This window comes from Barbus barbus (assembly GCF_936440315.1).
Source record: "Barbus barbus genome assembly, chromosome: 8".
Classification (NCBI taxonomy): Eukaryota; Metazoa; Chordata; class Actinopteri; order Cypriniformes; family Cyprinidae; genus Barbus; species Barbus barbus.
Genome location: NC_136736.1, coordinates 11251895 through 11323983, shown reverse-complemented (window position 1 = coordinate 11323983; position 72089 = coordinate 11251895). Strand labels below are relative to the sequence as shown.

Here is a 72089-nt window from a genome sequence, read left to right as displayed (position 1 = left end):
GGGACAACTGGAATATTTTAGTTGACTAAACTAATAATTTTAAGTTGACTAACTTAATTTTAAGTCAGCGGGGTAATAAATTATTTTAAGTTTAAACAACTTTTTGAATTTTTTTTTATTTTTTTTTACAGTGATGGATTGCTTGGGTTGTTACCAACATCTGGTGTAAATTTCATGTCAACAGCATTTTTAGAAATATATTTACTGAGAAAAATGGTGTACATGTTCAACACTTATTTTACCTGCTGTAGCCTATATAGTCTGAATCTCAGCTTTGTACACGACTAGAAAAAATAAATGTGATGAAGTGACTCTTAATCAAGACTGTTGGGTTTTAATGCAAAATCAGGATGGCCGCATCCTCCACTAGTTTTTTTCTCTCTCCTCATCGTTTCCTTCTAGGCTTATCTGTCTTTCTCACTCACTCCCTCTCTTGATTGATCTGTGGCCGTGGTCATTAGCATTAATGTGGCCACTTTCTCCTCAATTAACCATGCTGCAACTCAAGCAGAACATTGTATCAATGCTTGCAGGCCTGCCTAGCAACAGGCAGGATATTAAAAATAACAGTCTCCCTTCCATAAACTGTCAAAAAGAAGGGTTGGGCTTTAAAAATGTACTAAAATAAAATTGGAGACCGAGACAAGATGTGTGAAGCTTGGCTGTGGTTCAACAATAAGCCTAAATAAGACCGGAAACTGACCTCAATTACAGTGAAGTCTTGGGCTCAGAAGAGGGCTGCAATGTGTCATGAGAAGTCGCTCCCCTCAGAAAGGCAATTATTGTTCAAAATGAAAAAACAGATTCATATTCTGTTATGTTTTATGCATGACAAACCTGAGGCAGAAATGTAAAATACAAAGCCAAATTTTTATATTGCTTACCTCACAGCAATTGTGTTTATCATAGATACATATTTATAAATTTCCACACAATGTTTTAAAAGAGATTTTAAATATGGACGTATGAGATTATGAATAATGCATTTGAGAATGAATTAACAGACATTTGATTTATAAGCAGGGCCATCATCAAGGAGAACACTGCACAAGGACCTCTGATGAGGGCGTTTTTTATGGTCTAATCAACTCGTTGGGCCCAGATAACAGAGGCCTAACCATAAAAATCTCACCCCTATTTAGTAGCAGCATTGTTTATAAGTATAGTACGTGAGGGTTCTGTAACACATTTGTGAATGGAAATGGCTTCATTAAAGTTTAAGTTTGAGAATCACAGCCTCCAGGTGCCCATCACTCAAGCTTCACCTGAGGGTTGTGGTGCGAGCCGGACGTTCTTATCCTTTGCTTTCCCTGGTGGGAAGAATGGCTCAGCTCCATCTGTGCCAGCCACATGGCAGGCAGCAAACCGCTGATATCCCATCTCTTCAGGGAACCTCGGAGGCACATGACCACACTGCTGGACTATGGCAAGAGAATTCTCTTCCTACTGAGTATTTCCCATACAAACACTGTAAAAAATTGCTGTTAAAAAACGGCCAAAATCTGACAGTAACATACTGTTTTCCATTAAAACAGTAATGTACTGTAGAAAACAATGCATTCTGGGCAATATTTTGCTGTTTAAGAAATTGCTGTTAATTTACAGCTCATTTTTAACAGTACTCTACTGTATTTAAGGAATACGGTTTTTTACTGTTTGCAATGCATTGTGGGCTATGTTAAATACAGTACAATGCAGTATTTTTATTTTTTTAATTGAGTGTACAAGTTTGGTCAAAGTGCATTGCTGTTTTGTCAGTTTGGTTAATTTGCTATTTTCAAGCATCCGAAATCCTTTTCATTGAGGTACTTGTGATGACAATTTTTACAAACGTCATTTGTAAAGCACTTTTATTTCCCGAAGAGGAAACAAGTTTCTAAGGACATCTGCTTCACATCTCCATTCGCCATCCGATGTCCTTCAACGGCATTGACCTGCATCTGCACCTACAAGGTAACTAAAAGTATTTCTTATATTCCTCACCAGTATTTTATTCAGGTAATATTACCAAAAGTAATGTTATGACATCGATGCTCAGCAAACTGTCGAGCTAGTGAGTGTATGGTTTTAAAACGTCTCTTCACCGCTAAAATGTGTGAATAATTCAAACATATACACACATTTTACAGTCACCAGGTTTTATTAAGTTTGTTTTAGATTATCTATAAACTAAGACTGTTAGTCGTTGTTGAAAACAAGTCCTCGCCTGATTCTACTTGGTATACATTTCATTGATAGATGTATTACATTGCTATTTTTCTATGAATGTACAGATTTTTATGCAAGGTGAGATGAATGTTGCTATTACTTGGAAGTTTCAGGTGGAAAAGGGCAAGTCACTATTGGGCGCTGGATGATCACACTTGAGGGTCGTGTCATATCTGAAGGCATCACACCAACCTTTTTGACGGGACTTGCTGCTGTATTTGCAATCTACTACATGTTTAACCTCCAATATCAAGCAGCAGCCGCCTATACTCTGGAATTCATTCAGAGGTGAGACTGCTTGAATTTCCTTTTCCTCATTGTAGCTTTTCTGGTAGCACTTTATTTTACAGTACGTGTACTTCCCTGGTACATACATGGTAAATATCTTGTACCTACTGGCAAATGAGTGGTAATACAAAGTACTTACCTGAAGTGTATGTACATGGTAACAAATTAGAAACACGGCTGTACTTAACAGTCGTATATGCATTGTAATTAGTTTGTTACAGACAAGTGTAGGTAAGAACGGTCACTTACATGTAGTGCCCGTACATGGTAACTAATTAGATACTTTACTGTACTTACTAATGTATATACATGGTAAATATGTAGTACTTACGGACAAGTGGGTACAAACAGGCAGGTCCTTACAGTATCCCTATATGGCGACTAATAAGACATTACTGTACATACTAAAGATATGTACATGGTAAATATGTAGCACCTATGGAAAAATGTGCTATTATGTGGTAACAAACAAGACACATACGGTCCTTGGTATACACGTGGTAAATATGTAGTACTTACTAACAAGTGTGTGTTAATGTTAAATTGCTCTACACAAAAGTGCTTGCAAAGTTTGAAGAATTGGTAATTCCTGTGTAATGTTTATGTAAAATGGTGCACTTTATTTTAGTCATATTTCCATATACTTACTATGTACCATCTACCATCAATTACTCAATAAGTACCGTGGTCCATGTTTATACCCCCAACTTGAGTACCGCATAACTTATTCTGTACATTAACTAATAGGTACATACACAAGTACTTACATAGTAAGTATATGGAAATAGGACTATAAAATAAAGTGCACCATTTTACATAAACATTACACAGGAATTACCAGTTCTTCAAACTTTATAAGCACTTGCTGATTTTCAAATCACACTGCATATAAGCTTGAATATAGGCATAATACTGTCTCCTGTGCATAGTAATACACTTGTAATTTTTAACAAGTAAATTACTTCCAAGTTGAATTCATTACTTCAGTGAATACACATGTCTCCACACTATTGAAGAACCTAATCGACTTTCAGTGGGACTTCATATAAAAATTAGTTGGCTTGAGACATGCAGGAAGCGTTTTGTTAGTCAACACTATCAGCAATCTCCTTGTTATCTGAGTTGTACTCTACATTGACAATTCTAGAGTTATTTTGATAAAATGTTTTGTTTGCTGATGTTTTACAGAGGTACCAGTTGGAATACCTCAGGAGACAACATGCAGCCAGGTCGTCATGGTTAAGTAGGTGTAAAATGACAAAGTCATTCACCTAGGACTAGAACTCTTTTAAAAGGTACACAAGCCTCCTCACTGGAATGTTTAAAGAAGTGCTGAAAAAACCCTGAACATTTTTTTTTTTCACTAAAATGTTTCAAATTTAAATTTGTTGCATGTTCTGAGTATATCCAAAAATGATACAAAATGTAATTTTTTTTTTTTTTAAATGTTTAATGACTTCAGGTTGTCATGTTTGTAACTTATATCATGTTTGTGTGTTTTTTTTTTTGAATCCTTGTTAAATGTTGACTGTTCTTTTAAATAAAATTATTTTGGTTTATATTCATTGAGTGCTTGCTTGTTTAGATATTTCAATATAATGTATTTTAAAGTAGATGTGTGTAGCCCATAGAACAATGTTCGACTGTAAATCCAATTACAACATCAATGGTTACTTTAAATTCACTCTTTACAAAGGCATAAAATAACACTAGATTTAAAATAAATCTAAAAAAAAAAGTGAAATAAAATAATCTTCAATCCAATTACTTATATACATTTTATGCCTTTGTACAATAATGAGTGAATTTAAAGTAACCATAATGTTGTAAATTGAAATAATCACAGAAATGTTCTGCATTTAATTTTTACAGAAACAAGCTGTTAAATAATTCACAGTATGCATACTGTAGAATTACAGTAGATTGCTGGCGACTCTGCTGCCAGTATTTTACTGTAAAAAAAAAAAAAAAAACAGAATTATACTGTATTTCATTTTTACGGTAATAAACTGTAAAATAATTTCACAGTATGAATACTGTAAAATTACAGTAGATTGCTGGCGACTCTGCTGCCAGCACATTACCGTTATTTAACGGCACAATTTTTTACAGTGAAGCTATGGGTACTGATACAATATGTTGTCCACTGTTGCGCAGACATCAGCACTTCTATACATGATGTATTGTCTAATTAAGCCTCTCATCCATGATTATCCCTCAAACAAAGATAATGTATTTTTAGATACATTAATGATAAATATATTAAATTATGCATTGAAAATATACAGAATAATATATTTTTGTTAATACATCACAATATGTTGAATAATACACAAGGAATTGACACTTTTTATATATTGAAAAATAAGTGACAATATAGTTACTTACTATATTGTAATGTGTGTAATTTTATATAAAGTAATACACTTCATAATGAATAGATCTGCATGTACATATACTGCGTCTGCGTGCGTGTGTATGTGTGGAAAAGTGTCAATTTATGTACAGAATTATGAAGAAAATAGAAAATGATATATTGCGATATTCAATCCATTAAGTTGTACACATCAAATCTCCTTTTCCAGCCACCATGTTGTCATGATTTTAACAAGACATGCAATTATCCAAACATCACATATTGTTATTGTTTCCTTTAAACACTTTCTGTTCTTTTTTTTTTCTTTTTTTTTTAAATATGCTCTTATGTGAAATGTGCAACCAAACAATAAAGTGAAATAAACGTGTATTACTATGTGTTCAGCTTTATACAGTCTCATGCATTAGGCTAACTCATGAAAGTAAAATGAATTCATTGTTTCAATAAAGCTATTATTTGCATTAAAAAAAATGTATTGCAGTTTTTGTCTTCATTGCTATTATTAAATTTTTATCACACTTTTTAAGGTCCAATTCTCACTATTAACTACAACTTTTGCCTCAAACTCTTAATTTGCTGCTTATTAATAGTTAGCAAGGTAGTTGTTAAGTTTAGGGATCTAAAATACGGTCATGCCGAACAAGGCATTAATATGTGCTTTTTAAGCGCAGCCAATATGCTAGTGATGTGATGTCCATGCTAGTTAAAATTGGTCCTAAAAATAAAGTATGTATCAATAACCATACATAGTTCATGCATATATTGCAGTATTGAAAAATATAAGCACTAGCGGTCAAATGTGTATTTCCAATTCTCGCTATTAACAAACTATTAACTATGACATTTTCCTCAATAAACTCCTAAATTTCCTGCTTATTACTAGTTAATAAGGATGTTGATAAGTTTAGGTATTGGGAAGGATTAGGGATGTAGAATATGGTCATGTATAATATGTGCATTATAAGCACTAATAAACAGCCAATATGTTCATAAGCATGCTAATAAGCAACTTAATAGTGAGAATTGTTTCTTACACAAATGTGTTACCGCACTAGCTTCCCTTATATGTAAATGCATTAATATATTGCAGTTATATTCCCATGTGCTTTTGTTTAATAAGGGTAATTTTATATGAGGTCCTTGAACCATGTTCATTTCATAAGGGAGCTTGGAAAACATGCAGGTTATCTTTGTAGAATCTAAACATGCCTGTGCAGTGGTCTTCAACATTCCATTAGAAATCACTTGGATTGGAGAACTGGATCCCAGGTTAGTTCTATAAAACCAGACTGTTGGCAATCTCAATTTCAACTGAATGTGCAAATTAGGAATGCCAACACATATTATTCTCTGTCCTGCTGCTGCTCACAGGTGATCCATTGGAACACCATGCACGTCTCCTCTCCTGGCTCAGTACATATGTCTTATGGCTTGAGGGATGAATAGCCAATCTACACTAATGAAGCAAAATGCCCAGAAGAGATGCAAGATTTATGGTGTACGTACAGTTTACACCTTTCTACCTTACAGTGGACTAATTACTCCACCTGTTCTAATGTTTGAACATGTCTGATTGTTCATTTAAATGGGAAGAAATTTCCACAGTACATTAGTCAGTCAAACTAGTCAGTAAATCAAAAGCTTAGCTTTGGTTCTATATTATTGGTTCTGGTTATTAACATTATTATTACTAAAATGATTTCTGAAAAAGATCATGTGGCACTGAAGACTGGAGTAATGGCTGATAAATAAATCAGCTTTGACATCACAAAAGGCTATTATTGTTTTTGCTGTATTTTGGATAAATGCAGCCTTGGTTAGAGATTTTTTTTTTTTAAATTCCAACTTTTAAAACATTTAAAAAAATCTTACAGATCTAAAAGTTTTGAGCGGTAGTGTGTATATACTTTGAAATAATGAAATTTTGTGCTTGTAAATTGGTAAATTAAATTACTGGTCTTGACCATACACATGCTTTGGTTTATTATAGGAATAGTTTCCTCCAAAATTAAAATTCAATCATAATTGTTACTCACCTCTTTATGTACCAAAATCCGTGCAGGTTTCTTTCATCAGTGATAAACAAAAAAGAGTTTATATACTGATCTTTTTCAATATAATACAAGTGAAGGGAAGCAGCGTTCCCTTGAAAAAGGGGCATCATTCCTTGGAATCAGTTTAGAACATGAGGCAGACTTAATAATGACAGAATTTTCTTTTTAGGTCATACTATTCCATAATTAATGCTTTGTTTTAATTAACAACAGACTCTAAAAGAAAATGCTTGCATGTTAAGAGGTAAAGGCTTTTGGGAACATGAGAGACAGAGAGAAGAATTCAAGGACTTTTTAAGATGTGTTCTACTAAAAGTCTAAAATGATAGGCCCTTGTATTTGCATTATTTATCACAAAGCAGTAAAAAATAAAAAATAAAGTAATGAGACGATGAGTATCTGACACTGTTAACGCTGAAGAAAAAGAGAAGGCTGGTTTTCTGGTCCTGACATATACATGAAGCCGGTGTAAATTAAATTCGCCATTGATCTGTCATGGATTAAGTGCCAGCAGCAAAGTGTCTGCTTGCACACTGGAGAGATGTCAGAGACATTCCTGTAAGTTCCGCTAATAGTCTCAGTCGAATCCAAAAGGCTCATTGCCATACAACATTTCTGCATTCTGAAGTCTGCATTTGTTGCTAAATTTTTAATTATTTTTCTTAATAAATAAATACAAGTACAAGACTGGACACCCCTGACATCTGATCGGCCACCCTGGGTGCCACCCCAATAATTAATATGCTACTATTTCATTTTCTTTGTTTAATCGTACCGACAGAAGCGTTTATTTTAGCCTCAATTCAAGGATGCGACACGCCTGGTGTTCCGCGTCGCGCATTATCTTGTTCATTTCCAGCCTCTCACTGCACGCGCTGTCGCGCCACATGTAATTTTCTTACGGAGTGAAAAACACGCAGAGCAGCAGAGAGGACACAGATATACAACGAGCTGACGGACGGACACGACAGAGCAGGTCGCTTTTGATAGGAAACAACATTCAAATTCTGTTAGTTTTATGACGAATTTCAAACGATAGATACAGTTTTGGAGCTCTTTAGTGGCGTGCAGTGTTGGGTAAGTTACAAAAATAAAAAAGGCAACCTTAATCAGAATCAGAATCAGAATGAGCTTTATTGGCCAGGTATGTTTATACATACAAGGATTTGTTGTAGTGACCGAAGCCCCACAGTGCAACAGAAAGACAGCAACAGGACAGGACACAGATAATAAAAGAATAATATACAAATATACAAATAGGCAATGTACAAAATAGCAAAAACACAATATATAATATAGACAATTATGTGTGTACAGGTCTGATATGTGCAAATGTGAAATTAAAAAATAAGTATGTGTGGTGAATGAATAACGTATAATAGAGTTGTGTGTTCCACATTTAGTGCCAAGTGTTCATGAGATGGATTGCTTAAGGGAAGAAACTGTTCCTGTGTCTGGTCGTTCTGGTTATCAGTGCTCAGTAGCGTTGACCAGACGGTAACAGTTCAAAGAGGGAGTGTGCTGGATGTGAGGGGTCCAGAGTGATTTTACCAGCCCTTTTGCTCATTCTGGATGAGTACAGTTCTTTGAGAGTGGGAAGGGTTGTACCAATGATTCGCTCAGCAGTCCAGACTACCCTCCATAGTCTTCTGAGTTCAGATTTGGTAGCTGAGCTGAAACAGACAGATATTGAAGTGCAGAGGACGGAGCAGCTCCTGTGGCAGGTTAAACTTCCTCAGCTGGCGCAGGAACTACAACCTCTGCTGGGCCTTTTTCACAATGGACTCAATGTGATTGCCCCACTTCAGGTCCTGGGAAATTGTGGTGCCCAGGAATCTGAATGACTCCACTGCAGTCACAGTGCTGTTCATGATGGTGAGTGGGGGGAGAGCAGGGGGGTTTCTCCTGAAGTCCACGATCAACTCCACAGTTTTGAGCGTGTTAAGCTCCAGGTTAAGACTGCACCAGACAGCCAGCTCCTTAACCTCCTGTCTGTAAGCAGACTCATCACCGTCCTGGATGAGGCCGATCAGTGTGGTGTCGTCTGCAAACTTCAGGAGCTTGACAGAGGGGTCTTTAGATGTGCAGTCGTTGGTGTAGAGGGAGAAGAGCAGTGGGGAGAGAACGCAGCCCTGAGGAGCTCCAGTGCTGATGGTGCGGGTGCTGGATGAGAATTTTCCCAGCCTCACTAGCTGCTGCCTGTCTGTCAGGAAGCTGGTGATCCACTGACAGACGGAGGTGAGGGACAGAGGGCTGAGCTTATTCTGAAGGGTGATGCTTAAAAGTGGAGCTGAAGTCTACGAACAGGATCCTCACATAAGTCCCTGGTCTGTCCAGATGCTGCAGGATGAAGTGCAGTTCCATGTTGACTGCATCATCCACCTGTTTGCTCTGTAGGCAAACTACAGGGGGTACAGTGGAGGCCTTCAGATAAGCCAAAAGCAGTCTTTCAAATGATTTCATGGCCACAGAGGTTAGAGCCACAGGTCTGTAGTCATTAAGTCCAGTAATTTTGGGTTTCTTTGGGACGGGAATGATGGTGGAGCGTTTGAAGCATGAGGGGACTTCGCACAGCTCCAGTGATCTGTTGAAGATCTGTGTGAAGATGGGGGCCAGCTGGTCGGCACAGGTTTTTAGGCAGGCTGGTGAAACACCATCTGGGCCTGGTGCTTTCCTTCTTTTGTTCTTTCTGAAGACCTGGCACACATCATCTTCGCTGATCTGAATTGCAGGTGTGGGGGAGAGGGAGGTTGCTGGAGGTGTGAATGGTTGTGTGGAGAGGTGTTCAGGGCGGATGTGGGGTGATTTTCCAAACCTGCAGTAGAACTCATTCAGGTCGTCTGCAAGTTGTTGATTCTCCAAAGTGCTGGGGGATGGCGTCTTGTAACTGGTGATATCTTTCATACCTTTCCACACTGAAGCAGAATCACTGGAAGATAATTTGTTTCTTAGCTTGCCAGAATAATTCTTCTTTGCCACTCTGATCTCCTTTTCCAGTGTGTATTTGGCCTCTTTATACAATACTTTATCCCCCTTTCTGTAAGCATGTTCTTTGGCCTGACGGAGCTGTCTGAGTTTTGCAGTGAACCATGGTTCCTCTTCAGGAACTTGAGCTGCGTCGAAGCGCTATGGGAACGTCTTCAGCGTGAACGCACTCTGAATCACATGTGTAATCTGTCCAATGGATGGGCGAGACATCACGGGCGGGTGACATAATCGGCCAGCAACCACTACTCTTCGTGTGTGTCTGTCGATCTGTGTTGTGAGTCTAATTTAGTGTTGTTTGTCCCTACACAATCACTTGAAATAAACTCCACAATGTCTAAAAGTGCAGAGAAAACTAAGCACTTGGGCGAGAGCAGATCGCATTACAGGCTGTATGTTCCTCCCTGCAAATGTTTCATCACAGCTGGGGATACAGACAGTCCGTGTGAGGTCTGCTTGAGAGTAGAGCACGCAGAGTCAGCTCTCGAGGGAATCAGTTGGATCAGGTGGAGGGAATGAAGACTGGCGAGCCCCTATCTTCTTCCTTTCCCATCAGATCCAGCGCCTGCTCTCTGAGACCATGTTTACCGACTACCGTCTGATTGTTTTTCTGCATTTAATTTTGAGGAATTCAATTATCTATTTCATCTAACTAGGAGAAGTTAGATGTGTATAAATGTATATAAACATATATGTGTGTATAGGAGCACAATGTTTATCTAGCAGGAGCTGCTGGGTGGAGCAAACTACTGCCAAATGTGTCTCAATGGGTCCTGCGCACTGTAGAGAAAGGTTATCGCATTCAGTTCGGCGCCCCGCCGCCGCCATTAAACGGGGTGATTCCCACACTGGTGGGCCCTGAGCAGGCTCTGGTGATGGAACAGGAACTCTCTCTTGTGAAAGGAGGCCATCGAGGTGGTCCCTCCTCTGCGACTCCAGTACATCTACATACTCAATTACATTGACGATTGGTTGATTTTAGCTCAATCGTAGCAACTGGCGATTCGACATCAAGATGTCATTCTCACGCACATGAAAGAGCTGGGGTTGAGACTGAACGCCAAGAAAAGTGTGCTTTCTCCAGTACAGAGATCCACTTATCTAGGCGTGGTGTGGGATTCAACCACAAAGACAGGCACGCATGTCGCCTACTCGGATCGAGTCGATCCTCACGTCAGTCAAGAGAGTGAGAGAAAGCCGGTCACTCACTGTCAAGCAGTTTCAAAAACAGCGTCTCGTTCCCTTAAGGAACTAGGGTTACATATGTAACCTAGAGACATTTGTCGTTGTTGTAAGTTAGATGAGTGTTGGTAGGAATGCACATATCTTCACAGAAACTGATATAAGATGTAACAGTCTCTGTGAGCTCGTCCAGATCGGTGGCAGCAGCTTCAAAAACAGTCCAATCAGTGAGAGAGAAACAGGCTTGTAAATCCCGCTCTGTTTCAGTGGTCCATCTTTTAACAGTTCTTAATACAGGTTTTGCAAATTTAAGTTTCTACCTGTAGGTTGGTATGAGATGAACCAAACAGTGATCAGAGAGTCCTAAAGCTGCTCGTGGGACAGAGAGATATGCGTCCTTTATCACTGTGTAACAGTGATCCAATATATTACTGTCTCTGGTGGGACATGTGATGTGCTGTCTGTATTTTGGCAGCTCGTGGGAGAGATTTGCTTTATTGAAGCAATACAATTGATTGTATCTAAATGTTGTAGAACTCTCATTTTAGCTCGCATTCGCCGGTGATTTATTAAAGGGCATACTGACGTGCAAAACATGCAACACAGTGTTGCCAATACTGCATTTTTAACTTAAGTAACGTAATTTTATTGATATAAGTAACTGTAATCAAATTATTTCTATTTTTTATAATAATTAATAAAAATGTATAGCTTATTATAAAACGTTATTATAAAAATATTATGAACTTGTATACAAATCGATTGTTACTTTTAACCTTAACAATAGGGTTCCCTGTATATAGTTTAGAAGAAATTGAGAAAAATAAAGTGTACATTAGCAGTCAAAATTCTTTAAACAGTAAGACAATAGATTTGTGCATCTTATAAACACACTGTAGCCTACTATCCCATGAGGCAATGGGAGAGGATTTTTGAATGACAGCTAAGCAACTGATATTGTAAGTCACATGATAAAGACAACATGGCGGATGTAATACTTAGAACATACATTTTTAATGTCAGTTCTTATTCAAATGTAGTACCTTCTCATAATCTTATTGAGTTTATTGAGTTGTCCATTTAGGAAAAGACTCCCTGTACAGCAGTAAAAGTGATTCTCCTCTGACAGGTGAAGTACATTAGCAGTCAGTATTGTTTTCTCATATTTCTCCCACTTTCAACAGACAGCACTAAAGATCCTGTGGGATTACTTTGTTGACTTACAGGCTGTATTTTGTCATTTCTCCTCTTTAATAATTGAAAACTAATGTCTTTCTGTTCTTGATGTTGCCATAAAATGACTGCTATAGAAGTGAAGGCTATTCTGACAGCGGGACACGGTGCACCCTTGGCACTTCATGAATGTGACATGTTCACTCATGTTTATGTCCCTTACACAATGCAACACAATAATCTGCTGTTGGTTTTTTTCTACATTTCAGATATTACACTCTGGATTCAAGTGAAATGACACTTAAGAATATATGTGGCCTCTGTTAGAGAACAATTGCTTTTAGTATCAGTTGATGGGAGGTCGAGCAAAGGTGGTTTGACAAGCAAATTCACACTGTTGACTTCTTTAATGTTCTAAATCGCTCAGTATAACCTGTACGTGCTGCTGCTATGAAGAATCCAGCATAGCTGTTACTGGGACAAATTGACCTGAAATGACAAATTACAGTTCAAGAGTTACAATTTGCTGTTTGTGACTGAGCATGTGTAAGAGTCATTGTGACAGTGAAAGCATTTTATCTTGACAAATCACATCTGCGTATAGGGTGTCATGAGGTTCCAGGCCAAAAGGTTAATCTGTTAAAGCCTAAACTGTGTCAGAATGACCCAAAACAACAGTTAACACATTTGATGGAGGTGAGGCCTATTATGATGGAACATAAGTTGCTGTACATAATCATGATTTAGGAGCCTCTTTAGTTGCCCAAGATATTTATAATGGCTTACTTATCATGGTATTTATCAATGTGTCCAAGCCGATCACAAACAAATGGAGATAGTGAGAGCACATTTGTGAATCTGTTGAGGTAGGCTGTTTTTTTCCTTAGACTGGGGTTAAATTAGCTGTCACACCTGTTAAAGGGCACTGATGAGTGTACATACATCAGTTGGTGTTTTCTGGCTGATGTGTTATGCTGTATGGCCAGGCACAAATTTTTTGGAGATGCAGCATATTCAGTGTAATGCAAAGCAGGGCTCTAGACTGCTACCAAAATGGTCGCAAGTTAGAATTTGACGTGGTCGCATTTGTGCGAGTGTATGGTCTGCGCTGCTCCAAAGCGTCTGCTTCATACAGCGCGCGCTGCAGAGCCGCGGCACATTGTATCAGATTTCACTGATCACGTGAAGAGAGGCGCTTTCAGCGCGAGCGCTTCGAGGGTAGAGCCTGGTTTATACTTGCTGTGTCAGCAGAGTGAGAGCGCGTAGGTGCGCGCGCAGCGGACTGAGCGCAACGGAGGATTTGGTTGCAAATTAGAGTCTAAGGTCCGGCAGGGATTGTAGGTGGGGGGAATGAATGTACAGCGCTCTCTCCACCCTCAGTACCACGACTGAGGTGCCCTTGAGCAAGGCACTGAACCCCCAACTGCTCCCCAGGCGCCGCAGCATAAATGGCTGCCCACTGCTCCGGGTGTGTGTTCATGGTGTGTGTGTGTGTGTGTGTTCACTGCTGTGTGTGTGCACTTTGGATGGGTTAAATGCAGAGCATGAATTCTGAGTATGGGTCACCATACTTGGCCATATGTCACGTCACTTTTACTTCTTAAACCAGAGAAGGGGAACATGTTGGTATTCTTGTAGGAAAAAACATGCAAGTCCTGTCAGGGACAGCCAGTTTAGTTTTATTTTTATTTTTGTTTTCGTTTTGAAAAGCTTGTTATCTAAACATTCTGTAATTTATTAGTCGGTAGGTTATATAATACAGCATGTGATGTGTCCTGGCTCCTATGCCATGCCTAGTCTTATTCGTTTTTGTTAATAAATGTTATGTAAGCTAGTTACTGGTTTATTGTTGTTATGCTTTTTTATTAAGAATGACAATGAGTCCATCTTTTGTTTTAGTCTTAAAAAGTGAAAGGTGTATAGATACAAGCAAAACAGACAATTATCTTTTTCTTGTAAAACGTGACATCAAGATTGCGAATTTGAAAGTGAAAGCGCACAAAAAAAGGAATTCCTGTTCACAAAATTTAAATCACAAATAATACTGATGAAAAAGAACGGGTTGAATGTTGAACACTTAACTATAAACTATGATAAAAGTTCATCAGCATGCATTGATTAATAAAATGTTGTAGCAAAAAGAAAAAAAAAGCGACCAAATGATGTGCTTGTGCGAAGAAAAGTAACTGAGAAAGTTTGTCGCAAAAGTGCGACCAGTGGGAAGAATGAGTCTAGAGCCCTGCAAAGGTAAATACACATTTAAAATGTTGGTTGTAAAGCTGTGGACAAGGTATGTTGTTGATGTGAGATATGAAAAGCAAAGAGAGACTGATGCCAATTTTTCATTCATACCACATTGGCTGCTGTAATTGTGAAAACAAAATATTTCAAAATATTATCTTTAAACATTTAACATTCTTTTGTAAGAACACTGAAAGAATATATTTTGTAATTAGATTTTTGTATATTGTGTGTCAGTTATCAACAGTGAAGTAAAATGTTATCTGCTGCAGACCATATAAGGTCACAAAAAGGGATTTTGTTTTAGAAGGTCACTGCCACCTACTGGCAAGCGATTGCATTGCAGGCTCTTAGAGACATAAGGAGACGCGGACAACCATTCAGTTTTGTTCAGTGTATGAAGAAAGCTCAAACAAAGGCCTAATAGCAGACACTGAAAACCCCATGCTAAAGGAATAGTTTACCCAAGAATAAAAATTTGCTGTACTCACCATCAGGCCATCCCAGATGTAGATGAGTTTGTTTATTCATCTGAATAGATTTGAAGAATATTAGCATTGCATCACTTGCTCACCAATGGATTTCTCTTCACAAGATTATAATTGATGGACTGGAGTCGTGTGGGTTTATGTGATTTATTGTAATGTTTTTATCAGCAGTTTAGACTCTCATTCTGATGGCACCCATTCACTCCAGAGGATCCATTAGTGAGCTAGTGATGAAACAAACTCATCTATGTTTTAGATAGCCTGAGGGTGAGTAAATAGATATTAGATAATAACTTTCCAATAAAATCTGTATTCAACGTGTAGATTTCTTTTCTTCTGCTTTTATGTTCACACATATAGATCTGGTTACAGAGCATTGAACTTTCAGTCCCACCTTGACCTACAAGGACTGTCCTTGCACCCAGTCATTGCATTAATATTTATAATAGCAGAGGTGGAAAGAGTACAAAAATATTTTACTCAAGTAAAAGTACCATTACCTTAATGATATTTTACTTAAGTACAAGTAAAAGTACCAGTCTAAAAATCTACTCAAGTAAAAGTAAAAAGTAGCTCATTTAAAATTTACTCAGAGTAAAAATTACTTAGTTACTTTTTAACAGTGGGAGGGACGCAACAATGGGATAAGCCAAGGGTGTCAAACTCAGTTCTTGGAGGGCCACAGCCCTACAACAGTATAGATATAACCCTAATTAAACACATCTGATCCAGCTATAGCTGCACTGTAAAAAATCTAATAAAAAAAATGTTGGAAGGGCAAAAATATTTAAGTTAAGATAATTGTATTGCTTGGCCTTAGTTGAGAGGACATATTATATTAAGTCTACACAAATATATTTGAAAAACTTTGAATGAATGGTTATTTTCAAATCCAGTCAACAATTAGCTATGATAATGTTGACTAAACTAATAAAAACACGTGCACAATAAAACTTCAGTAAAGGTTGAGCCAACTAAAGAATAACAATTCAGGCAACACTTTGAAGTCAGAAATTCACTGAACGTAAAATTTCTGTAGAACTCGTTACTAAATAATAATTAGTTGAAACCGCTTGAATTTTTTTACCCCTTATTTGAAAACTACATGGTATGTGTGTTGGAGCTAAACTCGGCATGCAGGGCTGCAGTTTGACACCACTGGCATAGGCCTATAAATCTCAGATTAGTTGTTTTTAATTAAAGGAATCGGTTATTTAGAATAATAAGACATTTGGGCTGTTACCAGGCAAATTAAATCAGTATCAACAAAAATCATCTTTGCAATGCAGAGGAAACACAGAAGCTTCATCTGAAGTGGCATTTAGACATATTTACACACTGTTTAATGCAGGACATGAATGCATAACCTGCAGTTAATGCAGAAATAATGTTTTGATATATAAGACAAAATGTTGAATACTCATTTGAAATTATATTTAAAAAAAAATATATCAAAAGATACATTAAATGTGAAATTAAAACAGCCAGTAGGTGTCACCAAGTCACTGTTAATAAGTGAGTCATTGCGACTGAACCTAATCATTTAAACAGTTGATTCATTCAAGAACGAAACACCGACTCAAAACAGTGCTCTGGCTGTGTTTGGGATTATTTTTGTTGTCAAAATAGAGCAAAAAAAAAAAAAATAGAGTGTCTAAAATTCTTAATTAATTTCTTGTTTATTGAACTGTTGTAAAAAAATAAAATCTATATGTAATTATGCTGATTTTGGCACTCTTCGTGTGATATTGATTTACTATATGAAATTATATAAATATACATTTTCTGCACCTATATCTTCAATTTTGTGATCATTTTAACAGACTGAATCACGCAGTGAAAGAACACGCTCTAAATGCGGGTGCACACTAGTCTAATCTACTAGACTTTACTGAATAAGGTTATTGAGGCAAAGTTTGTTGCTTCAATCGCTGATTATTACATTTAAAGAATTGCATACACTTTATAAATTAACCTTAAATTATTTCTAGATTAATGGAAAGACTAACAATTCTGGTTAAAGTTTGGTTAAAAATGCCATTGCTGTGGTCAGGCTTGGGTGTTTCCTATAAGCATGCATTTCCATGTGCTGTAAAAATTAATGCATTTTAACTATGGATTGGTTTGAACTATACAGTACATGCAAGAGTAACAGGCATTTTAAAAGCTCACTTGCAAGACCTCAAAATAAAGTACATATCAAACACACACACACAACAAACAAAACAAATTAACAAGTACACAAGTGTCTTTATTTACGCAAGCAAGTTTGTTCCTACAGTTCGAAAAGAAAAAAAGCCACTGTCAAGCTGTTGGCACATTTATGTACAAAACCAGTTAAATTTACTGCCTGCTACAAAGCATTCTCGGTGAAAGTACAAAAAACGAGTACAGTATGTGGATAAAGCTGAAAGCAATGTCAGGGTAATACTGGATACGCAACATCATAACAAGAATAGGTTTAAGACATGGTTCGGAAAAATCATTACGAACTAGAAAAGACAAAACTCAAAACACTACAACCTAATAAGATATTTAGCTTAATATTGTTAGCATAGCAACTGTAATACTGAACATTTAGAAAAAAATATATTTGACCCCAGCAAGACAGTCATAAGTGTAAAAATCGAAATAAATGATTTTTTCCCCCCTTTTGAGTTAGTTAAAAGTATTACCATTGGATGCATAACCATGCCACAAATAACAACTATATTTATTTATTTTTACCTACTACAAGTTTCTTTTGTGGTTTTAAAAAAAAGCTGCATGACTAATAAGAGTACAGGGACTCAGCGCTGATTCCAAATGCACTTACACCAAAAAACTCACAATGGTCCATAAGTGCACAAAAACTAGCTTGTTTTTTTTATTTTTGTTTTTTTGAGACACTGACAAAAGTACTTTACTGCAAATGTAGGGCAACTGAAGTCGGCAAGACCGAGCCAAAACACTGAGTTTGGAGTAACACATGCTTGTACATCCATATCTTTCTTGTTTTTATTCAAAACATGTTCGAATGTCATGTTCATGTACCTTGCTTATTTAACCTTCCACAGTGTTTGGCAGAGTCATTGCAATCAACATTTCCACTTAGATTTCTACTTCTCCGAGATGAACGACGTTCTCAAGAATATCACCTAACACTGACTGCTGAGATGTGTTTTAGAAACTGACATGAAATGTTTATACATTTAAAGAGATATATACAGTTCAGAGGAATGACGGAAAAAACTGTTTTTGTTTGAATACTTGCATTTAAAAAGTTAAAGCTAAAACTAAGCAATAAAACACCTGAAAATGTTATTTGCATGTGAGAGTATGGCTTGCAATGGATGAGAGAAAACAAATATCCGTAGAGTCTCACAAGGCAAATCCGACTTGACCGCTCTAGCTGATTTGAGACATTCTTTCTCGGTCCTTCTTTCCCAATCAGCAGCCATCTCTGTCAAAGCTCAACAAACGTTACTAAGCACCAGTGTCACACCTTCCATTAATACTGCGCACAGCTAGCATATACGGTTAGGCCAAGCTACAGTATAGCAGTAAAAGTCACTTTAAGGTACTTTTTAAAATTCCTGGCACTCCAAAACTGAATTTGTTGGAAAAAGAATCTGTACATTGTTTGTGCTGTGGCTGCAATAAGTGCGGCAGCTTGAGTGATTAACCTGTAAATCATAAGTTACAAGTTTGGTCACATTTTGGTTTTTAAAAAGTCTAAAGAAAATCTAAATCATGACTAGCCATTTATAGGGTGCGCGTAAATCATCGGCGTGTAATACAAAAAGGTGAAAAGTGTTCTGTAATCCCTTTGGCTAAACCCAAACCCCCTAACAAGAACAAATGAGACCTAAAAGTATGTGGTACAAAAGAGAAGTCACTCAGCTTAGTGTGTTTATCAGGTTGTGCTCTCAAACACGTTGATGGAAGAGGGAGGTAGAGGAGAAATAAAATCGGACAAAGGACAAAACAAAATCGAAATCCTGGGTAGTCAGAGACGTTGCAATGGAGACGATGAGCACGTCCCTAGACCAACATTCTGGGTCACACCCGTACATAGCAAGTGTTACAGTTATTTACCTCCCCATCCCATCCGATCCCAAACCCCTGGAAACCATGGAAATTAGACGTAGTTAAGTTTAGTTTATATATGTATCTTCAGGGAGGGGAAGGGCATGCTTGTGTGTGTTTGTGTGTGTGTGTGTATACATATTTATATGTGTTCGCATGAGCGCAATCTTTATGTGTAGGCGTTCAGACGCTCTTTAGAGCGAGTTGAGTGGATATCATGAAGCTCCTGCTCCTCCTTGGACTTGATGTCCTCGTATTTCTGCATCCGGCAGGCGTCCTTCACGTAACCCCAGTTAGCCGACAGCACCATCAGGTAGTGCACCTACAGCAACACAGGGGTTAGAGGGGAGGGTTAGTGTTAGTGCTGATGACCCATCTTTACCCAAAAAGAGTATTACTTTGGAGAATTTGAGGGCGTTTAGTGGCCCAGTTTAGACTGGAGATCAACTAGATCAGTTATTTCCCCTGTGAGATGAAGTGGTGACCAGTTCCAGCTGAATATAAGCCAGGTTAGTTAGTTCATTTACACAGGTTATCGCTTGCAACTGGTGGGTTAACTTGGGGAGGTGGGGGAAGGACAGGTACTGAAACGATATTGCAAAATGGAAGAGCCTGGGTGTCATTTTAATCAAGCCAATTAAGGGACGTCATTATGAAAGTTGCTGTCGTGGGTGATGGTGGTGGGGCCCTTGGTGGACAGAGAGTGTGTCGGGATGTGGGGAGGGACACCCCAGACCGGAGTTGGCTTCAGAAACGCGTGCAGTACCTCCCCGTGCTCTTAGACGTCAGAATGACGTGGTTACGGATGAGGACAGACACTGCCACCACCTATCACAGTATCCAGATCATTGAAAAAGAGAAAGGAAGAAGGTTATTTGCTGCCTTCCTAACTTCTGTTTACTATCAAACCTGTATGATTTTCTTGCTTCTGTGGAAAATAGTATGAGATGTTTTATTTATGCTGAAAGTGCAGTGAAAGTGGGGAGTGAATAAGGGTTGACAAGCTCCAAAAACAAACAAAAAAAACATTTGATGCCTTTTTATTTACTGATAATCCTGTTCTTTGCCCAAAGCATTGAAATGTTATTCATCCTCTTGTATATTTGAATATATGCAGCAAAAGAAATCAGACTAGGTTTGACATCAATGTAGGCAAATGTCAATGGTTCTTGTAACTAACTTTGATGCGCCAAATTTACTTACGATGCCTTTTAGGGTGCATTTTTGGAGCCTTTAGCCACCATTTATTTTTCATTGTATGAAACGCCTGTGTTTGTGATAATATTTAGAACAACGGAATAAATAATTGATGCCAAAAGTTTAATTTTTGGATGAACTATCATATCACTAAATTTGGATGGTTATGAAAATTATGGTAAAATTAATTAGGGTTGCAAATTAATTAGGGGTGGCAAATTTCCGTAAACTTTAAAAAAATCCCTGGAAGATTCCAAAAAATCCTGAAATTTCTGGAATGCTTTCGAAATTTACTGGAAATTTTCCACCTTTTTGCAACCCTAAAATGAATGCACTTCCAGTTCAAAAATGGCTCCTGCAGTTCCATTGCAATGCCACAATTGCTTCTTTTTGCTGAAGTTCCTCTGTACACCAATGGGTGGCGTTATTGCTGAACAAATCAGCAAACTGCAAGTATGCAGCAATGTTCCCTGAAAGGTATGATGTAATTATATAATCAAAAGAGCACAAATTATGATCCAATTCTGTAGACTCTTTGTTTCAAAGTACTTAATGTCCAAGCTGTTTTCTCATTTCCAAACCATTTTGGAATGCAATTAACTCACATAAATAATGCCAGACTGTTGCCTTTGCAGAAAACAAACGCATTGTGCTTTTGCAAGGAAGCTTAAGCCGAAGACAAAAGCACAATGCAGTGCAAAATCACTTACAGTGTATTGACTGCATCAAATTAATTTAATGCTATTATATTTATCTTCTACATAAGCTCTTATATTAACCAATGAAAAACAGCTTTCCAAGTTTCAAACCAAAGGGCAGAAAAGCTACCTCACAGAAAATGGTGTCTCACAATCACTTATCGCCGTTCCAAACAAGCTTCTCTCCTTCCTTCCCTCTCCTCTTCTGTTTCCATGGCAACAACACCTCCTGCATTTTCAATGATGAGTGTTCCTCTCCCTCTCTCTGTGTCCTTCTCTCTTTGCTCACTCACTATTTTACAAGAGGCCTTGGATGTCTATTTCATTTTAGACAAGCCTTTTGATTTCTATAACATACTTGCTGTGCTTAGATTTCATATTAACTCTCATGCAGGTGTCAGTGCATTCATAAAATGAATAAAACTCATAAATCAATCCATATTTCATTTACTGCCCTGAAAGGAAATTTAGATTCAGGAAAAATTCATACAATGCAGAAACAGAGCAATAAAGAAAGAAAGATAGAATGTAAGACACAGCATTGGAAAAGCTCACCATGGCAATAACGGCTGCTCCAGCCCCCGCAAGTGCGCAGACAAACAAGTGAAATGTCAGATCCAGCTGGAGAAAGAGACAAAAAAAGAGTCTGAAGAGGAGAAACGTGGATGGTTTTCACTGATAAATCATCAAGAAGTACAGATAAATCCAGGGCCAGATTTACTAAACAAATAAATAATGCTGCAAATACTGGTAAGCTGACTACCACAAATCGTAGTAAATCACACTGCATGATTAAATGCTCTCCATAAATTTGGAGCCTAAAAGGAAAACTCTTACACATGCATATGCAATAAGGTCAGACTCAAAAATAACCCACAACTTTTCACCCTTATCGGAAAAACCACATGAACCTCACATGCTCAATCACATGTTAAAATCACATGTGAAATATGTGAAACTCATGTGGAACACATAAAATTACACTCTTGAAAAGAATTAATGGTGTAAATGTGTGAAACCCATGTGAACAAATGTGGACAATATGTGATCACATGGATTTCACACATTTACACCATTAAAATGTTCCAAAACCTCATGTGTGTTTCATGTGTTTCACATGTGATTTTAACATGTGATTGAGCATGTGAAGTTCATGTGGTTTTTCTGTAAGGGCATCACTAATTGTTCCACTGAGTGTCTTTAGTAAATCATGCTTGTGCAAGCTATAAATCTGGCCCTAGATCTTCAAAACAATCTAAAATGACTCTAGGCTACTGTGGCATCTTTACTATAATAATAATAATATTGTGAAAGCACAACATCCACTGGCATATGAGTTGTGGTACTGTCCATACAAGGAGCTGCACAATCTTGCAAATAAATATAACATTTCAAGTATTACATATTTATATGAAGGAATCCCTGCTGCACTGCGTGACTTCAGACTTAAAAGCACGGAAAGGTTCACAATTTATTCATACTCTCTTTCTCACGCCCAACAATTCTTTTATTCCATAGTTCGCTGACTGTAATGGCGGACTGAATTTAGATGAGGGCCATCAGTCAGGATAAAATAGGCCCTGCTTCAGAACTGCCAACTGACCTCATTAGATTCACACATCTTGAGGAAGTTCTCAGAAGCGGTGCACAGTCTTTTCTCCTCACCAATGGACACAATTCCTGCAATTCAAATAAAGTATGATGTTAATGGCAGATTCATTAATAATGCAATGATAATACATGCTTAAATGACAATTATGTAGTAATTTAGTGTTCCGTTTTAGTCAAGCTCATTTTATTACAACATTGTATTGTAATAAATTTATCATTTTATTACAACAGATCAATAGTGGTGATTTAACTATGTAACTGTCTTTTATGTTGCAATACTGTTTTAAAATGGCCTTATTATATTTTAATGTCATAATAGTGCTTCCAGCTGTAATGATACACCATGGTGTTTTGTAATATGTACCAAGAGTGTTTAATGATATCTTAATAGTGTTTATAAAATATATGTATTCTGTCATTTAGCTGTTGCAAAAAATATATAGTTTTTAATAATAAATAAGTTATTGTTCAATATTCTCTGCTCTTGGATGTCTAATACAAGTTGCCTGTTACATTCAGTAATTTCTGCACTAAAACATGCAATAAACTGCAATATAAAACAACAATAAGTTGTTTTAAGTCATCTCAGCCAGCCCTACAGCCAACTAGACTTGGCATTCTCTACTAACTTATTCACTTATATAGTAATCCAGATGCGCTTGAATCTGACTAGAAAATCCTAGGCAGCGTTCCTATCCATAGATCCATATTTTATATTGCTGGCTAAGTATTTTGTTTACACCAGTATGCATAGAACATGAGAAATTACTGAAAACATGTCTCCTTAGATGAGCTACGCACCAAACTGACGCAGGTCGAAGCAAAGGTTGAAACTTTCCATCAGTGTAGTGTTCTGACAGGTGTTCCAGATGTTGAAGTACATGAAGACTGGCAGGGAGGTGAAGGCTGTAACTCCCAGCCAAGCCAGCATGAAGATATACGTAAGCATGATGAACTGAGGAAGACAGAAAGAGATATGTATGTGTTTCTTGATAGCTTTCAAGTATTCCAAAACTATACCATATTGAATTAATTAAATATAAGTGAATTCTGCCAAATTTATACTGCAAATGTGGCATAGAAGTGCTTATGAAGTGGCACTGATGTGTCTTTGCACAGACTGTAAAATGCTGCTCAGAGATAGCAAAAATGCATACATAGTAATTACAAGTGTATACTGTAATACTAGGGCTAAGAGCAGGCATAATTTTGTCTGGCTTTAATGCTGAATTTTGTCTTCACAATGAATTCTGAGCTCGCACAGAGCAGTCTTAACTTGGCTCCATAACTTCATAACTCCATAACTTCAGTAACTCATAAATTTAGGAATGCATGATACAGCGGTGACTTTATCAGCCATTTAAAGCATTTTCTGATACTGGAATTAGATCGTGTTAGACATCTTTTTTTCTAATTCCATAAAAATCGTTATTTTCTACTCTACAATGTTTTGATGCCTCATTAAAAGGGATAGTTCACCCAAAAATGAAAAATCTGTCATTAATTACTCACTCTCATGTTGTTCCACACCCGTAAGAACTTTGTTCATCTTCAGAACACAAATTAAGATATTTTTGATGAAATCAGAGAGCTTTCTGACCCTGCATAGACAGAAACACAACTGACACGGTCAAGGCCCAGAAAGGTAGTAAGGACATCGTTAAAATAGACCATGTGACATCAGTGGTTCAACCTTAATTTTATGAAGCTCCTCCATCAGCAACACCACAAGTATGCATCTTGTGAACATGCGTCACAAGAGTGACACAGAAAAGAAGAATTTGTTTAATAAAGTAGTAATTTTAGTTTGATGTCACATGCACTGCTGTCTATGCAGGGTCAGCAAGCTCTCAGATTTCATCAAAAATATCTTAATTTTAACGATCTATTTAATGACAGAATTTTTATGTTTGGGTATGTGATTTCCTTTAGTGCAAACTATTTTTTTTTAAACAAGCCAAACTTAAAATAATAATAAAAAAAAAATAGTGCGTAAAATAAATATAGCTTTATATAATATTCTGTGATGGACATAATTTCTAGATCATTGCTTTTTGCAGTATATTACTTAACATGCTCTCCTGCTTGTGCATTAGTTCTTTGAGATGGGTGGTTGATCTTACCCAAGCACTGACACAGCGCCCACAGGTGGTGATCTTAAAGTCCCCATAGAGATCCCGAATGGCCCCAGTGGTGAAAAATCCCTCCACCATCAGCAGAATACCATAGACGAAGAAGGCTGCTGCCACTCCATAGATCACATATTTAAAGATGTCAATCCTGAGAAGCAAAATTAGTCATTTCCATAAGAAAAGAATGTCTGTGCTTATCTTGCACACAATGGTAATTCAATAAGATAACAAGGACTATACTGGTGTCAAAGTTTTTTGTGAAGCCCTAATCCACTTAATTTTGTGTGTAGATTAAATTCAATTATACAGTCTCATATTATAATTTCAAAGCATTTGGTAAAATAAGATAAAATGGTTGAAAAAAATGCTTGCTTCACTGCCAATATTCCTTCCTCCACCCACTCATTTCTTTCTTTCTCTCCTCCATCCTGCTCTCCTTCCCACCAGTAGAGTTCCGGTGAGCAGGTGTGCTTGGCTGATCTGGTGCGATTTCAGAACACTTAATTCTCTAAATGGGACTGATGCCAAAACCTAACATGGTAGATCTTGTGTTTTTGTGTGTGTCACTGTTCTTTAGAAATATGGGTGTGGGAAACTGTATTTCCAAATAACACCTGTCACAGAAACTCCCCTCAATCTCCACTTCCTATAAGGCTGAATTATGTAAACAAATTAATTTACAGGAATTACTCTGTATTGTCCCTATTAACAAATCCTTGTGCTTTCATGTTACCATTCAAAAATTATCTAAAAATTGCTTGTGAAGCTCTCATTATGCTCATTATCGCTTTTGAAACACAGGTGCATAAGCTCAGATCAGGCCTACAATACAATCACTTACTTCCAAAAGAAATACAAAACTTGTGCTAACTGAAAGAAAATAAATGTTTATCAGCAAGAAAAGCTGATAAAATGATTGAATCCAACATTTGGTAATAATATAGCATAACAATAAATTTATAAGCAATTTTGTATGTCAGTCATTTTTAACTGTGTTTCAGTTAGTATTACATTATTAAGAACTGGTGACAGAAATTGAATTAGATTCATGTACAGTACTTTTGAAGTAGATTGATACTAAAATGGTGCATAAATTAGGCTCAACACAGAGCACAGCCTGACTGTATGTTCTTTTTTTATTATGAATATGGTATTGTGACACTCACATGGTAAAGACATCAAGGGCATCAACAGGCGACCGAACAACATCAAAATGGGTCTGCAGGATGGTGACCGTTCCAGAGAGAGCCTCATGACCACAGCCACAGAAGAGCGCCACCCCAGTGTACAGCAGGATGGTCGCGATCAGAGAGGCATAGGGAATCCCACTCAGGCATTTGAGGCAGCATTCAGAGCACCCTGGGAACAAAGAGTAACAGTCAGTCCATAATTGCTTTAAGAGCAAGTGTGTATAACAACCAATAGCATTTCTTTGCTATCTATATATGTAACTCTAAACCACAAAACCAGCCATATGGGTAAATTTTTTTAATTGATATTTATGTTATTATACTATGTTATTATTGTAAGTTTTGATATATATATACACACACACACACACACACACACTCACCGGCCACTTTATTAGGTACACCTATTCAATTGCCTGGTAACATAAATTGCTAATCAGCCAATCACAGCTGGCAGCAACTCAATGCATTTAGGTATCTAGATGTGGTGAAGATGACTTGCTGAAGTTCAAACTATTACTCCTTCCAGTCCCTAGACCGGGGAAGGTATGTAATAATATATATATATATATATATATATATATATATAAAAAAATAAATAAATAACAGTAGGAAATTTACAAAATATCTTCATGGAACATGAAGTCGATAATTTTGACCCATACAATGTATTGTTGGCTATTTCTATAATTATACCCGTGGTACTTTTGACTGGTTTTGTGGTCCAGGGTCACATATGCCAGTGATTTTGATAAGTATATGTGTAGAACTGCCAAATAAATTCAAATCAAGTAGAATTAAGGGAATGCTTTAAAAAAATGTACTCAAGTAGATATATTGTGGAGTAAAAGTATTTTTAAGTCGAATTTGATGAAAATTGATTAAAACAAGGTGGAAATATATTAATAATTTGTTATATATTTATAATATATTATGTAAAAGTTATCTGCATTCTTAATCCTTTTGATATTTTATAAAAAAAAAAAAAAACACAAAAATCGAAACTTCATTGGATAATAAAAATTCAAAATGGGGGGAAATATCATTATGAAATAAATGTTTTTTTTTCTAATACACATTGGCCACAATTAACGGCACCCTTTTATTCAATACTTTTTGAAACCTCCATTTGCCAGTTTAACAGCTCTTAATTTTCTCCTATAATGCCTGATGAAGTTAGAGAACAGCTGACAAGGGATCAGAGACAATTCCTTCATCCAGAATCTCTCCAGATCCTTCAGATTCACAGCTCCATGACGGTGCTTCTTCTCTTCAGTTCACCTCACTCATTTTCTACAGGATTCAGGTCAGAGGACTGGAATGGCCAGAGTCAGTCACTTATAGATTTTTTATCTGTTGGTATTTGATAGAATCCATGATGCCATGTGTCTAAACAAGATGTCCAGGACCTCCAGCAGAAATATAGGCCCACAACATCAAAAATACAGCAGTATATTTCATTGTACACATGGGGTACTTTTTATCCCTGTGTTCACCAAACCCATCTTGAGTGTTTGCTGTTAAAAAGCTAATTTTTTAGTTTCATCTGACCATAGAAGCCAGTCCCATTTGAAGTTCCAGTCGTGTCTGATAACTGAATATGCTGGAGTTTATTTTTGGATGAGCGAGGATAATTTTTCTTAAAACCCTCCCAAACAACATCTTGTGATGTTGGTGCTTTTGACAATTTTGTTAACAAAGGTTTTCTGACCCCGAGACTCAACTATTTTCTGCAATTCTCCAGCTGTGGTCCTTGGAGAGCCTTTAGCCACTCAAACTCTCCTTCTCACTGTGCATTAGGACAATATAGGTCCTCTTCCATGCAGTTTCGTAACATTTTCTGTTGATTGGAAATTCTTAATTATTACCCTGATGGTGGAAATGGGAATTGTCACTGCTCTAGCTCTTTTCTTAAAGCCACTTCACTAATTTGTGAAGCTCAATTATCTTTTGCTGCACATCAGAAATATATTCTTTGGTTTTTCTCATTGTGATGCACTGTAAAAAAAAAAAAAAAAAAAAAAAATTGAGCCAACTTAAAATTTTAATGTAACCAGCTTCAGCAGATTTTTGAGTTTTCTCAACTTATTTTTTAGGAAATTTCTAACTTTTTGTTGTATAAACTTAAAACAAGAAGTTGAAAAAAGTAAAAAAATCTCCTGAAGCTGGTTGCCTTCAAATTTTAAGTTGGCTCAACTTTTTTTTTTTTTTTTACATTGTGGATGATTAAGGGAATTTGGGCTTTGTTTTCCCTCCTATTTATATTTCTGTGAAACAGGAAGCCATGGCTGGATAATTTCATGTTCTTAATCACCCTGGAGTGCTCAAAATTGTGAATATAAATGGGAATATACTTCAGAGATAGTTTACTCATAAGAATTTCTAGGGGTGCCAATAATTGTGTCCAACGTGTATTTAAGAAAAACATTTATTTCATAATGATATTTCCCCCCATTTTAAATTCTTATTCTCCAATGAAAGGTTAGATTTTTTAAATAAAAGATCAAAAGGATTAACAATGCAGATTAATTTTCACAGCCTTCTTTGATCATATTTATCCGATATTTCACGGTCATGCCGATATTTTTGGCCATGACTGTGTATGTATATATATATATATATATATATATATATATATATATATATATATATATATATATATATATATATATATATATATATATATATATACACACACACAAATGAGGTCTCTTTGCTTTGGGAATGTAACTCCCAACTCCTAAGTAAGAATGTAACTCCTAAGTAAGAGTAGAAGTATTCAGTTATTCTACAATTATTCAGTCCCTTTAAACTCCTGTTGATAAAGCCATTTCCTGCAATAACGCTGCAAAAGCATAATTCTTTCAGGGTTATAAACAGCAAAGACTACATCCATTCAAAGCTGGATGGTTTATGTACAACCTATGAAAATTCTGAATTACAGTCCTATCAGTCCATTACCTAACTCAGAGTGGTAACAGTTTTACTTGATGAAAGTGCAAAGCAAATTCTATTTGCACAGTCCAAGAGAGCATTCGTTTCCAAACATGTCACAGGAGAGAAAGTTTACTGTGACTCTAACCAATCATATCTGCCGCAGCTGAGAGATTCATAGACACAATTCAAGAGCACACAAACAATATTGATTGCAAAATTGCAAGTACAGAATGGCACCAGTGGCGGCTATTCTGCAGCACAGTGCAGCAATGATTTATGGGTTATCATAAACAAAGCCCACCAGTACAAGAAAACATAAAGAGTGGGTCTTCAGAGGATATTCAATATTATGTATAACTTAGAAGAAAAATAAGAGTCCTTATTGCGGAACTCAGTAAGTCAAGCAGGCTAAATGTTCACAGCACAACCTCAACCCTGCAGCAAAGATTTAATACAGATGATACAACTGAAGCTGAACGCTCACGGTTCTTGAGCTTACATCCCATCTTCCCACTGAGCTGAGTTGCTATTGGTGCAATGGCATTGAATCTGCTTTCTCCTCACCCCCTGTAGCTGAGCCCCAGAACCTGCTGTTTACAGGAGTGTGGATAATGTGTATTTTGCAGCACCGACCCAGATGTTACAGGGGAAACAGACTTGCACCTCCATTACACCTTGAGAAGAGCCTGCAGCTCTGAACACAGTATAAATGCTCTGGAGAGCAGGCAAACATTACTGCATCAAAACACGAATTATGCCTATTAAGCCTGACTGATTTTTAGTAATGCACTGATTAAAAAATTATATCAATATTTATATATTAAACGCATGGTGCATTAGTACTGGAATTTCAGTCAGTGCTCAAACATTTCATATGCGTTGACTCTTCTCGTTTAGTTTTATTTTCAGTTCAAACATGAATTAATTGGGTAAAACTTTTTTTTTTTTTTTTTTTTTTTTTATGTAATGTCAGTCATTATACATCTAAAAGTTGAAATGTCAGAACATTTTAAGAACACAAAGTCTGCAGTCTGTGCATGGGTCAGTAAAATATATACACACAGTGGCATGTGAGAGTTTGGGAACCCCTTGCAGAATCTGTGAAAATGTGAATAATTGTAACAAAATAAGAGAGATCAAACAAAATGCGTGTTATTTTTTATTTACTACTGTCCTCAGTAAGATATTTTACATATTTACATAAAAGATGTTTACATATAGTCCATGAGACAAAGTAATAGCTAAAATGATTAAAATACCACCCTTCAAAAGTTTGGGAACCCTTGGTTCTTAATACTGTAGGTGGTTACCTGATGATCTATGACTGCTTTTTTTTTTTTTTTTTGTGATGGTTGTTCATGAGTCCCTTTTGTTTGTTCTGAACAGTAAAACTGAGCACATCCTTCATGTCCTGCATATTCTTCAGTTTTCCAGCATCTTTTGCATATTTGAATCCAGCAGTGACTGTATGATTTTGAGATCCAACTTTTCACACTGAGGACAATTGAGGGACTCAAACACAACTAATTAAAACGGTTCAAACATTCACCGATGCTCCAGAAGGAAACACGAAGCATTAGGAGCCGAGGGGTGAAAACTTTTTGAATTTGAAGATCAAGGTAAATCGTACTTCATATGTCTTCCGGGAAACATGCAAGTATTTTCTGTTGTCTCCGAAGGGCAGTACTAAATAGAAAAAAAAAAAAAGATATTTCAAATTTGAACACCTGTTCAAAAGTTTCTATATATATAAAAAACTTATTATAAATTGTAATAATTCATAATTTTTCACAGCCTTGGTGAGAATAAAACTTCTTTCAAAATAATTTTAAAAACTTTTGAATGGTATTGTACCTGTAATTTAATAGATTTTGTCCAAGAAAAACATTTGGTATGGCCCTATAGTACAAAAAAAAAAAAAAGTATTTTTTTTTACAAATGTCCTTATTTGTATTTGTATAGTTTGTATTTTATATAGCCAATATTTAATCTGTATTTTTACGTTCTACTGCTAGTGTTTAGTGTTATCCGTATGCACCAAGGGTCTAAGAGTAACGGAATTTCAATTCTCTGTACATGTGTAGTGTATGTGCTGTACATGTGGCAGAATTGACAATAAAGCAGACTTTGACTTTCTGACTATTTGGTCACTCTTTTGGTATTATATAAACCAGGAAAAACAAAGAATCTCTCTAAAAGTTTTTAGGATATATCTAACATTGTAGCCATATTTATGTAATCCACACAAATACTGATTCAGTTTATCCCTTGTGCGTCCTATAGTAATTTACACAAAACCATTAGCATTACTGATACAGTTTTTTTCAGTGTAGAGCCAGCAGAAAACTCTATGTCATTAAGGTATTCAGAGTTTTCGCTATTTCTTGGATCCCTATTTCCAAGAGTGAATACACCTCATTTCAGGCAGATTGACTGTGATATTTGGGAGTGGAGAGGAGCGACACGTTACTTATTTGTCATGCCAATAAACAGCACCAAACTTCCATCCCTGTGGTGTGCTTAAGATGCAGTCAGTCTTGGGAGTGCTGATTAATGAGGAAGCCAAAGTCTGTTCTTTGATCTCAGTGGGAAGAGACATGAGATCAATACTCAGACTGTCAGTGGAAAACACAAGCCTAAACCTGGCTCATCAAGCGCATCCCTCTCATGACATACGTACCGGCAGGAAATCTATAATATTGGCATAGGTATATTGCTGTATGTACGCTTGATTCAAACTCCTTTAGAAACAATAGTTCAAAAAAGGCTAGAACCATCTCTCTGGCCTTGGATCACAAACAGTTTGACAGTCCATAGTCAAAAATGCCTCAGTGTGGATGTCTGGGTCTTTCACTGTTATTTCACATTCAAAAACAGTGGAGAGTTTGTTTGTTTTTTAATCAATAGATGCCCTCAGGAGGGAAGTCTGCACAGCTATTTTCTGCAATTGAAAGAGCATTCAGTTATACGAGTGAAACGGTGTGTTTGGGGTAAATCAGATAATGCTAACATACAATACTGATTTTCATAATACATATAGCAAAAGGAAAAGAATGGTGAATGAAAAGGGTTTGCTGTGTGGGTTATGAAATAATAGATCAGCAAACTGGATTGCAACAATAGTGAACTTGTAAAAATAAGCCTGTATTATTTTAAGATTAATTTATGTCTCTTTCTTTTTTCTTACAGTAAAATCAATTCAGTGAAAAAGGACAAAATTGGTCAATTTAGCTCAATTTTAGTCATAATGTTACCACTGACACAAAAAAAAATTGTGGGGAAGTCGTGGCCTAATGGTTAGAGAGTTGGACTTGTAATCCAAAGGTTGCGGGTTCGAGTCTCGGGCCGGCAGGGATTGTAGGTGGGGGAGTGAATGTGTGTGTTCACTGCTGTGTGTGTGCACGTCGGATGGGTTAAATGCAGAGCACGAATTCCGAGTATGGGTCACCATACTTGGCAGTATGTCACTTCACTATACTTAAAAAAAAAAAAATAACATCACAAATAATAAATGAGGCACTAAAACAGACCTGGTAGAATTAGCAGGCACTTTCACAGAAACACTAATGCAGGAAGACTATATTGACTATATTAAGGTTGAGAGAGGGGGTGAGCAATTTATAATAGGCCTGAAGAAGCTTGTCTCTCTCACAGATTAATTGCTTCCTGCTTGGTAGTATATCAGCAAAAACTACTATCTGCCTGCTTGTCCACCTGGCCCAGGAGATCAGAATCAGAAACCATTAAAATGATAATTTCCTTTCTTTCCTTATATAGCCTTTCTTATGTTTAGTCCAACAGTTATTATAGTTATTCAATTTATAATAATAATAATAATAATAATATAAATTTGTTTTCTTGTAAAAATATATATTTTATTTGTGTTTGTCCAACAAAAATCAAAAACCGTTTGTGTGGTTTCAGTTGGTTTAAAATTTTATCTCAGTCTGATTTAATATTTAAAATGGGGTAATATAATTACACTATAAATGAAACGGAATATCCAAACATTTCATTTGAAAACACAAACAGATTAAATTCCTTTCAAATGGAGTGAAACGGAAGAGCAGCCCAAACCTCTAAAGCACATTAGAAAGGCCATCAATGCTGATGAGGAAAAATTATGTAACCCAAAAATACACCACACTTCCATTCCAGATGACTCGTTGTTTCATCCTCGTGCAGCACTGCTGGAATAATGTAGGTTTACAACTGGAACACCTGTCTCATTTCCTCTCTGTCCAATGTCTTTAATCCACTGTCAGAGGAGTGAATGTGCCACATCTATCAGGATAACAACAGGGTGAATGTGAAAGATTATCGAGAGTCACTTCTCTCTACATTTTATGGTCACATCAGATTAGAGAAAGCATCTTGTACCTTCAGCCAATGTTCCAAATGGATAGAACCAAACATGGAATGTGTAGATTTCATATGTGGGAGTTTAAATTAAACACACCAAAGGCTTGTAAGAAGAAATTGAATATTTGCCCTATTGTTATTCACTGGAAAACAACACTGTATTATAATAACAATCCTTACAAAAAAAGTACAATATTTTTACATATAACATAATGGAGAAGCAGCCCAAACCTCAAAAGCACACAGGAAGACCATCAATACTGATGAAGAAAAATTATGCAATGATAAAATACATTAATTTTAATGTTGTCACCTTTTAGAACTACGCTAGCATATAGCCAACACTGTAAATAAAAAGAAAATTAGTCAATGTTTTCATTACTTTATATTATCAAATTATTTATCCAATTTCAACTTCATTTAAGTTATACAAGCAGTTATAAAGAACTTGGATCTTTAAGTCAGTTTAATTGAAAAGACAATACATTTATTACTTAAAAAAAAAAAACAAAGGCAGCGACTGAAGTTTTTAAGTTGAAGTAGGTGGAACTTTTTTTTTTTTACAGTGATAGCTTCAAAACTAATAGATATTGACTGTTTTATTATTTCATGGGGTCTTAAATTTTTTTTTAATACCCCAGCATCACCTGAACTATATATACATTTATGCATTTAGCAGACACTTTTATACAAAGCGACTTACATTCAACAACATGAAATATGTTGCTTGTATTAGAATTCAGAGACTGCAAATTCACACTGAAGAATAACTACTGCCCTAATGACAATGCAAATGGATTTTAAATGTGAATCATAAAAATGAGCAATTTATGTATTTTGAAGAGTTTTCATACTATTTATGAGCTAATCATCCTGGAATACTACAATAGCGTTACAAATCTTGAGCTCCAGTGAATGGACAGATCGATTGAAAAGCGTAACATTACTCCTGCCACTGATGCACAGCATCCCTCCTGACAGCAGACAGATCATAGTCCACCTCTCCCTTTCTTTAACCCACAAAATATCAGGTTTAGTTGATTATATGAATGTTGAATGTCGAATATTAAACAAAACAGCTCCACACATGTAGAACTCTGAGAGGCTCTGTTAGCCACAGCCAGCTGCCAGCCTGCAGCTAATGGCATGTTGAATGACCGCAGATCAACCAGAGAGAGAGATAGAGGGAGGAGCTGATGGATCACATCTGTGTAAATGAGAACTCCAGCACCATCAGGCACATGCTTGTGCAGTAAGTCAATGGTGACATGTATTACATGTTTATGAGCCACTCAACACAGAACATTCATGATTTATATTCCATAATCATGATTTAGATTTTACTTTGTGTTTGACAGACTGCATTGTGTTCCATCTCTTGCTTGAGGTAATTTGCTCTGTTGGAGAGGCATTACCAGGCTTGATGAATTAGAAAAGACAACAATTAGAAACAAAGAAATGAACCACCTGGGCAGCTTGGTAACAGATTACAGCTCCTCACAGAACATTATTTTAAAAGATCAGAAATTAGGACCAACAATGGCTGTTTCTATCTAAACCTGCGAATTTAACTTTAACTTATAAAGCACATTTTCCATCCCATACGTTCAAGACAACAAAATAATCAATTCCTGGGAAACTGGAGCAAAGTATTAATAATAAAAATGAAAGTTGCTGCAACCAAAGAACCCTGTTTTCTTTTAATACATAATAAATTACTAAGAGCAAACAGACGAAACACAATAAACTGTGTCAAGGCCAATGATGTTTGGGAACTCAACTATGTGAGAGAGTTCTGGGAGGTTTGGTATACCAAATCATTTTGATGACAGACTTTGGCTCAGGCTTATCAGACTGATTAAAAACAACATTTGAGATGGTGTGCAATGAGATTGGTTAACTAGTTAGTCCAGTTATTCAGTTATATATATTTAGACAATTCCTGTTGCACATTAAGAAATGTATTCACTATGTGTTTCTCTATCATAGTTTTCTTTTTTTTACGTGCACCTTGGCATTTCCATCCAGCATTCTTTATGCAGTATCCCAGTTTTTCAATACATTTATTCAAGATAAAAACATTTAGTTTTGTAGTCATTGAAATACTTCTTCAATAAGCAGTAAAGTGTTTATTTATTTTTTTGTTATTCTTTCTACGAACTAATCATAAAAGATACCAAACCAATGCTTTTCTTAATTCAAAACTGTTTAATTCAGAAAACACAAAATACTCATCATAGAAGAGGTATATGCACATCGTTGTATGTATAAATAGTATAAATAAATGTGCAGAAGAAAAAAATGAGAGTGTCACGTTATTGACATCAACAATTACATTTTTATTTTTTTTTTGGCTGCAAATCTTGCTTAGTGTGAAGGGTTTTCTATAACCTGAACATGGCACTCTTTTGCTGTGTGTGCATGTCCAATAGTGAGCTCTTTGCTAACCACAAATATCTGAAATCTGAAACCCCACTCAAAAGACATTAGGGACCAGGCAGTGTTTATCCCCTGTTATGTCTCTCCATTGCTTCATCACTATTAAATCAAGCACAAGGGGCAACCCAGAGGGAGGCATCTATGATGTCATGGACAAGGAGCACAACTCCTTTGACTTAAAAGACTATCTACCAGTAAATATAATTAATTCTATGCGAAGGCATAAAAATGCATACAGGTACCATAATGTTTAATGGGTTTGATTCATATGTACAGTGTGGGTGGAATACTAATCAGTGCTGTCGGTGAACAAAAAGCAGTTTGGACTGTATCAGCTGACAATCAAATCCATAGAGGCCTCTAGGAGTGTTTAAAGAGTCTGGGATATTCCTTTACAAGTATGCACTGCTTTCTGATGCTTGCTTTAATTTATTCAGTTAGTAACTCTTACAGCCATTTCAGCATTAATAACACTGCTGCCTTACTGTGACAATGCAGTAAGCAGAGGCTTTAATTTTACACAAAGCGTGCTCAAAGGTGACCAAATAAATTTCTTCACTCCACTAATTGTACAGTGATTATAATTACTGTGTTATTTTTATAGAAATATGACTAAACTGTTAAGGATGGCATACAATACATAACAATTACAAAACTGAACACGGTAATAATATCACTCTATTTCAGTCCACAAATAAATGAAATTGTAGTTGCCTGTGTATCTAATGAAAAAATAAAACATGCAATTCAAAGGCTTGCCATAAAAATTGACTGAAAAAAAAAATTCAAATAGGGTATGTTACACCAAATGTCTTCCCAATTACCCAGCACTTTCGCAGGTCATGAATCAGAATACAGACTCTTCATGTTTAGATAATATTTGTAAATTGGAAATATGAATTAATTTCCCCTTTACAAAAGAATGAATTTGGAATCGAGGACTGAAGCAGGCTGTACATGAGTGATATGGTTTGTGCTATTTGCCCACAGGCTTACTTTTAATCACCATTTCTTAAATGAATTATGGAGAAATTTGTCAATGAATAATAAGATATAAAATGCAAATGTAAATTAATGTAGCTGGGTAACCAGACCCATACTGAACTAGAAAGTAAACAAAGAGAGTAGAATTGTCTCTGAGATATTTTGTTCTAATATACTGGTTCTATAGTTACAATTCATTGTAGATTTAATGCTAAACCTGTGAGAGTGTTTTAAATAGGTGTTTCTTTAGTCACAGGCACAATTTCATCTATAGAATTGTATGTATTCTAAATATGCATCAAATAATACTTTCAATCATATTGTTATACTGTTGTTCAATATTACTCATATTCGTATTTGCAGTATTATAGATATTACAGCTCAATTGGAAACGACAATAAAAATATTCTGTGTACACAATATTTAACACCTTTTTTCCATCACATTATATATTTATCTCAAGTTTGCACTTCACTAGTAAACTAACTTTTGAACCATTATTAGGGCCAAATATGTTGTTTTTGGTGTTAACACTTTTTCCCCTCACAAAATAAATATATATAAAAAAATTCACTCTTTGTTTACAATACCATTGTTTACATTTGAATTGCGCTGCATTAGAATTGTAATACTTTTCATATTTAAAGACAACGTTTGAGGCAGGTATTGTTTTAATGATACTTAAGCACTTAGGCCTGGTTTCTCAGACAGGGCTTAGACTAAAACAGGATTAAGCCATAGTTCAATTAGGACATTTAAGTATTTTTTTTTTATAAATGTTAAATTAGATAGAGGGATGAAACTCTAAAAGTGCTGAACGTCTTAGCTGGTAAAACATCTATGTGTTGAATCACCCAATAATAAAATATGACATTCTGTAGTTTTGTTTAGCAGTTGGGGGTTCGGTGCCTTGCTCAAGGGTCTTACCTCAGTTGTGGTATTGAGGGTGGAGAGAGTGTTGGTTATTCACTCCCCCACCTACAATCCCTGCTGGACCTGAGACTCGAACCCACGACCTTCAGGTTACAAGTCCAACTCTCTAGAGGATGGAGGCACTACATTGAGACCTGCTGGCAGACCAATACCATGCTCCATAATTCTCCTGGGATTGACAGACATTGCATCTCAAAGTGGCAGGCCTTCATTAAAACCTGCGAATTAGCAAGCAGTCTTTGTGTTGATTGCTTTGTGCACTTCTTATTCTCACACGAAGGTCGTTAATTGGACGGCTTCATAAGGGAAGGTTGAATAGAGCCAACCTCTGAGATTAAATGAATTAGTGAAATATATTTAACAAGCTGCTGTTGCTCCAGTGACTGAACTGCATTTGTATAAGAGTAGCTCTTGCAAAATTTATAAACAGTCTGTTCCTTGATGGACTTAATATAATTGCATTCATTACAGACATTATGACAGATACTGAATTTTATGGCCTGTAAACGAGTTTCAAATGAGTGCTTAGTGCCTGACACAGAGTAGTCAACAACTTACAAAGACTAAGTGCTCAGATATATAAAGCCATAAACTAGGACCATATTTCAAACAAAACAAGACTTTCCCACTTTGGAAGTAAATCAGTGGCTACATGCATTTGCTGATGCTTTGAGGGTCGATGAGCATAACAATGTATTCATCTTTGCTTTTTTGCCCCCTCTTTCCTCTCTTCTGTCCTTTACTCACATTCACTTGAGATAATCGGCTGGTGAGACAGCGCAGTACTGCCAGCTGTCAGGCATCACAATGCGATCTAGGCAGCATAAGGTCATAAACAAGGGCTGTACTGAACTCAGCTGACATCACCTCAAGAGACACTGTTCTGCAGGATTCAGTCATGCACAAAAATCTTTTCCTTTAGTCCTTAAACTTTAGTCAATTCAACAACAACCCAAACTCACAGCTGAATATATATATTACAAAATATTTCTATTTTAAATAAATGCTTTTTCCTACATTCTGTCCATCAAAGAATCTTGAAAATTTGTTTTCAGCATTGATAATAATAAAAAAAATATTTACTGACCAAAAAATAATCATATTAGAATGATTTCTGAAAGATCACGAGACACTGAAGACTGTAAAAATGGCTGCTGAAAATTCAACTTTGCCATGAGAGGAATAAATTACATTGTAAAATATATTGAAATAGGAAACTAGTATTATTTATAGTTTTAACAGTATTATCACACTATTACAGCATTATTACAATATTTTAATATTTTACAGTATTACAAATAAATGCAGCTTTGATGTGCATAAACCTTTTTTTCCAAAACATCTTAAAAAATACCAAACATTTCTGAGTCTTATAGACCCCTAAAATACATAATCGTATCAAAAAATGTTATACACTGAAAAAAAGTAAAAATATACAAACAATCAGTAATTCATAGTAAATTTCGCAATTAACTACAATGAAATAGCACACATTGAATTTCACATTGAATTAAATGTGAAATTTTTAAGCAGAAAGACTAAACCGTATTTTGTTGTAAAAAAAATAAAAATACTCCAATAATCTTTGTTTCATTAACTACTTTGATAATTTGTTACAGTGTACCAAAACAATAAACGATCTGATATAATACATTTTAATTTTGTTAGAATATAAAGCTACTATAATCACTTTTTTTTCAAGGTTGTTTTTTCCCAATTAAAACTTAATTAAATTATGATACATTAATTAAACCAATGCTAATTCAGTCTAGTCCAAGCTAGTAATAAAAATGAATTATTATTGTTAAAAAATTTTGTCTGCATATTTGAAATATTTGGGAAACTAGTTAATATCTAACACCAATATTGCTATATATAAATTAAACTGTAGTATATTTGTGGGTTGCTGATACATGTATTGTCCCTTCATTGTATTCTCCATTGTCTAATTTCCTGAAGTGGTTTGCTTTTATTTGCCCATGTTGGATAGTTGAAGTATTCTATGAGCAGACTCATCTGTTCTGCCCATTAATTGTGGGCCATAAACCAAACAATCTGCTCCTAATTGCTTGCAAATGTCCACAGGCTAAACTTAGAATATTGCCAAAAGGTGAGCCCCATTGTTTAGAATATGTCAGCAGTCCCACGAATGCACTTTAATCACTGGCCTGTTCCTGTCATACAGTGACCATATGTTGATTGTTCAGCGTTTCGTTTTTCCACCAATGGGCTCAGATGAGCATACGTTACAGTGGTATGACAAATGGGTGAGTGAGCCTGTGCACATGCAGGAGGTTTCATCCATTATTCAAAAGCAGTGCAGCGCGACGCAGAGAGGGGCCTGCCATCACTAGCAATAATTCAACTCTCCTACCACAAACCCCCTCCATTTCTCGCTGTCTTTCCCTTTTTTCTATTTGTCTGTTTCTTTCTCGTGTCTCCTGTAAATGAAGAGCGTCCACTGATGCACAATGTGCAAAAGCTGTCTATTAGCACTCATCCAAAGAAGAAAGGGTTTGTCTGAAAGAAGGGTGACAGACAGATAGGTACATTTACTTTTACATTTAGTCATTTGGCAGACGCTTTTATCCAAAGCGACTTACAATTAGGGAATACAAATAGCACAGAGGAAGTGCTCGCAACACCAAGTCTCAGTCATTGTTCAAATAAGTACAAGCTAGTAAGGGAGGGAGAGAAAGATAGAGGGAAAGAGTGAGTTTTTTTATTTTTTTTTTGAGTTTAGGATGAAGTCAAGTACTGCCGAAAGAGATGAGTCTTCAATTGTTGCTTGAAGATTGACAGGGATCCGGCATTCCGGATAGGGGTGGGAAGATTATTCCACCAGCCAGGAATGGTGAACGAGGAAGTAAGTGAGGAAGAGAGAATAAAGAGGATTTTGTACACAGACTGGAGCATCACTGGACAGTGTGTCCCTTTCAGCTGAGGACAGATTTCCATAAAAAAAAATTAAAAATATAAATAAATAAAGAAAAAAAAAAATATATATATATGTTATGTTAATAATTAAAATTAATAAATAAATAAGTAAAAATCACATACACACATGAACAGTAAATTATAATAATATACATATTGTGTTGCATTTTTTAATTGTTAGGGGTGGACCAACTAAAAGCAGTGATGCCATTACACTTTAACCTCTACTGTACTGACTGTAAATCATCTTTCAAGTTTAATATTGATACACTAATTCATATTTGATTAAATAATTTACAATATACATATAATACTATCTAAAAGTTTGGGTCAATTTTATTTGATTGTTTTTAACAAATTAATACTTTTATTCAGCAAAGATGCATTACATTTATTAAAAATGACAAATTCTATTTTTATTTCAAATAAATGCTGTGAAATTTCTATGAATCAAATTATCCAGAAAAAAAATTGAATGGCTTCCACAAAACAAATTAAGCAGGGCAACTGTTTTCAACATTGATGTATTTAAGAAATTATGGTAATTCTAGTTTTATAAGTTGTATTATTATTATTAGTTAAAGTAGGCTACATTTATGCATTTAACAGTAGTTTAATATTGTTACCCTAATTCAATTTAAATTATATTTTAATAATTTTAAATATACATACACTGTAATCTAAAAGTTTGTACAATAAATTAATAAATTCAAATTCAAAATATTTATATTTCAAATAAATGCTGTTCTTTTAACAGCAAATCATTATTTAGCAAATCAGCATATTGGAATGATTTCTGAAGGATCATATGACACATTTTAAAATATAAATTAAAATAGAAAACAGTTATTTAAAGTAGCAATAATATTTCACATTACTGTTAATGTGTTAACACCGACTACAAAACAAAACAAGCCTTGACTAAGTGACTGACCAATTTCCAAAAAGGGCTTGATGAGTTGAGAAATGTCCCATGTCCCACTACTCCCATACAACCAGAAAGGGACTTCCTATTGACCCTGCCCCTCTGATCCATATCCCTCCCGTTCATTTGCTCCATCTGCCAGACTCCTGTCAAGCAGTCGTGAGGGGATTACACCCTCCAACCCATTGCCCAATCAGGTCAAAAGGTCAAAATTATCTAATGGCTAGCTCTCAGAGCGACAGAAAAGAGCAGGTGTGGCTGTAAAGTGCTGAGCGGGTGGCAAATTAAAATGCAAAGCAGCTTCTCTCATTAACCCCATTAGGACTTAAACATGCCCCAATCCAAGCTTGGGGCATGTATTGAGCAAAGCATAGATAATGCCCGAGCCTCCATAGGAATATAAATAAAATAAAACTACTACAGTATTCTAGCTATAATATCTGAAACCTATGAGAATGGCAAAGAGGGGCAGACTGTTGTTTGATTGTTATCTTGTTTAGTCATTTAAGGTTATTAAAATTTTACACTAAATGTGCTTTTTAAATATTCAATTTTAAAGCCATGGACATTCATATGGAGTTAGTCCACTCCTCTGAGAAGGCTTTGGAACATGACTGCAGGGATTTGCTCTCATTCAGAGTCAATGGGTGATGGGACCTGGCTCACTGTCAGTATGCCATTTCTTTATGGACCTTGCTTTGTGCACAGGTATTCCAGTCAAAAATAGCATTGTTAGTAATGAGTACAATCATAAAAGCTGAACATATTAACTAAACGTAAGCATTCAGATAATTTTGGCCGTGAATTGCATGTTAGCATTTAGCATACTACAGATTTTTTAACCGACTCATCTGCACGTTTAATCGACCAGTGACGTTTCCATGCCAACCCAAGCAAATTCAGCTTGAGTGCAATGACCCACTTACTGTACATCAACAAAATCAGTGTGACAATGGAGAATCTTACATATCTCTTATACACACAGAGCTCAAGGGTTACTAGCGGAGAATAAAGGAAGCTACGGCTCTGGGGTTCAGGGTTAGACTAATATTTTTGTATTCCACAATGAACAACTTCTACAAAAGTAGTGTTGGATCAGCCAAAAATTAGGAAAATAACAACAGCTTGGACTTGGACATTTGCTGTTAATATGGTTTATGAATCACATAGCAATACACATGACACTCACACTATCATAAGACCTGACAGGAGCATTTAACCAGCTGACGCCCACCCTTGAACCAAGGTATAATTCAATCTCTGCCAAAGCCTGCACAGATTCAGTTCAGCACCCTCCTGAATAAATATCATTCACAGACTACTTCTACGGTACATTAACAATAAGCCCGTTGGCATTAATCACCATAGCTTGGTTTGTTTGGCATCAGCTGAATTCAGTCTCAACCATTCACTGAATGAATCTGAGGCTATGGTTTCTTTGATTTGGCAGAGCACCGTCATCCAGTCATGCCTATTCAGTGGTGAACAGTTATCCAAGACCTGGCAACCACACTTGAGAGTGTCTGATGTGTATGAGTGGGTAGGGATCAAAATTATGTTTGGTCTTGCTGCAAAGGGCTTCAGGATGTTAAACATCCACAAATGAATTCTAACGATTCAAGATAATGTCAATATTTCACATTATCTAGTCAACTTAAAATGTAACTAGCTTGTCACCATCCTGCAAACATGAATATCAAACATACAGTAGTTTCTGTCAGGAACACTATCGTCAAAGATGATTGACAATTAGCATACAGTTTGGATTGGCGGTATGAATAACGTGACCTGCCAGAACTAACGCTATGCTTGATTATTATTTACAGGTTTTTTAATTCCACTGCACTGCTTTTCCAGTGTTTCAACATGCGCCTGATGGAGGCGTTTGACCGCTGCGCTCGTGTCTCGCACAGCATTCTAAAAATGTGGTGCTTAAGTTTAAACTTCAACTTGGGTATCATAACCTTGCACTTTTCCTATTTCAATGCCCATGTCTCATTTTATTTTTCAGTGCAAAAACTCATTCTTTGTAAATAGGCGCTTAAGAATGGTGATATGTTCTATCTAACAATCTTCATATAGCATGTCACATGCAAGCAATCATTCTTTCCTCCTAATTCTTATCATGAGTGTATAGTCAACTTGTCTAATTGTAATGTTTGCTTATATTTCTAATAAAAATTCTTCAATAAATAAATACAAAAATAGTGGCAAAATATTACATATTCATTGATAAAAAATTTAAAATTAAAATCACCCAGCACATCTCACATTAAATCCAATCTACAGCCAAACAGCTTTATTTAGCAGAAAATGATGATTAAATTGTGTGTGTGTGTGTGTGTGTGTGTTTGGCCCCATCATTTGAGGCAATCGGATCAACCCTCAGCTGAGCCGCCCAGGCCAGACAGAAAGGAGGGGGTTTATGGTGGGAGCATGGTGGTGGAGGGGTGCCCAAGTAGAGAAAGTGGCACATACTCCCTCCCACATTACCATACAATAGGCTTGAAACACCCATGTCATCACACCACCGCCCTTATACAACGGGGCTTTGTGTAAGCAGTGAGCAGCGCCATGAGATAAGATCACGTATATGCAGTGTGTTCACACTGGCTTATCACTAACTAATTAGCGAGTGCCAAAACAGCATCTCAGATCAGATTCTGATGTAAACAAGCATCCCATCTCTCGGCTATGCACACAATTGTGTTTGCTCTAAACAAATTTTAATTATAAGAAAGAGCAATCCACAAAATGGTCTTGAAACCGCATTGTTTGTGCATGTCTGAGTGTTCCTGGAAGAGTTTTAAATAGTTTGTCTGGAAGGAACAGTGAGGATTAATGAATTGTCTAGCTGGGCCAAAAGTGAGAGCAGGATGGTTAATCTCCTGATTCTGGAGAAATCTGTCATACAGCCACAGTTGGAACTGGAAAATTGTGCTGAACGGACTGACATTAAAATTCTCTATTAATTAATGGCAAATCATTTTTTTTTTCCAATATCACTTTTTACAAACTGATACAAGATCATCATTATGATGTGACCATTATTGCTGGAGCTGGACTAATAAAATAAATATGAGCTAACACTGTGTTCAGCAGGGATTGTTGAAAAACTTTTGATTTTTTTAGGTGCCACAGAATAAACGCGCTTTATTTAGTTATTTATTTTAAAATTTGAACATTTCAATCATACTGTCATGTGTTTATGTCTCATCTATTCTTGACTTTATCTGCCTTTTTTTTTTTTTTTATTAGTCGTCGGTTATTTCAATACACATGCACGTACAAGTACAGTCTCAGCTATACAGTAAGAAATAATGGGGAATATACAAACAGGTAAACAAATTAACAATCAGGCTAGGGACTAAATATGCACCATAAAATAGAGTCAAGAGAAATTATAAAACTGCCAAAAATCATCAGACTTTTGATGTATATCATAGGTGAGTTTCTCGAGTGGAAATAGTGTACATGCTTGAGACAACCACATTTCAAAAGATGGTACCTGAGGGGATGACCACAATAGAAGTATACATTTCTTTGCCAGATAAACCAAAATTAGAAACAAATGTTTGGTGTGGAAGTCCAACACATTCTCTACTCCACCATATAACAAATACAATTCCGGAGAAAAACACAATTTTAACTTAAAAAGCCTTTGTCGAAAATGATGTACTTTCTTCCAAAAAGAAATGATTTTGTCACAGTACCAAAAACAGTGAAGGAATGTTCCTTTACATTTTTTACAGTTAAAACAAAGATCAGAGGAGTTTCTGTAAATCTTTTTCAGACGTAAAGGTGTAAGATAAACTCTGTTGATGAATTTATAATTGAGTTCCTGAATACCCAATGAAGTACATTTAAAGAACAAATTGTTACATATTTCAGACCAGTCTATATCTTCAATTTCATGGCCTAAATCTTTTTCCTGCACACTCTTTAAGCTCTCGAAAGAAGAGGTACATGAATAAGATAGAGCTTTGTATATTTTGGATATTAACCCCTTGGGAAAACTGCTCGTTACCATTTGCTCTATGGCAGCAAGTTCAAATCTCAATTTGCCTTTATCAGACAAAGATTTTATGAAATGACGCAGCTGAAGGTATTTAAAAAAAATTGGATTGTGGTATGTTATATTGGTTAGAAATTTCTTGAAAAGATTTTAGAGTACTGCCTGTAAAGAGGCACGATAACTTTAGAATCCCTAATTTAGACCAATCTGAAAGGCCAATATTTTGTAAAGATACAGGGAAATCAGGATTAAAAGCAATAGGCGAAAACAAAGAGATATTAGCTGGAATTTTAAAATACTTTTTTATGTCTCCCCATGTCAAAAGAGTATTTGAGATGATGAAATTTGTTGAAGCGCATTCAAGTTTTTTAATATTTATAATAAAAGGCAGGAATTTTATTGGGAGAGGAGCACAAGCTGTTGCCTCCATGTTGAACCATCTCGAGTCTATTCTTTCACTGTACCAGCTGACCATATGCTTCACTTGTGCTGACCAAAAATAAAGACGTAAGTTTGGTAAAGCGACTCCTCCCCTTTCTTTTGGTTTCATTAATTTATTAAGATTAATTTTATGGTTCCAGATAAATTTAGAAAAATGCTTATTAATGTCTTTAAAAAAAAGTATTAGGTAAGTAACAAGGAAGAGATTGAAATAAATATAAAAATTTAGGGAGAATATTCATTCTAATCACATTAATCCTACCCAAAAAAGAAATAGGAAGTGTCCTCCAAATGTTAAGGTCTTTTTTAATAACTTCAAAAAGAGGGGCGTAATTTTCTTTAAATAAATCCTTAAGCATTGGTGTAATAAATATCCCAAGATATCTAAAACCAACAGAAGTAATTTTAAAGGGTGAAAGGGATGAAAGATCGAGTAGATTAGGGATATGGAAAGGGAGTGCCATAGATTTTGACAGGTTAATTTTATATCCGGATAAAATACTATAATCTGAAATACATTTTAATATCGCTGGGATTGACCTATCTGAAATATACAGCAGCACGTCATCTGCGTATAAAGAAATCCGATGTTCTTCATCTCCTACCGTTATTCCAAAAAGATGTTGGCATTGTCTTATATAAATGAATGATTTTAAACATCTAAAATGGCAAAAATTTATGTATTGCAGTAGATCAACTAATTTTAAGTCTTAATGTTTTATTATTCACTGTGGTAGGGTATAAAAATTTACTTGTTTTCTTGATGCACCGATTAAAAATCTATCATTTTAAATGTTTAAACATTTAGTATAGGTCAAAAAACATTTCAATATGCTAAATTAATTATTTGTTAAAGTGGCATTAAATACAAAAGATAAAACAGTATATTACTGGTGTCGTTGTTTAGTTAGCAACCTGGCATGCAGAAAACTTTACTTCTTGAGCAATAAGCATTCTTAAGTAGTTTTTCTTGCTTATTCCATATGCATTAGGAGATTAAGAATTTTAAGATTTTAAATATTTTAAGAATCCTATAGATGCATTTAAAACAAAATACTGATTTTCTCTGTTAATTCAAAAAAGTACATTGGGAGGAATGTCACATCTTGCAATGCTAAGCAAAATAAATTAAGTTAATTTATATTTTCAATATATATAAACTTTTAAGTACATGAAATGATCTGTTCACCATGAAAAAGAGCTCTCCGCTGTTTTGCATGTAACACTGGCCGTCAATGAAATCATAGTAATCACTGTTCCCTCAAGCAATAAACAACACTGTTCTTGGTTCTATACCACTATGACACTATACATGTCCCATTTTGTTGTCCATAGACACTGCAGATCCTTCAAAGGCCTACCTTAGATTGTTATCTACTGTATAGGCTATTCCCAGATTTGCCTGTTTACAGTTAAGCTAGTGAAACACTTGGACATATAACAGCCATTATCATTCCAATAAACTGTACACTGGATTGCCAGCAACTACCAAATCTAAAAAAGATACTGTCTGCAGTGTGTGTTTGTGCTTTCCCTCCAACTTATTGTTTGTATTAATTTCTTTAATGCTGTTGAGAGGGCTGAGCCTGCTGTGTGACAGCTCAGTGATTGTAATTGGGTGTTAGTATTGGCGTGAGAGTGGGTGATTACAGCTGACAGCATCTCTGCCAGGCCCTTTGAAGCTCTACTGAGATGCACAGAACTATGAAAATTCAGGCTGAGATCTCTACAGGAAGTGCAAGATCTTTGGCTCTGTGAAGATCAGAACACTGTCTAGACAGACTGTATCTACTCAAAATGCAACGAGGGTGAAATGTACCATATTAGTTGTTGATATGATAATAAACGAGGCACTGTTCTTCGCTGCCTGTCATGTTTCATCCCAGTAGGGCTTGTATTCTTTTTCTACACTAAATAGAGGCCACTTTTGGGGGCATTTATTCATTTTGAGCTGGATATAGCACAAGATATCCAAATGTTTGTGTATCTCTTGCAAAACTGGGGTTACAAAATTGACAATTATTTAAGTTCTCCCAACAATGCAAGAAAATAAGAGAGGGGACCTGTTAAATAGATTATGGTGCATAATACAGATAAATACAGTATGCATATACAATCACACAAACAAAACAAATTAATTCATTCATAAATAAATGCATTAATAAAGCAGAAAAAAAGCCTGTATATCACAAATAAATCTCTTGAGAGAGAAGGCGAGGAAATGTTTTAGCAATGCTATTTTATGCTACATTTGAGGATAGTATTAAACAGCTTTTCAGCTGCTTCTGCCTTTCTTGTGAAAGGTGATATAGCCTATTGTAAGCGAGGGGCACTATATGATGTGGGAAATTTAGTTGAGGTTTGCTGTAAAACTTTGCATGTGACAGAAAAACAAAATTATACTTAGATTTTTTTTTTTTATCCTTGTTGATTAATTTACTAATATATGACACAAATGTAATCAGTTATCCTAACTTTTAATTGTCCGTTGTCAACATCTAACATCTGTAAATATTTATATCAAAATATAATTACTGCAACCCTACCCATCAAAATATAATTATTGCAACCCTACCCATCAAAATATAATTATTGCAACCCTCCCCATCAGTTTTTGCTGTCTCAACTAGTATTAGACTGCTATATGGTCAATATAAGCTATGGTTAAGTATGGGTGGCTATACCTTTCAGATACACTGCTAATGCAGAGGATTGTCAGTTGACTGATGGGCACAAAAATCTAATGAAAAGCAAAATATTTCATTCAGAAATTAAGAAAAATAAGAACTGTTTGCTGTATTAAGTCACCATTGTATTAAGGCACTTTCATGACAGAAAGTGAATAAAATATGTGTAAGTTGGGACAGTTAAATCTGCTAAAAGTAATTTAAGGGACCTAGTACCACAACTTAAGTAAATGCATGGTTGCAAGCTTAAAATTCTAATTTAATAGTAAGTTGCCAACATTATTCTGATTATGTTGACATGATGTTAATAATTACATTAACCTAATATTGTGTGTAACTTTTTTTGAGCTAACATTCTTTTTAGACTGTAGATGCTTTTTTTGTTTTTGTTTTTTTTTTGTACTAAGCCCTTCTTTTTTATGACAACCTCACACCACTCTTTTTCTTACACACTGACTGAGCTACAATAGAAATATGTACACACACTCAAAGCTGTAATTATCCCAAGCAGTATTAAAAATTGACTGACAGCTTAAAGAAGTACCTGAAATCACAATGCCAATGGCATGACATCATGCAAAGAAGTGGTTTGACAGTATAAAAATAGAGTAGAGACAGATGGCAGAAAATTGCCCAGCAGGCTCAGACCACATTTACTCTGAATCTTCTCTGAACAATCCTAAAACCCTTTTACATTGCTTGCATTATTCATGTTTTCTTTGTTAAAAAAAGTATGTTTGTGTCATTTTATGGCACTGACTTCAAATCCCAGAGGTCAAGCACTTCTCCTCAAGAGCAGTCACAACATAAGAAACGTGCCTCGGATGGAGAGAGAGCGTGTTTGACAAAACAAATTATATCACTACAATATAGCATAAAGGGGAAAAAAGTTTCCATGACACCTGAAGATTTTATTAATTTACATTTTCATCCCTCCAAATAAGTCTTAAAATATTAGATTTTTTTAATTTTCCATGACTGTGGGATACCTGTAGCAAATTAGTTCACTGTTGTTCACTAAACCTATAAAATATATTGAAGCTTAATAAAAGCTTTCATCGAGATACTTGGCCTTTATTATATTGTGAATAGTGACTGTCATGCTTGTTGAAAACAGCTTTAGGACACACTGACAAAGCAGTGGCTAATTAACAAACACTAATTATGCTTGCGTTAATCAAAATCATCATTTAATTTCACACATTCTGAAATGGCTTTAAGGCACTGTAGATGTACACTTGCTTCAAGAAGTGAGTAATACATCACAAGGTAATATTTAGTCATCCTTATTAGTATTTTTATTAATTATTTATTTAATTTTTTTTGCTATTTGAGTGCCCGAAAAAAGTGAATAAAAATGACTTAAATAGCCTTCCAAAACATCTATAAAAGTTTGGCACAAGAAAGCAACAGCTGCACAATTCAGTGAAACATGAAATGTTTACACTGAAACAGCTCAGAACATCAATCAAAGGGTTTCTAGCCCAGAGGACATCATTGATCAAGAGGCAGGAAGAAGCAACATATTTCGAACACAGAGCTATCATACTTTTGAAGATACGTGGCAAAGAAGACACAACAAAAGATCAATCGTACACAGAATCTCATTCTGAATCCCACTTCAAATTCCTTCTTCTGTCACTGAATGATTACAAAACAAATCTTCAATTCTATGACATCATGATTTTAAAAAAAAAGTCAATGTCTGCATGGTATTTCTATTATTTCTTCAGAGTGGCTGCTCTGTTTAGTAACATGAACAGACACTAACAATGCAATAACATTCTGGAATCCGGACAAAGTTCTTTTGGAGAACATAAAAGTATGAACATAAGTTATTTGCATTTAAGCCACATTTATTTCATAACAGGAATGTGGATGTCCAACTCTGTTCTGTGGGTGACTGACTCTAGGACCTATCCACTAAGACCATATGAAACATGATTTATCCAGTCTGCAACAATAGCTAAATAATGTTAATGAGCATATGAATTCACAAATCAAAGTGCAGAGAATCGATTTCACTTCTACATTAGAGTTAATGCAGTTAATGAGAGTGTTTGAATGATGGCGCGGAGAAAGAACGAGGCAGTCCCAAGTATTTCATTTCGCTATGCACTGTAGCATGTCCCAAGAGCAAGATCAATACCGTTTCATCCAAAAACTGCCTCCAGGTCAAGCCGTGCCTTAATCTATGCACTCAAAGGAGTGTAATTACTTTTTTGATTTATGATTTTTGATGCCACAGCTCTAATGATATGCTACTACAGCAGTACAATTATACATTTTAATTAAAATAATATAGTGGCCATGGACTCAGTCTCAACAAACCATGGCCCACAAATTCATATAGGCATTAAAAACTTCTTTATATACATTGGAAGTGCATAGCTTGTGATGGTAGCTTATCTGCCTGCTGATCCACTTATGGAAACTGAAGATGAGAATTAATCCAGAGCACTCTGCCATCTGCTGAAGATGAATGATTTATCTATCTTAACCCCCACAAGCAGCCAGTTTTCATGTGACGCTGCCTGTGTTATATTCAAACTGTTCATATCACTGACTAATGAAGTCTCTATATCCACATACTATATCCGTATCTTCCTGGGTTCTTTCCACGTCCCTTCTCTCTTACCACCCTAGTAACTACTTCCATCTTTAGTCCCAGTGAGAACAAGACAATTCCAAAAGAAAAGGCCATCAACAATGAGGACTGGAAAACTGGAACTGAAATTCATTCACAGACAGAGAGTGAGTGATTAGGAGAGCTGGACTGGGTCTGAGAGAATCCCTCTCTGATGGTCCCCATGGGCAGTCTTGAAACACTGTTATTGCGAAGTGCTTCCTCACATGAGTGAAGTGGAAATAATTGATTTCCACAGAAAACGCTGAAGGACTGCACATCTGTTGAGCAGCTTCTGTAGTAGGCTGTGTGTATGGCATTTCATTGTGGGTGTTCACATTAACAGCCAAAACCAGCATCAGGAAAAACCAACGCACCTTCTATTAAAAGTCAAATTGAATTCAGACTCTCTCATATCAAGCATTATGCAACCTAAATTCTTCAAACACATGGTGTTTTGATCAACAGCTGGTTTGTAACTCACATTCTGAAGCGATAACAAGGAAGAGGGGTGCAGTATGGGTTAAAAAGAGATCGTTTTGCATGCTCCGTGCCGCCCTGATTTCCTCTCTCTCTCTCAATCAGAAGTGGGTCAGTTATGGCAGGCAAGCAGTGCCGTTATTTAAAGAAGAGCTGCGGTTGCTCATAAGCACCATTTTGATGACACATATCCACTCATGCCCTAGCAACCAACCTTATTCTTTAAACTCCCCCTTTCCCCACCTTATATTTGCTGCCTATTGTTCTTCAGCATGTCCAGCTACAGCAATAATAGAAAAATGAAAGCATGAGAGTGGGCGTGTGAGTGGGAGAAACACTGCGGGGCTTATTTAAGACTAAACAACAAAAATATTGGACACCTCCTCTCACCTGTACATAAATTCACAGAATTTCTAATGAATCCCAATCAACATTCTCACATCTGGCATACACTATTCTCATAAGTCATTCTTAATACATTCAACATCAGACGCCCTCTCCCACACACCTCCCAAGCCAAACACATCACAAAAGCTATGGCTTTAATCAGACGAGTGACAATTGTTTAAAGTAAACAGTTTAAGAGACAAAGGCAGTAAACAGCCTCACTAATCTAATCTGACCATAGTACTGTTTTCTAATGGCTGCATTGTGGTGATAACCAGAGCAGCCCAATGATGGAAAGAAAGAATGAGCAGGGGAGAGAAAAGAGCTGTGACAAACCCTCATTATCCATTAAGACAAGCACACACAAAAAAAGCAAATGACACAAATGATCGCACTGAAAATTGCCAATCCCACAGATTTACCAGTGCACTAGAAACCACACCGGCGCCAATTAACAGAAGCACTGATCTTTATCAACACCAGTGCAAATTGTGCTGCAGCCTTTAACAATAAAACCACTGATTCTGAAGGCTGTAAAAAATATCATAAGTAATTAGTGGCAGTCGCCATCAATAGAGCCTTGGCTGATTAAGATCGTAAACACGTATGCATCAACACAAAGACAAGCGCGCATGATAAGAGGAGGAGGAGATGATGAAGGAAAGCAAATTGACACAATACCTTTCTGTGTCTGTTCCTCTTCCATGTTCTCTTCCATTGTGGATCAAAGCGCGGATTATTGAAGTGGATGAAATGTAACAATACCTATACTCCTATACGGTCAAGTGGATGAGCGTCTGTGCATGCGCGCGGTGGAGAGATTGAGCGCGCGTGTGTGTGGAAGAGCGCGAGCAGGCGTGTGTGTGTGTGTGAGGTGGCTCCGCTGCTCCTCTTCTCGACCGCAGATATCAGTTAACGCGATCTTCAGCTATCGTTTAATCGGTCTCTCAAACGTTGTCCATTGCAAAAGAAATCAGGCGCGCTTTCAAATATTCGTTGACTTCACAAATAGGCGCGTCTCGTGTGGTAATTATCTCTAAGATGTTTGGTTTTGATAACGAGAGATTTGAGACACTTTGAAACTTGCAATGCAGGTGTTGTAAGCTCTTTTCTAGCGCTGATGTAAAATGCACCGCATTGAAAACAACTCCCCGCACTAACAGATGGATGGGTGTATCCTAGTAACCAGGCTGCAGCCATCATGTCAGGGTTTCGTTTTTGAACCTCACAGAAACAAGAAATCTGTTTATTATACTGGATGTCAGCTCTGATATTGCCCTTTATTACTATTATATTAAAAAGTATAATTAATTGCAGGAGCATTAATCAGATATCACTAGCTTGATCTTGACATAAATTGACCATTTGTTTGACATACTTGTTTGTCTTTAGAAAAGTGCTTAATCCACAATAATTCCATAATACATAAACTTTTTGGCTTTCCTCGTTACTACTCAAGAATCAGTCATCTGGGTGAAATGTAGACCAATTCCACTTGTCTGATTAAAAAAAAAGAAAAAAGAATATGGTAATACTTTGAAGTATGGCCTGCGCAAGCCTGGAAGAATGAATGAACAGACACAGAGAGTTGGTGCTCTACCGAAGCATTCTTAACTTTATTCAGGAAGATAGGTCATGCAAACAACATCAGGTCTCAGACATCATAAAAGTATTCAGTTATATTTTGCATTGTATAAATAGGAAATAAATATAATTGTTGATTATAAGGTGTTAGTAATATGTGCATGCTTATGTATTTGTCTAGCTGTCTGGTTTCAGTTCCTCACCAATTAGCACAGTGTGTAAAAGAAGAAGTAGGCCCACATGAAGTAGCTATGTCCATTTGAGAGATAAAAGGACAGAGAATGAAGCCTTGAAATAATATTAACAACACAAATTTATTCATGGTAGCAAATGCATGTTGTTAATTGCAATGCTGAAATATAATTTAAGTATTCCATATGTAGTGAATTACCCAATACAGTAAATCAACAGTGTTGTAACTATGGTGCCACAGCAGTGTACTTTCTTTGTAAAGGTTTCTGTCACCTCCAGCTGCTCTGATCAGTGTCAATGACACTCTCACTAGCAGCTTGAAAACTGAACATTTCTTGTCACAATGCTGCCAACAGACTTGAGAACCTAGCAACATAAAGAGCTCTGAAATGGCAAAAGAGCAACTGAGCAATCCATAAGGGGAAAAATGGCAATGTCAAGCAATGAATGTTTAGCTATGTTTTTTTTAAAACTTTATAGACTCAAATGTTCACTTCACCCTTTCCATTTTAAGTCATCAAACTGTATAATGTGAGATAATAAATGTATATGGTCATTTTTTACACAAAGATAAACTGCCTTATTTTTAAATTCCCATAATTCATTTCAAGCAGCAATTAATTTCAAGCACAGAACTCTCAGAACCTCCTCTTAATGTGCATGTTAATATGTGTGCATGTTTCTAGAGCACTTGTTGCTGAGTTATACTGCTGAGTTAGACATAAATATGTGCATTGCTTCTCTCATATAGTTCACTTATTCAGTAATCACTATCACACAGTAATTGCACTTTACCTTACAACCTGCCATTTGGTTTCTGATTGGCTGAGATGCTCACAGGGGATGAGTCATATGTTACAACATCACAGCAAATCATATTTCTGTAAGAATGTGCCTGCAGTGCTCTGGATGTGGTAATTGTTTGTGAATTGAATTCTGAATGCTATATGCCATTATTACTTATAAGAATTAATTTCACTGATGCATATTTTGATGAATACACAGCACATATAGCTCGTTTAAAAACTAGAACAGTTCAACGTAAACATGATTTTACAGGAGAGTCAAAAATGGATGTTAGACAAGTCATTAACATGGACTGTGGTACATGCTGCAAGCTGGCTTGTGTTTTAAGAAGATTAGCTAGAAGGCCTTATCATAAAATTATTTCTCCAAACTGCAGTCAGTGCTGATAATCAAATAGATGTGCTGTGTGTGTGTACTTCTCTGAAGTTAATTGGGCTTTCAGTCTCTGTCAAAGCTCAATAAAGTGATTAATTTATTGTCAATTACAACACTGGCCTGCAAACACAATAGTTGTTGTAATTCCATAATCTCTATTTAATCAAACTCAGGCCTAAGAAATCTGTAACGATTAGATATATTTGACAAAAAGGGCATTTAATACAGGTCATGTATGTATTTGTTAAGGTGTAAAAATTACAGATGTTTTACCACATCTGCAGTTAGTGAATTGATTAGATCAGACTTTATTGACTTTCTTCAGGAAGATCACTATATTACTGCATCACTGATTGTCACCTGCCATCAGTATACAAATGTCATTCCATCTGCATATACAAAGTGTCTTCCAATTGCATCCCAGACATGTTTGCAATTGCCATATTTTGTTTGCAATCAAAGATGTCCCATACACTACTGGCCAAAGTTTTGTTTAATGTTTTTGAAAGTCTATTATGCTCACCAAAAACAGTAATAATGTGAAATATTATTACAATTTAAGTTAAGTTAGAAATCATTCTAATGTGCTCATTTACTGCTCAAGAAACATTTCGTTTTGTTATCAATGTTGAAAACAGTAATTTGGTCTCCCAGGTCCTACTGCTGAAAAGTATCTCATGATGTTCACTGTTGGTATAGTTTGTTTTTGTTTAAAAGCTCCCCAGGAGGGGAGCTTTTACCAAAACCAAACAGAACCATAACTTCTTATAAGTGCAAATATTAGCTACAGTTTATATTATGAAATATGTTATTGTATTTGAACAATAACATTAGTTAATTACAGGATATGCTGATTAATTAAATCAAATGTTTTTCCTAAGTTAAATTTCATTATTATGGGAGACAAGTATCACTGAAAGGACAAGAGGTTTCTGGAGTGTTTTTATGCTATGCATATTCAAATTACAGTGTCCACTGTATTTCAACAGCAATTTTCATACCCCTTTTACAATACAGCATTTGTTTCTGCCAATCCATCACACCAGATTTAGTTGAATGTGAGGTAAATAATTTTCACACCCCATCTTTATCTGAGGATGGGGTGTGAAAAGGATGGCATGTTAAGCCCCATAGGGTCTTGCTGCATATATAATAACTCAGGACTGGTGATTAAGAGCTGGGCCAAAAGGTTATCAACTGATTAAGTAACTGCTCAGAAGAAAACATTTACATCCTGCTCTTATCTGTATCTAATGCTTTGTGATCATTGTTTGAGTGATTATTATATAACACTCCCCCCCCCAAAAAATGATGAGCTTCCATAGTTTAAATATAAATATGTTGTTATTCCTCTATGTTGTGGTGTGAGTAAATAGCTGTCAGCTTTCTGCCTCCACCCTGCTGCTGCAGCCTGGTAATGAACAAAATTAATCAAACAAAACCTCAAAGAAAGAATTCTCTATTCTGTTACCTGTTTAGCAAATGAAAAACTAAAAAAGGTAATTGCAATTTTTCACAAACTTTTTTTTAACTTGTAATTGTGAGTTTATACAGTATCTCACAATTACAAAATGTCTAGTAATTTTTTAGTCAGAATTGTGAGATATAAACTCAGAATTGCAAGAAAAGATCAGACTTGTGATATATAAAAAAAAAGGAGAAACATCAAAAGTAAAATTTCTAAACAATAAATTAATTTGTAATTTATATATTTTTTATATTATAAAATAACAATACAATAATTATATTATTAAAATATTTTTTTAAGGGGTGAAATGTGACCTGGAAATACTTATGAATTGCATTTATGTATGATTCAAACCACACAAACTGCACAATCCAATTTATTAGTCTCACTACACACTGGACAAGATAGTCTGCAATTACTCTCATTTGGCAACACAAATCAAATTTGACCATACCTCAATCAATTATCCCAGTGTGCATAATAATCTTTAATGACATTTCTGCTGTGATTGATTTTTGGATTCAGTGGAAGAATGAGAAAGTGAGAGAGGAGAGGAGGATCATGTTAGACACTAATCGGTTTTAATATGCCAAAGATTCCCTAATGAATAATTTTGTTGATTACATTCAGAAAGACCAAGAATAGGCTGCAACGAAGGAAGGATGATTGAAAACAGTTCAATGTTATGGACTGTAATCTTGTCTTCATATTTAAAAAGTATATGGTATTTCTATACACACTCTATATATGTATAAATATGTACACACACAGATGGTACCCAAAGCTCCTCCCCAGTTCAATTTCTCTCTCTCTCTCACCTGTGTTTTTCAACCATTCCATTTGTTTGCTAAAGCCAAGGATTCCCTTGATACTTCAAATAGCATGCAGAAAACAGGTTTACTCATTCATACCCCCCATATTCTTTTATCTCACTCTATGAAATACCTTCACTACATCTCTCATTTCAGAGGTGCAGATGCCAATGGCTTTACACAAACACCAGTTCATTGTATTGTATGGTGGGAGGAGCCATAAAAACTGCATGCGTGTCACAATGTTGATCCTGTTCCCAACACAATTGCCTAGAGGAGACGACTAAATGGATTTTTAATGCTACAATAAATGTGTCGATCATTCATACTCACTGCCGTCTATTGATTTTCCCCTGGATGAGCTCATAGATAATACCGGTAATTATTTAATGTTATGCCTATGCTCTTTGGTGCACATAAAATACGTTTATCCAGTTTGAAACTAGTTATCGTATATGTGATTCTCTGAACAACTGATCATCATAGATTCTGCATTTGGCTAAATGTGACTCTAAAGATTGTTAATTGTCTTTGAATGCCTGATAATTGAGGACAAAGGAATGACTGACGTATGGTGTCATATATAATAATAATAAAGTTAAAAGTGAAGTGACATACTGCCATGTATGGTGACCCATACTCGGAATTCGTGCTCTGTATTTAACCCATCCAACATGCCCGGGGAGCAGTTGGGGGTTCGGTGCCTTGCTCAAGGGCACCTCAGTCATGGTATTGAGGGTGGAAAGAGCGCTGGACATTCACTCCCCCCACCTACAATCCCTGCCGGCCCGAGACTCGAACCTGCAACCTTTGGATTACGAGTCCGACTGTCTAACCATTAGGCCACAACTTCCCCCATATATTCACATGGACTGAAAAAAGCATTGATGACCTATTTTAGCATACTATAGACAAATCGCTTAAGCCATGTATTTTCTTTAAATGAGCTCTCTTGAGGACTGTATTCACCACATGGCATTTCTATTATGCTGCATTCCAATGATAGATATGTACTCTCCCATCACAGACACAAACATATACACACACATACAGTACATTTTGGATAGGAGGTATCGATCAAATAAGTTAACATCAAATTGGTAAATGGTAAATTTTTAGAGAAAAAAAAAGCAAGCATGAAGGTCCACCCTAAGCCTAACCAACAGTGGAACATACAAATGAAATCATATGAATGCATACAAATTAGCCACCAATTCAGCAAAATGTAAAATAGCACAAATTGCAATTCTGTAACCCAACCTATCCAGGAGGTCTTACTGTCTTAATGTTGCTCATCCAGCTGTGACAATGTCCATAATAATAATTCCACTACTAATGGCCCAGTCTATGTCTGTCTTGATAATAATAAAGCCAAATGAGGTAAGTTATTTTGGCAGAGGTTAATAAGAGTCCAGTGTGAGACTGTTTTTGAAACACCGTTTCCATGCAGGAAAGATAGAACACACACATTATATATAAATATAATGCCTTGTAAATGGTGATTTTTTTTAATGGTTATGTACAAAATATCTGCCTGTGTGAGAATGAACATACTCAGATGTCACAGTAAAACACTTCATGTCCAAGTGATATTGCCTATATCAATTTATGATGTTCTAGGAAAGTCTACAGTTAATAAAGTGAATGTAAATGAAGTCTTGAGTAATTATGATTGAGATTTTGACCTTAGGCAAGAGGGAACGAGACGGTCACCTGAGTTATGAATAATTTAGTTGCTATTTTAACAAACTATAAAAATCACCTGAGAGCTTCTTGAGAGCGACCTGACCTGAATACTGGATGGACAGAAGTACATTTGCTTGTATAAAGTAAACGTTTGCATTATGATCAATTTAAAACATTTGCAAACCAAAATTACACAGATTTAAGAACTGAAAATTATTACAACTGTACACTGAGAAATTATAGATAATCTGTTGGAATATCTAAATATTTGGTCTCCTGCAGGAAACACACCTGCAGTAAAGTTACTGATGACTTTATTACTAATTTAATATGTGTATATACCTCATTAGTAGATCTGCCTATGGGCATAGGCCCTACTTGGTCTCTGGACGCTGCTCATCTTAGATGGGACTGACAGTCTAATTTCTGATTGACAGCTGTTTTTAGCCTAGTTTAATCATTATGAACAAATATATTAAACATGACAAACAAACAGCTGTGAACTGAGATAAACTGTATCATCATGCCATCTGTGAAACCACAAAGCTCCAATTTCCATTCACTCCTCTCCCATATGGTGAATATGTTAGAGTCCACTATATTGAATAGGACTAGTCCATTTCAAATGCAGCCCTTGTCCGCAGCATGTCACATAATCAGCTGGCTTTGAACACTATAAATTAGTTTTAGCGTATCACTTGCTGATCACTTGCTCCAGTTTTTGCCTGTAACCATGGCAACAGACTGCTTCACATATAGGCACTTTCTAGAGAGAGGGAGACTGAGAGAAAGAGGAGGAAACACATACAAACAAGCCAAGGATCTGATTCCACCTCACAACCTATTTGCACTGCCATTGCAGATAAAAATGGACTAAGAATACAATAAACTGCTCAAGTGATGACATGATTTAGCCCTAGTATCACATTCTCTTGCAAAATTAGATTTATGTTTTATTATACCGTCACATACCACAGCACAACTGAACTCTATAATGAATAGGTGGGCTTAAAGCCGTACCATGCATGGATTTCATACCATGGTAGGACAGCATCAACCAGCGGAGGCTCTGCTATACAAAGATTTGTGCTACAAAAAGAAAGTGTACAACTTTACATTGTTTACACTTGAGAGCACTAAAAGAACACTAATGCAAAACGCACATATCTAAAACAAGTCCAGATGAACTTGTTATTAATCTGTTTTATTAGGCACATCATGAAGCGAAGTTTAGTTGTTTAGCAACAATACAACCTGCCGCATTAATCCAATGAATATCAAAGGCGTGCATTAACTGGCTATTTTACAATGACTTTGAACATGGTTCATCCAGTCAGAAGTTAGATACTTAGACTATTTTACAATGTTGGTGTTAATCTTTGGTGTGTCGAAATGGAGCGTTTGTGTTGCACCTAGATCAGAACTATATTTGCGCTGCAGTATATACCATGACCTTGTTATAAAATTACTCATACCATGATATCATACCATGAAGATTTTGTTCATACTGCCCACTCCCAGGTGGGCTGTAAAGAGTAGAAATAGGAATGGGTCGACAAAAGGATGCTACCCCTCATCTCTCTCTCTCTCGCGCTCTCTCTCATTTATCTTGTTTGACCAGATCAGCTAGTGATCTTAAAATTGGGATAAATTATCCCATTTGTTCCTGGTGTTTACAATGTTGTTATCTACAGCTGACACTGCACCGATCGGAGTGATGTTGTTTAAAACCATGTCATGTAAATCACGCATGTCCTGTCATAATGAAATCATAAATTATGGCCTCTCAGTCAAAAAAGCTATAATGCTTCACCTGCAGCAAGAAAATACACTTTTATTAGCAATAGTTTAAATTGTTTCAAGAAAAAAGCTGATATAGCAGAATGTTTAAATATAGTACTGTAGTAATTTATTTCAAAAAGTGAAACTTTCATATATTCTAGATTCATTACATGTAAAGCAAAACATTTCAAAAGTTTTTTTGTTTTAATTTGGATTATTTGAGCTTACAGCTCATGAACGTCAAAAATCAGTATCTCAAAATATTAGAATATTTCCTAAGATCAGTCAAAAAGAGGATTTGCACTACAGAAAAGTTCAAGTTCTTTAAAGTATGTTCATTTATGCCCTCGATACTTGGTCAGGGCTCCTTTATGACAAACTCCAGGATCAGTGAGGTGTGGCATGGAAGCGATCAGCCTGTGGCTCTGCTGAGGCACTATTGAGCCTTCAGCTCGTCTGGATTGTTGGATCGACTGTTTCTCATCTTTCTCTTGAAAATATCCCATAGATTCCATATGGGGTTCAGGTCAGGCATGTTGGCAGGCCAATCAAGCACAGTAATATCATGGTCAGCAAACCACTTGGAAGTTGTTTTGGCTCTGTGGGTAGGTGCTAAAGTCCTGCTGGAAAAGCAAATCAGCATCTCCATAAAGCTTGTCAGCAGATGGAAGCATAAATTGCTCCAAAAACTCCTGGTAGACGCTGCATTGACTTTGGACTTGATAAAACACAATGGACCAACACCAGCAGACGTCATGGCACCCCAAATCATCACTGGACTTCAAGCAGCTTGGATTCTGTGCCTCTCCAGTCTTCCTCCAGACTCCAGACCTTGATTTCCAAATGAAATGCAAAATTTACTTTTATCTGAAAAGAGGACTTTGGACCACTGAGCAACAGTCCAGTTCTTTTTCTCCTTAGCCCAGGTAAGATGCTTCTGACGTTGTTTCTGTTTCAGAAGTGGCTTGGTAGCTCTTTTCTTGAAGACGTCCGAGCGTGGTGACCCTTGATGCACTGAATCCAGCTTCAGTCCACACCTTTTGAAGCTCTCCCAAGTGTCTGAATCGGCTTTGCTTGACAGTATTCTCAAGCTTGCGGTCATCCCTATATCGTCCAGTCAACTTTGCATTTAATATTCTTTGATACAGCACTCTGTGAACAGCCACCCCTTTCAGTAATGACCTTCTGTGACTTACCCTCTTTGTGGAGGGTGTCAATGATTGTCTTCTGGACCACTGCCAAGTCAGCAGTCTTCTCCATTATTGTGGTTTCAAAGAACAAGAGATAACCTGAATTTATACTGTAGGGATGGTCATTAATTGAAACTCAAATGTAAATATTCTAATACTTTGAGATACTGATTTTTGACGTTCATGAGCTGTAAGCTCTAATAATCAAAATTAAAACAAAAACAACTTTTGAAATGTTTCTTTACATGCAATGAATCTAGAATATATGAAATGTTTACTTTTTGAAATAAATTACAAAAAAAGACCTTTTTCACAATATTCAAATTTTTTGATGCACCTGTACAAATGAAAAGGATTCTTACAGCGCACAAATGTCCATTACATCGCATCTGATTCCCAATGCATCAATATTTCTCCTCTACATAATGCTAAGAGATATTTCTGATATTTCAGATGTAATTATGACAATATTATGATGCTTGTTCTTAAACTTTTTTTTAAACCTATCAAACTTTTTAAACTTAAAGTTTTAAACATTTATTTATATAATAATATTTTAAATTAACCATGATTCATTTTTCCAGAAGTTATGTTTTGTTCCAGAACTGTACACACAAAAAATGGTTCTTCAGCAGTTATTTGGGGTGGCTGAGGTGCACCACCGTAGTACAAAGAACCTGTTACGCCCCTGTATAGTTCTTTAAAGGTTCTGTAACTCTCTCTTAGTCTCTTAGTTTAGTTGGGGAAAGGATTAAAATACTACATTAAAATACAGCGTATTTCCTGAAGATAATGTGGTTCTCAAACTTTTCCAAAGCCCCCCTTAAGGAAATATTCCAAGGCCCCCACAAGACTTTTTGACCTCAGAAAAGTGTAAAAGTGATTCAAAACAGCTTTTGCCATTGTAGTAAACTCCCATTCATAGCAAACATATGAGACTGGAGCAACAGATCTAAAATCTAGGAAGAAGAATGGGATTCCTCTTATGGTTCTACATAGAACCATTTCACAAAATTGCTGTACGGCACCTTTAAAGATTATATATAGCACTTAAAGTGGTTCCCCTATGTCTGTTTGGTCTTTAGATCAGATTGCAACAAGTGACATGAACATGCACAGGTTTTGTTTATCTGTCCTCCTCGTACTTCTTGTAAGATGCCACTCAGGGGGAGTGTTTCCTTTCTAAATTCAGTCAATCGAATAATATGCATCATGCAAGGAAGACAGATAAGAAAAAATAGCATGCCTGTGCTTATGAATACCCTCTGCTTTAACATATGCAATAAATTGAACTAAAGATTAAGAGACTGTATTAGTGTAATAACATTCCATTAAGAGACAAGAAAGAAACACTCTAATGCTGTGTGACACGAACAGTCACGTATAATGTCAGTAATCTGACATTTAAAATAAATAAATACATCATCTTTTCGTCTGGCAGAAAGAAAGGGCAAAGACTGTAGTTAATGGTAACTTGCTGACAAGGCTTGTGAAACAGACAAGGAGTTTGACAGCATGCTACTTATAAACCTAGCTATTGTTCTGAATTCCACCTACACACCTCAAGACAGGCAAGTCTACTACAGCAAAGAAAGCAGCAAAGTGTGTGTGTGTGTGTGTGTGAGAGAGAGTCATTCTAAAATTCTAAAATAATAATAATACTATTTAGCAATATTTACTAAATCAGCAATTAAGAATCTTTAGAGAAAACACACTATAGGCACCATAATAGTAGTCCATTTGACATATGACTACGTTGTATTGCCCCAAGTCTTCTGAAATTATATGACAGTTTTATATGATTGTTACGACTTCCTATTTGGCTGTTGTTGTTGTTATTATAAGTGTCTAGGGAATAAGGAAGTCAACACAAAGAATACATTAAAAAAGAAGAATCAAAGATGTTTTTAGAATCGGGGAGACTGTCTGGTGAGCGTGATTTAACCAAGTAAGGAATGAATTGCGTGGAGTAATGAATCAAACGGAAACCGACAATGCTTATCAGAAAAACTTTAATGCGGAATTATGTCCATCTAAACAAACACTTGATTGCTTTTCATATTTACAGTGACAATGGAAACGTCAAAGAGCAAGGAAGATGATATTTACAAATGATATAAAACATAGAAAAGGAATCTTAACAGTGTGAGATGTGAGCGGAGCTGAAAGCAAAGAAATTAACCAAACAAAACACATACTAACTCCAACCATTTCAACACTAATCTAAACAAAGAAAAACAAAACAAATATTCAGCGTAAACAAAAATCACTAACAAAACATAAATACAAACATTGCTCCTGCTCCTACCCTAGTGTTTTTATACAAGCAATATTCTACATGTTGCTTTGTGTCGGTCACGTGACATACTAACCTAGTTTCAACACTAGGCAAGGCAAGGCAAGTTTATTTATATAGCACATTTCATACACAATGGTAATTCAAAGTGCTTTACATAAAAGGAAGTAAAATAATCATTAAAAAAATCTAAACAATAAAAACAGAAATTTAAAAACCGTTTAAAATGATTTAAAATGGATTTACAATTAATTTAGAACAGTTAAAAATAATGAGTCAAGAGATAAATCCAGCCATCAACTCTTGAAGAGAGTGGGAATCAAATCACAGCACAATCTGGCAAATAGCCAGAGTCAAATCACAGGACAGTCGAGCGAATACAACATGTAGAGAAAAAGGAACAATCAGAAATAACTCAAGGTAAACTATCAAATCATAATTACAACAGAAACTCGAAAAGGATGGACAGTGTGACAAACAAGCGAGAACTATCATTATGAACTCATTATGAACGTCATTTCAGACTGAGGGTGCCTGATTGGTTCCGAAATGGGTGTTGTCATCACATTGACAGGAAAGATCGACCGGGCTGACGTCCAATCACAGGATCTAAAAGTGGTAACAGTCAAAACCAGGCAGATAGAAAAAGAAAAACCTCCCACAACATTCGGTGACATAAAAATTATGAATAAAATGAAACTAAAGTTATTCACTGTAAATTGTGTCCTTCATCACAGAGCCATCAAGCCTGATGTCAATGTAGTCATATAAAGACTGACTGATTTTATCACCTTTTTGTGTGTGTGTCTGTTTTTGACCCTTTGAAGTTTGAAAGACCAACAAGAGGATAAATAAACAATCACAAATATCAAAAGTATAAGTACAAATATATATATATATATACACACAGTCATGGCCAAAAATATTGGCACCCTTGGTAAATATGATCAAAGGCGGCTGTGAAAATTAATCTGCATTGTTAATCCTTTTGATCTTTTATTTAAAAAATTTACAAAATTCGAACCTTTCATTGGAGAATAAGAATTTAAAATGGGAGGAAATATCATTATGAAATAAATGTTTTTTTTCTAATACGTAAACATTGGCCACAATTAACGGCACCCTTTTATTCAATACTTTTTGAAACCTCCATTTGCCAGTTTAACAGCTCTAAATGTTCTCCTATAATGCCTGATGAAGTTAGAGAACACCTGACAAGGGATCAGAGACAATTCCTTCATCCAGAATCACTCCAGATCCTTCAGGTTCCCAGCTCCATGTTGGTGTTTCTTCTCTTCAGTCCACCTCACTCATTTTCTACGGGGTTCAGGTCAGAGGAGTGGCCATAGCAGAAGCTTGGTTTTGTGCACAGTGACCCATTTTTGTGTTGTTTTTGAGGTTTGTGTTTGGATTATTGTTCAGTTGGAAGATCCAAACATGGCCCATTATACAATTTCTAACAAAGTCAGTCACTTATACATTTTTTATCTGTTGGTATTTGATAGAATCCATGATGTCATGTATCTAAACAAGATGTCCAGGACCTCCAGCAGAAATAAAGGCCCACAACATCAAAAATACAGCAGTATATTTCATTGTACACATGGGGTACTTTTTTATCCCTGTGTTCACCAAACCCATTTTGAGTGTTTGCTGCTAAAAAGCTAATTTTTTTAGTTTCATTTGACCATAGAAGCCAGTCCCATTTGAAGTTCCAGACCAGTCGTGTCTGATAACTGAATATGCTGGAGATATTTTACTCATAAGAATTTCTAGGGGTGCCAATAATTGTGTCCAACGTGTATTTGAGAAATAAACATTTATTTCATAATGATATTTCCCCCCATTTTAAATTCTTATTCTCCAATGAAAGGTTAGATTTTTGTGAAATTTTTAATAAAAGATCAAAAGGATTAACAATGCATATTCATTTTCACAGCCTTCTTTGATCATATAGTATATATACTACATACATGACTGTATATATACAGTTGCGTCACATTGCATGGATTCCACAGGGGATTAAATAGAGCCCTGGTCACAACACAGTGGACTTGGCTATACCCAAAGCACTTAAGATTATAAATACCAAGAACTAGAAGCTACATAGAACAATATGATACAATAAAAGGACCAATACAATGGACTAAACTGTGCGCCATGGCAATCTTCATCTCATTGAAATATAATTTATTCTGGCCATAGTATAAAATCAGTGAGTAGACTAACAAAAATACTACCGAGCAGAAGACTTATATGGTCCCAGCACAGATGTCTGTATTTCCCATCAGCAGTTGATACTGCTCCACCATCTAGTTTCCACTAAAGGCTTTGCATCACTTGACTTACAGACAGTGGGAATTCACAGCAGGCCATGATATGTCTCCTATTATTTTACTGGTTTAGACACTAACATAGTTGTGCAAGAGTCTAAAGTTCTTAAAATGACTTAAGTTGCCTCAGGGATCAATAAATGTACGTCTTTTTATCTAATGTTCTCCTCAGAGGAAATGGTTTTAGAAGAAATATGGCTATTAGGATACAATAAAAACCCAAATTAATTTGCAAGTTTGAGCTAGAAACCAGGCTATTTTTTTTTTTCATTTTAACAAACACATTCTCCAATTTTTCTATTTGTGGTTTGGGATCATGGTGTTTTAATACTGCTCAGGGACAGAAAATCCAGAGTTTCCTCTTAAACTACCAGTGGGTCGATTTCAAGAGGAAGGTTCTTACCGCACTAGAGAAATCACTCACAGCCTCAAGATCCACTGCTGTGATTACATGAGCCAGCAGATTTGTTTTCTACCAGAATAAATGAAAACGGTCTCAGAAGGGGGAATGAAAACAGGGAAATGTGAGGGTGGTTCAAACCTAACTGAACTCCCATCTCTTCTAAGGACTGTTTATTATTCCTTTGGAAATGTTAAACAGCATGTCTCAGAAGAGGATAAAGAAAGGAAAATATGTAGGATACAAGCCGGTTTTTGCAGATTTGGCCAGCTTTGAGGATATATTGTCTGTTTTTGAAATTTTCACTTTGTCATTCCATACAGGAAATGGTGGAAAAAAGGGGAACCATATCCAAAAGTCACATGGATTTTCCAGATCTTAAGGCCCGTTCACATCAAGAACAAAAACTACACGACAACTATATTAGGATTATAATGTATGTTTACTGTGCACATCTACAATTACATTCTCAAACACATGAATTAAAGTCAGACTGATTGTCAATGTTTTATCATTCATACTGAAAAAAAAAGTGCTCTGGAAGTGATTCTAAGGATACTGTTCCTCTGTGTAGGCCTAGTTATTTTAAAGTTGTTCCTAGAGTTCCTAGAGTTGATTTAAAAAAAAAATGATGGTTACTGTTTTTGGTGTGAATGGGCCTTTAAAGCAGCAAATAGAATGCCAGCTGAGTTCAATTAAGCACATAGCAATTTCTGTTCATTTTCAGTGACACGTTGCTCCAATTAATTGGGTCAGTTACATATGAGTGTCCACAATAAAGACAATAAAAAAAAAAAGTTACAAGTTTTTTAAAATGTATTTACGTTGGTTCATATGGTTTCGGGAAAAAAAAAAACATTTTAAAGAAAAATTTTAATTTAATGCCTCATAAAATGTTATGTGATATAACTATCAAGTAAAAATAAACATATTTCCTTACACATTGAATAAATCTTAATTATTTTTAGGGGAAAAACGTTTTTAAAAATTTTCAAGGTAAAAAGTATTATTTTTCAAAATGAATTATTCTTGAATGATTAATTCATAAATACCAATAAGCTTTTGGGAAGTCTCTTGATGACATTATTTCCTGTTTTTAATTATGTTGTTGTTGTTTTTTGCACCACATAACTTTGATCTGGCAGACAAACATTTTTTTTCAAATATTGATTTAAAAAGCAGTGAAGCAGTTTCAAAAAATAATAATAAAAGACTATGACAAACTATAAGATTTTCATTTAATTATTTGAGGCTTATTTTTATTGAGAAAAGATGTATTCAAGTCACTGTATGATTTTTTTTATGCATTTTTTGAATATTATTCCCCCACTACTGTCACAGCAATGTTTCAGTGTTTCACCACAGCAACTTAACAGCTGCATCATGCAGACGATATACATTCACAACATATGGAGCTCCTACTTCATTACCATATGGGCAAGAATACAGACTTGGGTATCTGCTATTTCCTCCTTTTAACAGATATCGGTATGGCTGTGGCACACATTGCACTTGTACCCTCTCACAGAAACACATACACACGCCAAAGACACTGGCTGACCTTTTAACTGGACATCTGTAGTAGGACATTGCTGCAGCCTAGGAGACAGCATTCCAGTTTTAAGTCCCTAAACCCCATAAACCCAAACCCATGTTCTTCTCATTAGACTGACTGACAGCCAGTGAAAGAAGAGCGAGAACGGGGTGGTGGGAGGAGAGGGCGTTCTCACAAAAACAGAGGCACTTGTCAGGATTATCAAAGACCCCCCACACAAGAGGAGAATGTTTGGAGGCGGCTAACAGAGAGACATAATGTGGCTATTTATCCTTCATGTGACTCCTTGCATATATTAGACGAAATACAGAGGGGACAGACCATGAATGAGAGCTTCAACAAAGTCTGTCTTTCTTCAGCACAAACGAATGTTGTCATTTTTCATATTCCAACTATAACTGGTAAACAGAGCATGGAGTGAGAACCCCAGAACAGCAGTGCCTTTCAGATGCCAGGACCCAGATCTAAAATACACATAAGAACAAACTGTTTTGTGCCTTGAAAGAATCCATTAAATTTGTGCTCTGAAGCAAGTCTAAGGGTTTTAAAGAGCTGTGATTGATTCTGTAGCAGGTGGTCAGTAGAGCTGAACAATACGAACAAGGTGCATTTGATTAGTGAGGTAACCACGAACTTCTACACCTCTTCTTTCAGCTGCCCCATAGCTGAGGTGAACATTTCCTGTATTTTAGATGAGTTTTCCTAACAATAATAAGAAGAGGCTTATTATTGTCAGGAAAACTCATCTAAAATGTTTGTCATGTTTGCATAGCGTCTGAAGGGGAAAAAAACAACAGGATGTTGGGACCTCAGGTTTTCCCAGTTACCGGAAAACATCTTGTCACATGTTGTCTTGTCACAAAGAGTTGAGAACACTTGTCTGTCGACCACTTGGAAGTAGTTTGTAATATGTTGCTGCAAACCCAATGTCTGAATGACATTAAAAGGCACAGTTGGTTCTTATTATCTGCAGCAGGTACAATCCCTATAATCTGATTATGAGCTTGGGCAATTTACCAGCCTACTTAAATCGGTATCAACAGAGAAAGGCATGTTTACTTGCATACAGTTTACCAGATAGCCTATACTGCTTTCGTATTCAACTGCAAACTGAAAGGGAGACAACCCAAATATGATCTTCCTAACAATGCTGCTTTATCTCTGTCCTTTTCTGAAAAGTAATAACTTGCCAACAATTGCAATTCTATCATCATCATCATTTACTTGTTGTTTCTACCCCTCAGTGGAGCACAACAGGAGATGTTAGAATGACAGTCACCATTTACTTTAAATGCATGGAGAAAAGATCCAAAAAGTGAATGGTGACTGAAGCTGTCATTCTTAACATCATCTTTTCTGAAAGAAAGTCATAGAGGTTTAAACAACATGCTCGTTTCTGTGAGCTATTACTTTAATATATTTAAGTTTACTGAATAAAAACTCTCAGCTCTTTCTCTCAGTGAGTGTGAACTCGTTGAATCAAAACAGTTCAATCGCATAGCTGCAGCTGATTGACAACATGTGTAAAAGCAGCAGAAACACACAGTCTGTCATTCCCCCAACTGAGTGGTCGTACTTGCACTTCACACACCTCAGTTCATCTCAGCGACTTTTCAAAGCCTCACGTAAAACGACAAAGCAATGACTTACCCATGTTTGAGACTAAGAGCTTGACAACGCTGAAAAAGTCCACAGTTCAAGAGTTAGACACTGAAGGCTGGAAGCGCGAGCGTCGGTATATTAATGAGGCGACGTCACAATCACTCACGGGCGGAGAAACTTATCAATGACAAGTTGTTTGATACATTTCATGAACTTAAAATCAAATTGAGCATGTAAAAGCTCATTTAAAAATAATTATTATATATTATATTTTTCTGTTTTATAACTGAGATTACTTTGTTTATTGAACCTTTTAAACATATAATGGTAGGCTATAATAATATAATAGCCTGATATAAAAATTATAATAACGCCGTTTTATTGTTGAATTACATGGAAGAAACAACTAAATAAATACACATATTTTCGTGCATTAGTAAAAATGTGCGAGGGGATAAAAGTTTTTTTTATTATTATTATTAATTAATTTGTTAAGTGTGTAGTTGTGTAGTTCCACATCCTGCAACAAGCTAATGAACGAAAGTCAACTGTTTGGCTGCACAGTTTGCGGTTTCTCCATGGCGGGGAGGTCGTTCACATTTTGTCGTGGTAACAAGCTTTTGTCGATAAAATGAGCTGAGCACGATTTGAAAATACTTACTATAGAAATTTCCATGACATTTCTGTGACTTCATTATTGTTCCCAGGTGATTCAGGGTTTTTCATGGCCGTGGGAAGCAGGTAAGGTGTAACGTCTAATTTTTCTGCATTTTATTCGACAATATCTGCTTCTTATTCATTTTTTACTCCGAACACACCCTTCTGTCTGTAGAGTGCAATGGTTCACAAAATGATGAGTTATGTTAGCAGTGCCCTCTGCTGGTAGCATAGAGGAGCTGCACTTTCAATGTGTTGAATGAACGAAAAATCCTCTCTTTATATTTACACATTGTATTTTATCCACAGTAAACAACGATGACGCTTTTATACCCGACCACGAGCAGATCTGATCTTTATGCAACACCGTAAAAATGTCAAATTGTCAGCAAGCGAGGGGTGAAAGGCTGCTAATGAAACTGAATTTCTGTGTGAAAAGGCATCGTATATTCGTTCCCTTACGCAGCCTTCACAGTCGGATATGATAGCCACAAGCAATCAGTCTGAATGAACGGTTGCCAAATTACACATTGTTACAATTCCTTAGTTTTTTTTCAACAAGAGCCAGCCTTTTGGACTACAAATACAAGAAAGCACGGACACCTGAGCACCTCTCCGAGTGAAGATTACATGGATTTGGGCTATGATTTGCGTTGATTGATTAGGCGAATGACCAATCAGCGTTCAAAAACTGGGACAGCGTGTGACGTCATGTTTCGAATTGACCAATCGTCGCAAAGAATCGGAGGCAGCGTTAACAAACTACATAAACGAGGTGTTTGTCCGTCAGATTTACACCTAATCTCAGCACCAGGTCGCTGTCCACTGACACAGAGAGAGGTAAGCGATCTTCACATGTTTCACTTCTGTTTTCAACGCAATATTCGAGTGTATTCGCTTAATTTCCTCAAAACGAGACGTTTGGAGGCAGGCGCTGCTTTTTAAAAAACTACTTTGCCAACCTTGCTCATATGGACCGGACCGTGACCAGCACTGTCCATAATTGTAGCTGTGGGAAAAAAGAAAGCAAGAATGAAAACAAAAGTACAGTAAAGGGCATACACATGTTTTTCATGTCTTTTTTGAGAGGGTTCCTGTTGAAATACATGTAGGCTACAGAGATTTTTCGGTTACAAACCTGCAAAGGCAGGAGTATATTCTGATTATTTATTGTGCTGTAACTTTTCTGAAGGTGATTTGGAAGAACTTTAAATGAACTGTGATTGAGGGAATGCACTAGAGGCTCTTAGTGCTGATAGAGGTCTGCTAATGCATATCAGAGCCTCATCACAGATCTCATTATGA

The 72089-nt window shown here is 36.1% G+C and overlaps 1 protein-coding gene across 3 annotated transcripts; it reads right to left on the bottom strand.

The window, feature by feature from the left end:
* Window positions 1–17228: 17228 nt before the first annotated feature.
* Window positions 17229–70262, bottom strand: LOC306874239 (neuronal membrane glycoprotein M6-a-like). Of its 3 annotated transcripts, none has more exons than XM_079424137.1 (7): window positions 70176–70262; window positions 25869–26061; window positions 24694–24850; window positions 23372–23525; window positions 22563–22639; window positions 21515–21580; window positions 17229–19386 (listed from the first exon to the last, which is right to left on the bottom strand). In XM_079424137.1, the coding sequence occupies exons 1-7, from the start codon at window positions 70177–70179 to the stop codon at window positions 19234–19236; spliced, it is 804 nt and encodes a 267-aa protein (XP_079280263.1). In that variant the 5' UTR covers window positions 70180–70262; the 3' UTR covers window positions 17229–19233. The 3 variants fall into 3 exon arrangements, with proteins under 3 accessions (XP_079280263.1, XP_079280262.1, XP_079280264.1); XM_079424136.1 differs by lacking the exon at window positions 70176–70262 and adding an exon at window positions 52727–52884; XM_079424138.1 differs by having other exon boundaries at window positions 17230–19892; window positions 70176–70234.
* Window positions 70263–72089: the final 1827 nt, after the last annotated feature.

Coding starts and splice junctions, on each gene's coding strand:
- LOC306874239 (XM_079424136.1), bottom strand. CDS start 52,763: ATGGAAGAGAACATGGAAGAGGAACAGACACAGAAAG. Junction 23,526..24,693: donor GGCGCTGTGTCAGTGCTTGG/GTAAGATCAACC, acceptor TGTCTTCCTCAG/TTCATCATGCTTACGTATAT. Junction 21,581..22,562: donor AGATGTGTGAATCTAATGAG/GTCAGTTGGCAG, acceptor CTCTTTCTCCAG/CTGGATCTGACATTTCACTT.